This window comes from Sminthopsis crassicaudata, chromosome 1 (genome assembly GCF_048593235.1).
Source record: "Sminthopsis crassicaudata isolate SCR6 chromosome 1, ASM4859323v1, whole genome shotgun sequence".
NCBI classification, from domain to species: Eukaryota; Metazoa; Chordata; class Mammalia; order Dasyuromorphia; family Dasyuridae; genus Sminthopsis; species Sminthopsis crassicaudata.
This window is the reverse complement of record NC_133617.1, coordinates 35,327,635-35,398,768: the sequence shown is the minus strand read 5'-3', so window position 1 is coordinate 35,398,768 and position 71,134 is coordinate 35,327,635. Positions and strand designations below refer to the sequence as shown.

General features: G+C 46.3%; 2 long non-coding RNA genes across 2 annotated transcripts; one reads left to right on the top strand and one right to left on the bottom strand.

Annotated features, from left to right (window-relative positions):
• The first annotated feature begins 39,065 nt into the window (after positions 1–39,065).
• On the top strand, positions 39,066–42,272 carry LOC141560727 (uncharacterized). The gene is made up of 2 exons (XR_012487799.1): positions 39,066–39,182; positions 40,779–42,272. It is a non-coding gene; the product is annotated as an uncharacterized LOC141560727 (long non-coding RNA).
• A 1,967-nt stretch (positions 42,273–44,239) lies between these two features.
• On the bottom strand, positions 44,240–53,580 carry LOC141560723 (uncharacterized). The gene is made up of 3 exons (XR_012487798.1): positions 53,461–53,580; positions 45,279–45,327; positions 44,240–44,637 (listed from the first exon to the last, which is right to left on the bottom strand). It is a non-coding gene; the product is annotated as an uncharacterized LOC141560723 (long non-coding RNA).
• Positions 53,581–71,134: the final 17,554 nt, after the last annotated feature.

Sequence of the window (71,134 nt, the reverse complement as noted above, 5' to 3'; positions counted from 1 at the left end):
TATTCATAAAGTACTTAACTCTGTGTCTAGCACATAGCAGATACTATGTAAATACTAAGTAGTAGTAGCTGTAGTCTTAGTAGTAGTAATAATAGTAGTAGTGGTGATAGCGTTGATAGTAGTAGCACTAGTAGTAGTAGTGGTAGTAGTATAAGTAGTACTGCTAATAGTAGTAGTAGTAGTAGTAGTGATAGTAGTAGCACTAGTAGTGGTAGTGGTAGTAGTAGGAGTAGTAATGGTAGTAGTAGTACTAATACTAATAGTAGTGGTGGTAGTAGTGTGGTGGTGGTAGTAGTAGTAGCACTAGTAGTAGTAGTGGTAGTACTGGTATTGGTGGTAGTAATAGTGATGGTAATAGTACTAGTAATAGTATATAGTAGCACTAGTGGTAGTACTAGTAGTGGTGATAGTAGCAGTAGTGGTGGTAGTGATGATAGTGATAGTGATAGTAGTAGTAGTGGTAGTGGTAGTAGTTGTTGTAGTAGTAGTAGTGATGATGGTGATGGTAGTAGTAGTAGTTAGGAGGAGGAGGAAGAATGATAGTAGTATTTAATAATAGTAGTGCTTCTAGTAATAGTAGCATATAGTAGCACTAGTGGTAGTACTAGTAGTGGTGGTAGTAGTAGTGGTGGTGGTGAAGTAGTGATAGTGGTAGTAGTAGTAGTGGTGGTGGTGATGGTAGTAGTAGTAGTTAGGAGGAGGAGGAAGAATGATAGTAGTATTTAATAATAGTAGTGCTTCTAGTAATAGTAGCATATAGTAGCACTAGTGGTAGTACTAGTAGTGGTGGTGGTAGTAGTAGGAGTAGTAATGGTAGTAGTAGTACTAGTACTAATAGTGGTGGTGGTAGTAGTGTGGTGGTGGTAGTAGTAGTGATGGTAATAGTACTAGTAATAATAGCATATAGTAGCACTAGTGGTAGTACTAGTAGTGGTGGTGGTAGTAGTAGTGGTGGTGGTGATGGTAGTAGTAGTAGTTAGGAGGAGGAGGAAGAATGATAGTAGTATTTAATAATAGTAGTGCTTCTAGTAATAGTAGCATATAGTAGCACTAGTGGTAGTACTAGTAGTGGTGGTGGTAGTAGTAGGAGTAGTAATGGTAGTAGTAGTACTAGTACTAATAGTGGTGGTGGTAGTAGTGTGGTGGTGGTAGTAGTAGTGATGGTAATAGTACTAGTAATAGTAGCATATAGTAGCACTAGTGGTAGTACTAGTAGTGGTGGTGGTAGTAGTAGTGGTGGTGGTGATGGTAGTAGTAGTAGTTAGGAGGAGGAGGAAGAATGATAGTAGTATTTAGTAATAGTAGTGCTACTAGTAATAGTAGCATATAGTAGCACTAGTGGTAGTACTAGTAGTGGTGGTGGTAGTAGTAGTGGTGGTGGTGATGGTAGTAGTAGTAGTTAGGAGGAGGAGGAAGAATGATAGTAGTATTTAATAATAGTAGTGCTTCTAGTAATAGTAGCATATAGTAGCACTAGTGGTAGTACTAGTAGTGGTGGTGGTAGTAGTAGGAGTAGTAATGGTAGTAGTAGTACTAGTACTAATAGTGGTGGTGGTAGTAGTGTGGTGGTGGTAGTAGTAGTGATGGTAATAGTACTAGTAATAGTAGCATATAGTAGCACTAGTGGTAGTACTAGTAGTGGTGGTGGTAGTAGTAGTGGTGGTGGTGATGGTAGTAGTAGTAGTTAGGAGGAGGAGGAAGAATGATAGTAGTATTTAGTAATAGTAGTGCTACTAGTAATAGTAGCATATAGTAGCACTAGTGGTAGTACTAGTAGTGGTGGTGGTAGTAGTAGTGGTGGTGGTGATGGTAGTAGTAGTAGTTAGGAGGAGGAGGAAGAATGATAGTAGTATTTAGTAATAGTAGTACTACTAGTAATAGTAGCATATAGTAGCACTAGTGGTAGTACTAGTAGTGGTAGTAGTAGTAGTGGTGGTGGTGATAGTAGTGATAGTGGTAGTAGTAGTAGTGGTGGTGGTAGTAGTAGTGGTGGTGGTGATGGTAGTAGTAGTAGTTAGGAGGAGGAGGAGGAAGAATGATAGTAGTATTTAATGATAATAGTAATAGCAACAGCAGCAGCAGTAGTAGTGGGGGGGGGTGGTAGTAATAGTAGAGTATTTAGAACAGTGCCTGGCACATAGTAGGCACTATATAAATGCTAGCTGTTGTTATCACGAATAGGTAAGTCCTTAGCACAGTACCTGGCACATAGCTATATAAATGGTAACCATTATTATTTTTAAGGGTTAATATTTAGCACAGTGCCTGGCACATAGTAGGTGCTATATCAATGATAGCCATTATTATCAGTATTGGTAAAGTATTCATGATAGTGTCTGGCATATAGTAAGTTCTATATAAAAGCTAGCTTTGATTCACATTATTAATTAATTATGGTGCCTGGCACATAGTAGGTACTTAATAAATTCTTGTTTCTTTCCAAGAGGCAGATTTAGTCTAAAAGCCAGGAGCACCTCCCTAACAAGGAGAGCCATTCCAAAATGAAATAAGCAGCTGGGAAGTTAGGGGACTTCCCCCTGCACACACCGGTGGTCTCCCAGTAGAGACGGGATGGCCACTTCCGGGGGTCGTGGTAAGGGGATTCTTGTTCATGTCCGGGATGGCCACAAGGCCTTTTCAGCTCTGCCATGTGAGGCTCCTCCAGGTTGCCTGAGGACTCGCAATCCTTCTTCATAAGACAATGTCTGCGCTCTGGTTTCTGGCCATAGTTAATCACCGACTTCTGAGATTTAATGGAAACCAGACATGGTCTCATTGATGTCTCATTACAATCTGGGCCATCCATTGTGAGGAAGCTCTTTACAGTGACAGCTTAGAGCTGGGGCCAGGGCAGCAGGACAGGCTCCATGGTTCTCTGGGAACCACCATTCCCCAGCACCCAACCCTTCTGGGGACCAGAGCTCTAGCCAGATAGATCGCTGTGGTTGTTCTTAGCCCGGGAATCCTGTACTCAAGACATAGGAGAATGGACTTGGAATCAGTAAGACCTGAGTTCTACTCTCATCTCAGATATTTACTGTTACCTTTGAACAAGTCCTTTAACTTCTGAACCTCAGTTTCCTCATCTGTGGAATGGGCATAATAAAAGCCACTATCTCACAGGGTTATCATGAGGAACAATTAAAAAAATATGCAAAGTGCTTTGCGAGTAATAAAATAGTATCAAAATGTCAACTATTTTTAGGATTACAGAATGATAAATCTTGAACTAGAAGGGGCCTTAGAGGTTGTCTAATCTCACTCCCTCATTTAATATATGAGGAAAGGGAGACCTAAAGAAGCGAAGAGACTTTCCCCAAAGTCACAGTAGTAAGGGGCTAAAGTGAAATTTGAACTCAGGTCCTTTGACCCCAAATCCATCAGCTTTTCCCATTGAGCCTCAGTCTGTCTCATTCTAAATCCAGATTTCTACACGCTCCACTATGGTTCTTCTCAGTGTGAGAAAGCTACGCCTGTCTACATCTTGTTTTTATGTCATTGTTGGAGTGCGTCTCCCATACTAGTTGGTGAGCTACCTCAGAACTCGAACTCTTGGACCTTTCTCTGGATCACACCGGGATTTAACATGGTCTCTGGTATACAGTTGGTGCCTAATATGCCTGATGACTGGATTTAATGTGACTGTCCCGGACATGGAACAAGTCTGGCAAACCCTACCAAGCTAGAAAACCTTCAAGAATGGACCCAGCAGCCAGCAGTGGCTGAACTAAGCACAGTGGACTCAATCTCCAGATGGCTTGACATTCACAAAAACATGGCAGGAGGGCTGGTCTGCCCATCCATGAAACCCTGGGTCTTTCTGAGTACTTAAAAGAGCTTGGATTCTTCAGGGATGAGAAGGGAGATGGGAAACTGAGGCAAAATCCATGAACTTTCTTTGCTAGTAAAGATGTCACTTCATCCTTTAGTTTGGGGAAGAAGGACATGGGGGGGGGGAGTGGGATGTGGATGAAGCTGCAATTCGCCCCTGTAGAAGACCAGAGAAGAGCAGCCTGCAGCTCCAGGTCAAGCCCAAGGAACCTTCCACAGATCCCTGCTCCCAAAAGGTAGGATCTGAGCCGAGAAGCAAAGCCAGACGGGAGGGCAGAGCCGAGCAATCTCAGAGGTGACTAGAAAGGAGCATTTCCTGCCTGTGGCCCCCAGATGCCCCAGCAGGGTTGTGGCAGCTGCTCCGGCCTCCAAGGGCCTCCCACAGACCCCTGGGAGGCTTCTGGAGAGGCTGCAGCTGCCTCTGATTTCATGCCCTTCCAGAGGGATCCAAAGGCTCTTGTGTTTTGGCCTTGGCTCGGAGCTGGACTAACAATGCAGGGGACAGTCGGCTCCGTGGCAGCCGTCCCACACTGCAGCTTGCTGCGTCTTAGACAGCTCAGAGGATGAGATGGCACTTTTCCCTCTGGCCTGGACCGCAGATGTCCACGGAGGACTCCCCTCCTCTTCCTCCCTCCACCAGAGACCTTCGCCTGGCTCAGCAGGCACTAGTCCTTCTCATGGGCATCCCAGGGGCAGATGTGGGCAGCCCATGGCCCCTGCTGACCTCTTGGTGAGGGAACCCAGTTGGCTGTTCCTTCTAGGTAGCTACTGGCTGTGGCCTTGGTCAGGAGGGGACAGAAATTGATGCTATTTCTCCATCTCACGGGAAGGCAATCAACCAACCAACAAGCACAAATTAAACTCCTACTATGTACTATGCTAAGCACTGGGGATATAAAAAAAAAAAAAAAAAAAAAAAAAAAAAGATTAAAGACAAATCAGGTTAACATTTATTAAGCACCTACTCTATGCCAGACACTACATTAAGCCCTGAGGATATAAAGAAAGATTAAAAACAAGTCAAATCAACCAACATTTGTTAAGCACCTACTAAGTGCCAGGCACTGCATTAAGCACTGGGGATATAAAGAAATGTTAAAGACAAGTCAAGTCAATCAATCAACATGTATTAAGCACCTATTTTGTGCCAGGCACTATGCTAAGCATTAGGAATATAAAGAAAGATTAAAGACAAATCAGATCAACATTTATTAAGTACCAACTATATGCCAGGCACTACACTAAGCATTGGGGATATAAAGAAAGATTAAAAACAAGTCGTCAATCAACATTTATTAGGCACTACATTTAGTACTAAGAACATAAAGAAAGACTAAAAACAAATCAGGCTAATGAATCAACATTTATTAAGCGCCAACTTTGTGCCAGACATTGTGCTAAACTCTAGGAATACAAAATGGACAAAAGGCAGGCCCTGTCCTCAGGGAGTTTACAATCTAATGGATAAGGCAGCATGTAAACAAATACATACAATCAAACAACATACAGGTTAAGTAGGAAATACTTCACAGATAGAAAGCACTGAGATTAAGAAGAATTAGGGAAGATTTCCAATGAAAGTTTTTATTCAGAGCCTACAATGTGCTAGGCCCTGTACAAAAGACCAAACCTGCCCTTAATGAGTTTATAATCTAATTACTATCTGGAATAGTCCCACACATTCAATAGTTTTCTGTGTTCTTGTCAGTATTACCTACTCGATAGTTCTTCAAAAGAACTGGATGCCCATCTTTTAGGGATGTTGTAGAGGAGATTCTCATTCAAGAAGGGGTTGGGCCTGGTGCTCTCTCTGGTCCTGGGTCCATGATTTGGTCCCAGGGATTGGCAGAAAACAAAAGTCTAAATTGGCTTGCCTGAACTTTGACACCCTGGCTAATGCTGTTTGAAGATCCATTTACATACTACTACTAGCAATATTAATAATATCCACAATTTACATAGCCCTCTAAGGTTTGCAAAGCTTTTAATAAATATTCTCTCCTGTGATTCTTATACCAACCCTGGGAGGTAAAGACAATTATTATTCTCATTTAACAGAGGAAGAAACTGAGGCAGGCAGAAGTAAAGTGACTTGCCTAGGATCACACAACTAGTAATTATCTTAAAGGAGCTTTTGTAAAGGCCTCAGGCCAAAAGAAAGGTTATAGTAAACTGGCTTTGGTAGGAAGTTGGCTTTTGACCAGTTTCTCCCCACCAGCCAAGAAAGTTAAGTTGAGAGTAAGATGTCTAGAATGGTGGAAGATTGCAGGAAGGTCATATACCCATGTGATTGTTGGGTGAAATTTGAACACAGGTCTTCCTCTTCTGCTCTCTGTCTACTAGACCAGTATGGTCAAGCTCAAATAGAAATGGCTCCCTGCAGGCCACATATTGACTTAGAAAACCACAAATTAATTTTGGTCAGAAAACCAAAATGTTATACTCCATTTTAATTTATTTCATTAAACATTTCCCAGTTATGTCTTAATCAGGTTGGGCTTTACTCTGGAATTTTCCCTGCAAGTTTGATACATCTGTGCCAGGCCATGCTCCCTCTCTAAAGGGCGGATTAACAAAATGTTAAACTAACTATAAAGATAAGCTTTGGAGATCCCTTTTATAAGAAGTGAATACATCTTTCCCTTGTTGGATTATAAGAAAGTCTTGGCCAACGGCTGGGCAAAAGTATGGCCACACCAATGTTGTGATGGGCAAAACCCCTTTTCTTCCCCCCACCCAAATATGGAATAAGTAGTTTTATTCCCACTTAGAAAAGGACTAATAGACAAAGAACACAGAGTGAGTCACACAGAATTCAGTCATTTATCTGTACCAGAACAATCAGTTGAAAGGCTGTGTGGGGACCTTAGCAATTTCCTGGCAAGCTGCTAATTAGCCATCTCCATTCTACCTGCATGAGCTTAGGAAGATCGACTCCAAAGGGCTTTGTATTTCCAGAGAACTCTTTCTCTGAGGGAAATTTGGGGTTTGTCTGATGTTGCTGTTGAGGTCGCTCCAACTGGCCCTAGAGCCACTCTCCTAGTCCTTGGAGGGAATAATGACGGCCGCCTTTGGAAGTCTCAAGGGATGGTGTATCAAAGGAGAGAAGACATACATGGGGGTGATAGGTACAGACTTGCTGGTTTGTATCCCAGCTCAGAGAATCACCTCCACACTTGGGAGCCAGCAGAAAAGGAGGTCAAGAGTCAGGGATTCCCCCTTTGATTTATCCAGTTAAAAGACTCACCCTGTAGAATAAACCCCTGAGTCATCCCAACTGACTGGATCACTCAGAGATGATTTGTAGTGGAAGGAAGTGGGGAGTGGGATAGCTGATGGAGAGAGACCCTCCTCCTCCATCAGGCATGCCAGAAATCATGCCCACCCCAGGTTGCTAGAAACTTTCCTGGAATACCAGCTGAGCCCGTCCCAAGGAGGGGCGGTCAAGAGGGCTATACTCCTCTCTCCACCCAGCTGAAACATTTGCTAAGCTCAGCAAATAGCTGGGGTCCATTTGGCATCCCTTTGTCCTCCTCCATTCAGAACATTTCCCTGGGGGTCAGGGAGGTTCAGCATTGGGACTATTATTTTCTGTCAGTAGTATGATTCAGTGATGTGGACCTCAAATACAAAGTGGGATGGGTGGGGGCTCTTCAGGAAGCTGGCTCAGAAAGCCACCTTCAAACGTTATCTGTGCTTCCTTTGTTAAATCTTTCCCTGTTCTGTTTTAATCTTGTTTTGGTCACTCTCAGGAGTATCAAGGTCTATGTTCAACACCCTGCCCGGTGGAATAGGAAGCTTTGGAACTGGACAACCTGGGTTCAAAACACTGTATGTCTACTGGCCTCAGTTTAATCTTTTGCAGGAGGACTGGGTTGCCGGAGTCCCTCCTAACCCTAAACCTATTAAGCTTCCAATTTGACTAGGAGCTCTCAGCCTCTGGCATTTCTCAGACTGTTTTAAAATCTGGCCAGCGCCGTGTCAAGGAGCTTGGCTTTATCTCCTCGTCTGTGCCGCTGCAGATATGCCCTTTATAGACCCTTTGTCATCATTCTCGCCGCAGGACATCCACTCTGGCTGGTACTGAGAGCCCTGCAAGGCTTCAGCCACTGGCATAGAATCATTGCGGCTTGTAGTCATTTCTCAAAAGCTCTCGTGATTCCCAGTGACTTTCCCCACTCTGGTCAGAGTGGGGAGCAAGCATTATTATTATTATTATTATTATTATTATTATTATTCTCATTTACATTGTGAGGAAACTGAGCTCAAAGGAAGCCCATGGTCACAAAATTCACAAGTGTCAGGTTCTTATCCTCATGTCCTATGTGATTTCCATTGCATTTGGGTCCCACCTGGTGCAGACAAGTCAGCCAGTGGTGAGAGTTTCCCTGAACTAGGTCATTTGGACTGGATTATCCTAATAACTATTTGTTATAAGGGAACTTTCCCTAACAACTATTACTTGTTCAGCTTGGTCCAAAAGATGGAACAAGGCACTATGGGTGAAAGATACATACATGTGGACAAAGTTAGACTTAATATCAGAAGTAACTTTCTAACCAGAGTGAAATGGACTACCTTGGGGGAGGGGCTTAGCTGTCCCTCTCCTTAGCAATGACCATTTGTGGATAGTGTTGCAAAAGAGAATTTCTGATCAGGTTTTGATAAGATGCCCTCAAAGGTCCCTTCCAAACCTGCAAGACTGTGATTTTGTAATTAGTAACAAAGATCTTCCGAAGACCTAAAATGTATCCATCATAGTGCATCCCTCAAAGAACTCATAGATTGGTTGTTGAAAGATGAAACAAATTAAAGATCCTAATGATGATGATAGCATTTTCAAATACCATCTCATTTTTACTCTCTTAATAGTCCTGGGGGGGAAATGCTTGGGGATTATATTCTATGATTATCCCCATTTTAAAGATGAGGAACTGAGGTTAAATGATTTGGCCAGAATAAGCAAATTAGGAGAGCAAGAAATAATTTATCTGTCAAATCTATGGAGAAAAGAAGAATTTTACAACATAAGAGGAGATAGAGAACATTGTGAAATGCAAGATGGGTGATTTGAATTACATTAATACAAAGGTTTTGCACAAACAAAACCAATGTTACTAAGATTAGAAAGCTGGGAAACAATTTTTATAGCCAGTGTTTGTCATTAAGGTCTCATTTCTAAAATATAGAGAGAACTGAGTCAAATCTATAAGAATATAAGTCATTCTCCAATTGATAAATCATATAAACAGATAGTTTTCAGGTGAAAAATCAAAGCTATCTATCTATTCATATTGAAAAAAAATGCTCTAAATTACTATTGAATAGAAGAATGAAAATTAAGACAAGTCTGAGGTATCATCTCACACCCCTGAGATTGGCTAAGTTGATAGAAAAAGAAAATGATAAATGTTGGAAAGGACATGGGAAAACTGGAATACTAATGCATTGTTGGTGGAGTTGTGAAGTGATTTAACCATTCTGAGACCATTTGAGGGCTATAAAATTGCATACTCTTTGATCTAACCATACCATTACTAGATCTGTATCCCACTAAAAAATGGAAAATGACCCAATAAAAATGTTTATAGCAGCTCTTTTTGTGGTGGCTTAGAATTGGAAATCAAGGGGATGCCCAACCAAATTGTGGTATGTGAACAAATGGAAAATTATTGTTCTGTGAGAAATGAACAGGCAGATTTCAGAAAAGCTTGGAGAGACTTACAGGAATTGATGCTGAGTGAAGTGAGCAGAGCCAGAACATTGTACACGGTAACAGCAACATTATGTGTGGATCAACTATGAAAGACTTTCTCATCTTTTTTTTTTTTTTTTGGTTGTTGTTTATCTGATTCTTCTTTTACAAAATGACTCGTGGAAATATATTTAATATGATTGTATATATCTAACCTATATCAGATTGATTGCCATCTTAGGGAGGATAAAAAGAAGGGAGGGAGAAAAATGGAAATTAAAATATTATAAAAGTAAATGTTGAAAACTAACAAAGTTTAAAACAAATGACTTGGTGAGGGTGTCACACAGCTAGAAAGTATCTAAGTCTGCATTTGAACTCAAGCTTCTTGACTGAAAGACCAGTACTCTATTCACTCTGCCACTCAGCTGCCTCTAAGGAAATAACTAAATTATCAGACTATTGTAACCTTGACTCATATCAGTGGGCTTTGAGATCGGGGTTATGCTATAATAGTGAAAGGGAAGTAATTCCTAACCCATTACTTTCTACTCCAAATCTTTCTCCGACATTTCTCTCTTCAGTTTCTTTCTAATTTGGCACTTTTTGAATCTGAAACATTGCCTTGTGACACTGTGAAATGATGCTGGTTTTGGAGTCCAAAGACCTGGATTCAAATAAATCCTGTGTGACCTTGAGGAAGTCATCTAACTTTCTCCAAATCTCAGTTTCCCCATCAGTAAAAAAATAAAGAGGTTGGACTAAATGACTTCAATGGTCTCTTCTGTTTCTTTATCTGGGTTCCTATAGTCTTTTTTTTTTTTTTTTTTTCCAAAAAGAAAGTATACATGGTATAATTGGAATGGCTAAGCATGGATGGATTTTAAAATGAAATGAGGAAAAATCAACTCTCCTTTCTTTGCAGAAGTGGGGGACTGGGAGAACATGATATAGAGCAGGGGTTCTCAAACTGCACCCTGCTGGGTTATGGCAAATGGGCTGAGGGGCGGAGGCAGAGTGTGAGTTTTTGTTTTTACTGTAGTCTGGCCCTCCAACAGTCTGAGGGACAGTGAACTGGCCCTCTATTTAAAAAGTTTGAGGACCACTGATATAGACTGTCTGACTGAGGGATTATTTAGTTTTGCTAAATTGGCTTTGTTTTGTTTTGTTTTAGTCTTTGTTCCAAGGAACATTCATTGGTTAGGGGAAGAGGGAAAGAACATGTTCAGAAAATCAGATAATATTGAAGATTAAAATATAAATTAAAAGTATTGAGTTGCCTTTTTTTTAGTTGTGTCCAACTTTTTGTGACCCCATTTGGGGTCTTTTCTTTTTTTCTCAATAGTATTTTTATTTTTTTTTCCTCAATAGTATTCTACCCCTCCAGTCACATGCAAAAATAGTCCTCAACAATCACCTCTGCAAGACTTTGAATTTCAAACTTCCTCCCCTGCCTCATAGCTCCTTGAGGTTTTTCTTTTTGTGTGTGTGATCAGTTTCATTTATTATTAAATTATTATTACAAATTAAGACTTACAAAGAACTTTACAATTATTATTTCATTTGATTCTCTCAATATCTTGTGTGGTAGATACTATTATTATCCCCATTTTACAGATGAGGAGACCAAGGCAAAAAGGACATTAAATGGCTGACCCAGAATCAAAGACTAATAATTATCAGAGGTAGGATTCAAAATCAGATCTATCCTGACCCAAGGTTCTACATTTTATCAATTGTGTCACTTGGCTGTGGCTGCTTTTGACTGCATTTATTCTTCCGGAACACACAGAATACAACCCAAGGTAGACACAGATGGATGTTTTTATGTAATGTAGAGGATTAGCTATTTTTGGCTTGACTACAGAGTAAATTTCCTCATTGGAGACTAAATGAATAACTAGCTGATTAAAAACTCACTCACCAAATCTGTGACATCTACAAGACCTGACTCCAGACCATGTTTTACTACTATCAACCCCAGACATCTTGCCATGTTCCCTGTACTCACAGGTATAGTCCTCCCCCACCATTTTCTGAATCCTTTTCGCCCCTCTCCCACATAGCGGCTACTTATCATCTCCTTGGGGTTTTACTTGACAGAAACACTAGAGTAGTCTGCTATTTCTTCCTCCAGCTTATTTGACAGATGAGGAAACTGAGGCAAACAGTTACATGACTTGCCCAGGGTCATACAGCTAGGAAATATCTGAGGCTGGATTTGAACTCAGGATGATGAATGTCCCTGATTCCAGGCCTGGAATTTTATGCACTGTGACATCTAGCTTGCTCGTATAAAGTAAAAAGTTTAAACCAAATGATCATTCAGTTTCTATTCCATATTGAATAGGAAGGGAAACCATTGCCTTCCAAGGCACACCATTCTACTTTAAAAAATAATAATAATTTAATTTTCTTTGCAAATCTGTATTCTGTCCCTCTCACACCCACCTGCAGCCCCCCACCTCAAGAAAGCAAGAAAAACAAAACTCCATAGCATATTGTAATAGTCAAATAAACACGACCCTTTCTAATTTTGGACAGCTCTCATTTGTTGGGCAGTTTTGGGGGGGATTTCCTGCCTCAAGATACCTCTCCGTATCTTTCAATTATTATTTCTAGTTCTTCCCTCTAGGATGAAAAGTCAAAATTCCCTATGAGGAGCCGCAGCTTGGGGCCCCCCTTCCACTCAGTCCTTAATCCCCAGGCTTATCCATCCTTAAGAATTTCAGCTTCACGAAGCCTCGGGAGGGCTATCTTTTCACTTGTTACCTACGGTCACAATTCCAGTTACAAATGGTTAGCTAGCTCTGGTCTATTGGTTCTCCTTAATTCACCTCCCGGCAATAAAAGGAAAGGTTATTAGCGCTCTGTGGCCTGTAATAAGCTAATTATAACACTGGCAGCTCAGAGGTTTCAAGAAAAGGGAGTTAGAGTTGCCGCTATCACTGTAATTGGCTATGAGAGCGATTATGAATTATTATTGATTTAATAAAGCTATTTACGCCACATGGTCGAGTTATTTATTTGACCAATCAGCCCAAGCACAAATATTTCACCCAAGCTGCTTTGAAATGCCTTGCCGTCTCGTTTCCTCCTATTTTCCACCCGGGTTCTGACTGACAGACCTTTCACAGGCTGTTATCTAAACTCCAAATATGCTGTCACATAGGAGCAGGATATTTAGTCTTTTTTCTATTTTTCCCTTCATTTCGGTAACCTCAACTGCCTGGTCTCATGGTTGAATTCTTTCCCCTCCAGCCTCTGGTGGAAATGTCTTTCTCAAAGTCTCATTGCTCCTGACAGGATGCCAATTGGCTATAGTAGGTCAAATCTTAAATCTGAGTTAGGAAGACCTACTTTTGAATCCCACCCCTGAGATTGGCTCTCTGGGTGGCTATGGACCAGGCATGGGAGCACAGGATTTAAAGTCCAAAGGCAGTTTAGAGACCCTAGTCAAGGGATTCTTTTTTAATAAAGATTAAGTAACTTATCCAGGTCATACAGCTAGTACATGTCAGAGGTTATATTCCTCTTGGCTCTAGTCCCAGTGCTCTGTCCCCTGTACCACCCAGCTTCCCTTAGTCCAAGGGATTCTTAACTATGAGTTTTTCTTCACCATAGAATGAATGTGGAACTTTCAGGAAAACTTGAGTTTGAATTCTGCCTCAGACGCTTGTTAGCTGTGTGACTCTGAGCAAGTCACTTAACCTTCACTCTTTGCCTCAGTTTCCTCATCTGTCAATTGATCTGGACAAGGAAATGGCAAACCACTCCAGCATCTTTGCCAAGAAGAATCTGGATGGTCACAAAGGGGCCACAAAGAATTGCACATGACTTAAAAAATGACACAATAAATTCATATCTACTAAAAAATGGACTATTTGTGCCCAATCTGTGCTAGAGGTACAGTATGTCCAACTATGACTGATCAGACCCATGTGAGCTCAGAAAGCACAGATCAGGCACAAATAATCCATATGAACTTTGGAATGGAGATGACTCTAAATTTGCACATCTCACGTTTCTTTTGAACTATTGCAATTCAGCAAGATAACTGTATAAATGTTTACATATATTGGATTTTACATACACTTTAGCATATTTAACATGTATTGTATTACCTGCCATCTAGGGGAGGGAATGGAGGGAAGGAAAGGGAAATTTGAAACACAATTTTGTAAGGGTCAGTGTTGAAAAATTACCTATGCATATGTTTTGTAAATAAAAATCTTTAAAAAAAAAAAAAAAAGGAAAAGCAAACTGTACACACAAGAAAAAAAGGAACTACTGCAATTCCTCTTTGCTCTTCCTTGATTTTTTTGTGTCATGAACCCCTTTGGGATTACAGCGAAGCTTATGGAGAGACCTCTTCTCTGAATCAGTCTTTAAATCATTAAAGAAAATGCTAAATTTCAGTTAGAAGTTAGCGGGGGAAGGAGGGAGATGTAGTTTTACTCACCCAAGTTTGTTGAATTCTGAAATTTCATTTACCTTTGAGGCAAAGATACAGGGAAGTCCCCCAGAGTATTTTGTGGGATCCCACAGGAAAAGGGATTCTTGGGAAGAGATGTCATGGATCTGTATCAAGGAAGAAGTAATTCGATTGATGACCTCCCAGATTCATGGAATGGAAAGGAAGAAAAAGCCTCCTAACAAACATTGGGAAGGAAAATCCTGGGAAGGCAGAGGTTATCCCTCATGGGAAGGCTTCTAGCAAAGGCTAGATGGATGATCTGCCATCAGAGGAGCCTATTGCTCCTATTCAGGATAGGTTAAACAAGGATCAACCATTTTAGAACTGGAGGGGAAGTTCTAAGCTGAAGAGATCAACTACTCCAACTCCCCAATTTTATAGATAAGGAAACTGAGGCCCAAAGAGGTTGGGAGTTTCTAAACAATACTTTCCCATGGTCATTCCAAAAGTAACAGAGTAAATCTACCATCTTTTCCACCGAACCACCTCTGAGGTCCATTCCAACTGTGAGATTCCATAATTCCATGATAGTCACTATTTCTTCCCCTTCATTCTGTTTATGGATTGGCTAATTCTTAGCCCATTTATTTTCACCTCTTACAAAATGGGGGAGGGGTTGATTTAGATGGGCTCCAAGACATCTGTCAGTTCTATCGTTTCATGATACTGTTAGAGATCATGCTGAAAATTAAGAGAATGAAAATTCTGGTTATCATGGATGGGTAGAATGTAAAGCAATGGATTCAATCCCAACTTGGACTCACTGGTTACACCCTGTTCCAGAGAGCCCATTAATTCAGCAGAGCCAGCTAATAAATGCACCTGCCAGGATGGAGGAAGGCAACCTAGCCCAATCACTGCAATTGAAACCCAGACTTATAGGCCAGGAATCTGATAGATTTTTATTTTCCCTTGCTGGCAGTTTTAGCTTTCAGAAGTGGGGATGGCAGGCCTATAATTCAAGTTAATTCTGATCAAAAAGGGAAATAGACATGAAAATAATGGGACTGAGAAAAAGTGGATCTATCAACATGGAATCTATAATCTCAAGCAATATCTTTTCCCAATCCATCCAGCTCTCTCTACTCCCTTTCCTCAGCATTGTTGTTCAGTCACGTCTGGTCTTCATGATCCATTTGGGGTTTTCTTGGCAAAGATACTTGGCCATTTCCTTCTCCAAAGTGTTTTACAGATGAGGAAACTGAGGCAGCTGCTTAGTTACTTACATCTCTCTCTCTCTTTATATAGTGTAAGCTCTTTAAGGACAGGAATTGCTAACTAGCTGTACTTCTTTGATTGGATGGCTCTCTGTTTCTGGGGTATCTCCGCTTTCCCTTCACATGTTGAAGGGCAAGCCCAATTCAAATGTCTTCTCCTCCAGGAAGCCTTCTTTGACTTCCCTTTTATACCACAGGTGCAGCATTGTGTCTTATAGCATAAGAACAGCAACAGGACAGGAACTGTTTCTTTTGTGTCTCTATACCTCCAGACCAGCCCAAGGCCTAGTACACTGTGGGAATTTAGTAGATGCTTTCTGATTGCTTAATGGACCCCATGAAGGCACAGACCATGTTTTGGCCAAACACTGCATATGCCGGAGTGGTCAGCCCGAGGTTCTACATAGAGTAAGTGCTGAATGGATGCTGAAAACATTTCCAAAAGTGAGCTCCGGATTCCTCCCTTCCGTTCTGTGCAGTCAGGGGAGGTTTGTTTTGTCTGAGAACAGTACCCGGCCCCTGATGTGTTCCTTGGTTGGATGAATAAATGAATGAGGAACATCCTTAGCTAACAGGTATATAGCATTGCAAGGACTGCAAAGCACCTGATAAATTTTATCCCATCTGATCCTCACAAGGATGAAAAAAAGACTGGTTGGTGAAGGTCAAATGACTGGACTAGTGACTCAAAGTATCAGGGGTGGGATTTGAACTCAGGGCTTCGTGACTGAAAGCTCCACATACCGCCCCACCCCCAGGCTACCATGGTGTATGGAGCGTGAAGAAAAACACCAGGGAGCAGCCCAGAGGCTTCCCAGGAAGCAGAGAAAGGCAGCTTTGTCCTCCGGGCGAGGGCCAGGCCTCCCAGGTGTGGGTTGGCGGCCAAGGGAGAGGCTGAGCCTGCAGGTGCAGCCACTTCTGACTGAGGGAGGCCCAGAGGCTCTCTTTGAGGAGGCCCTTACACAAAGCGGGCCTTCAGGAGCCTTGCCAACTGGTAGGGACAGATGGAAAAGGGCGGGCCCCTGGTAAATGAGAGTCTCTGAGCAAAAAGAACTTACCAGCATCTGTCAGCCAGGCCCCCTAAGACTCCAGCATTCCTAGAGACGGGTGGGCCTGGCTTTATGGCTGGGGGGCCAGCAAAGGTCACTAACTCCCCAAACACGGAATATAAAGGAGAGGGAAAGGAGAAAACACGGGTTTAACTTCATTTGCTGGTCAGGTCTGTCAGTACAGGTAAACAGCTTGTGGGATGAAATGAAAAGTGGAATGAGATTCTTTCTCCCACTCCTACATCTCTCTTTATCTCTCTGTATCTGTCTCTCCATCTCTGTCTCTGTCTCTTCTTCCTCCTTTGACTCTCTTCTTCTTTTTCATCTTCTTTTCTTCTTCTTCTTCTTCCTCCTCCTGCTTCTTCTTTTTCTGCTTCTTCTCCTTTCTCTTTTTCTTTCCCTCCTCCTTCTCTTCCTTTTGTCCTCCTCTTCCTGCTTCTCCTTTTTCTTTTCTTCTTCTTCCTCTTCCTCCTCCTCCTCCTCCTTCTTCTTCCCAGAAGTGTCTAGAATTGGATTGTTCTCTCTTAAAACAGGAAGCAAGAAAATCTTTTTTCTCCAACATCTTGCTTCAAACATCTATCATTTTCTCTCCACCAATCATGAATCATGCTTATGCAACAAAACCCTGAGCCACTCTGAAAATTTACATTCATAATAAAAAAGTGGATTATTTTGTTGTTATTCTATAAGAAGTTAGAGTTTTGCAATTTCTAGAAAGTTATCCAGGATGTCCTCTTCCTATTCAATGCTGTTCTAACTTGTGGTCCATCTGTACTATCTGTCCCAACTATATGTACCAATAGACTTTTTAATAGGTTGTCCATCTAATTGCACTTCAAAATCTGGGAAATAGGTATTGTTCATCCACTTGATTTTTCCTGTGTGGGTGGTCAGGCCAAACTCTTCTACATGATTATGGATCTCTTCTAAGAAAGTTCTACAATGTCTCGAGTCTTAATGGGAACAGTACACTGTCTAGAAATAGCAGCATCTGGCAACTTGACAGTCTATTTTGGATGTGGAACTCCACATTGGATATCCTCCATCATAGTAGCTGCCACCTTTATGGAAGGTGATCCCTCCTGATCCAGGGGTCACTGAACAAGGTTATCTCATTGCTGAATCTTTTAAGGAATCTTGAATGACTGATGTATAGATGAAGGGCATCTCATTAGGAAAGAACTGTCAAATCAGTGTTTTGTTAAGCTAAACCCTATGCTTTTAAAATGCTTTTTAAGCACAGAAAGATCTTGTTCTATTTTAATTTTCAGTCATTTGTGTAATTGGGGCACAGTGGCAAAGCACTGGGCTGGAATCAAAAAGACCTCAGTTCAAATTCTGCCTTAGACACAAGAAGCTGTGTGTTCCTGCCCAAGTTACTTAACATCTGTTTGCCTAAATTTCCTCATCAGTAAAATGGGGATAATAATAGCACCTAACCTAAATGGGTTCTTGTGAAGATCAAATGAAATAATATTATAAAACTCTTAGCTTAGTACCTGTCACAGTAAATGCCATATAAAAATTATGATTGTTGTTGTAAAGATGTGTTCCCCTATGGAATATCCTTTTGAAAATTCCTTTTTCCTCTACTAATACTTTCATCAAGGATGCCCTAAAACCTTGTGTAAGTGATTCTCATAAAGATTTCATGTAAATGGGAAAATAGATATCGAGGTTAGTAGTTATTGAAATTTTTAAAATATTAATAAGGACCAATATATTTTCCCCAGACCTTTGGCATCTCCCCTTCTTTCAGATGCTCAGAGATCATTCCTCCAATGCCCTCTCAGTTCTATTTCAAATGTTCCTTTCTTTTCTTATTCTCTATAGTGTTCTTTTTTCCTCCTAGAGAAACACAGCCAAAAGTTGTGGTTCCATTGTCTTTGAGGGTGAAAACAATTTTTTCAGGACTTTATTTTATTAAAGCTTTTTATTTTCAAAACATATGTATGGATAATTTTTCAACATTGACCCTTGCAAAACCTTGTGCTCCAAATTTCCTCCCATTCCCCTTACTCTTTCCCCTAGATAGCAAGTAAACCAATATAGGTTAAACATGCAATTCTTCTAAACATGTTTCCATAAATATCATGCTGCACAAGAAAAAGCAGATCAAAAAGGAAAAAAAAAAGGAAAACAAAATGCAAGCAAACAAAAACAAAAAGAGTGAAAAAACTATGTTGTGATCCACACTCAGTTCCCACAGTCCTCTCTCTGGGTGTACATGACTCTCTTCATCACAAGACTATTGGAACTGGCCTGAATCATCTCATTGTTGAAAAGAGTCACATCCATCAGAATTGATCATCATATAATCTTGTTGCCACAAAAACAATTTTTAAATAAAAATCTTTTTACAACTTTCCTCCCCTCTTTGCAGAAGAGAAGGATGATGAGCTTACAAAACTATACAAATTCCAGACATGAAGCATTGGTTGGTTTAGTGAAGACGTTGTTTTCCTTTCTTCTTAAATCTTTGTTATAATGGAAGGGTTGGTAAATAGGGAAGAGGGAGATATTTGAAGATAAATATGTCAGAAAACAAAAGGCATCAATAAAAGACTTGAAAATTATTTACAGATCTTTTGCATTTTTCTTCTGTTTGTTGTTTCCTTCTATTTTCAGATTTGAATGCCCTTGGGGATAACTTTGCTCAGTTCATTCCCTCACAAAGCTCTTTTTACACTGATTTTAATCCCTACTGTTTCTCTTTGCTTTTATAAGGTTATATTGTTCATAATCTTCAAATGACTTTCTCTGGAGGATTTCACAAAGAAGTTTGTATCTTAATTTGGTTTTGCTTTTGGCTTCTATCTGTCCATTTGGCCAATGAGTCAAACATTTGCTCAGCGAGGTGCTTTTTGTGTTCTTTTGGTCTATCCTCTATGAAAAATTACAATAGCTGTATAATATTAGAGAATTGCATTTATAGTATGGAAACCATAGCATTTCGAAGTTCAAAGTATCCTGTAAACTCAATGTGGAGAGAATATTAAGAAATGAGGGGGTGAAGATAAGGAAAAGTCTCATATTTCATGGCACCAATCAATGTAGAGAGCATCTGAGAATTAAAGCATCCCCTTCCACCTGTCCTTTTCTGGCATTAAAGAAATGATAGACTATGAGAACAGGATGAGACATCCATAATCATACATGATTATTTTATTTTGTTTAACTATGTTCTTTGTTATTAGGGAAAGTTCTATCAGGGATGGAATCAAGTCAACAAGTATCTATTAATCTCCTAAGGTAATCAGAGGAAGGAAGACCCGAATTCAATCTGACCCTAAATACTTAACTACTTGAGTAATTCTGGACAAGTCACTTTACCCTGTCTGCCTCAGTTTTCTCATCTGTCAAATGGGCTAGAGAAAGAAATGCCAAAATAACAACAACAACAACAATAAAGACACTCAAATGGGGTCACAGAGAGTTGGACACAACTAAAAACGACTTAACAAAAATTTATGTCCTCCACTGTGTTAACTGTGCTTAAAAATCGGGGTTGCAAAGAAAGGCAAAAGATAGTCCCTAAAGTTGTCTGAGGAAGGAAACAACATGTAAACAACTATGCACAAACTAATTATAGACAGGATAAACAAGATGATCTCAAAGATTAAACAAATTTCCTGTAGAAAATGAGACTTGAGGGTTGCCTTGGAAGCCAGGAGGCAGATATGAGGGGAGAGCGTTCCAAGCATGAAGGTGAGTCAACACAAACACCCAAAGGTGTTACCTGGAGATCTTGTTTTAGAAGTAACAGCAATGATGGGTAGGAGTCTTTTGGGAGGTGATCATGCTTAATCCCTGGCTCTCCAATGAGTCCTAGATACCAACAGGTGCCAAATAGCTGTTTCAGAGAGGAAAGGTTGCTGCCATATTGAATGGATCTATGGTCTCATGCATGTTGATACCTCCTCGGCCCATCTACTCCCCCCAAAAAGGCAGAAGGCAATGCAAGAACTCTGGATCTAGGCTTCGCATCTGGTCTCCCATCTGTCTGATCTTGAATGAGTTGCCCCAACTCCCTGGACTCCAAGTTCTTCTTCTATTTTTTTTTTTTTTTTAAGGACCAGGTTAAGTAAAATAGCTTTAATTTCATAAATAATTTAATTCAACAAGCATTTCTTAAACACCTAATAATAACAGCCAGTAAATATGTATGAGATAACACAGAGAAAGCACTTTGCAAAACTTAAAGCATTATGTAAATGCTGTTATCTTTAGGAGTACTATAATAATTTATTTATAACATCCTGAAATCAGGATCTCTTATTGTCTCCATTTTACAGAATAGGAAACTGAGGTAAAAAGTGGCTAAATGATTTATTCAGGTTCACATAACTAATATATTCCAAGTACTTCATTAGATGTTAGAAATACAGAGACAAAAGTGAAACAGTTTCTGTCCTCAGAGAGCTTCTATTCTACTGTGATGTGATAAATATACATGGAAAAGTTCTAAATCTAGTCTTTTTGGCCCGTGATTTTCATCTTGTGATACTCTTAATTCCCTTCCCATAATTCTCTAACAGGGCAAACCCAGTGAGCTGGGGGCTCTCCTCAAGGTGTTTTTGACCACCCAGCGGAGCTGTTCTATCGGTTTTTTCTCTGTCTTGCTACAGGACTGGCTCACTTCCCAATCTTCTGTCTCTTTGATAATATAATTTTTTAATCATTGTTTTATTGTTGACTTGTGTTTTCATTCCATCACTTCTCTGTTCCTCCCCCTTTGGACTCTTCCTTGTAGCAACAACAAAGCAATTTTAAGCCAAGCCCACCACCATCACAACCCATCTTACATAGTGACACTGAGGTGGCAAACATACCATCGATACTCCCCCAGTGCAGCTGGGACCAGATTAAAATGTAACTGGGAAATATTTAACAGAATAAATAAAACTATAATAAGACATAGATAATATCACGCGTTAAAACTAAGTCAATATGTGGCCTGCAGGGATCCTTATGTTCAAATCAGGGAGCCTGCTTTTCTACATGAATTTGATACCACATCTTGCACTTGGCTCTCTGTACTGCTGGGAAGAAGGTATGTTTCCTTATCATATCTCCAGGGCAAAGATACTTCTTTACTGGTGAGTGCTGATAAAATCTTGGATGTCCCCTCAGGTGTGATTGGATTATTAGGTAACATTCTGCTCACACCCACCAGATTAAATCTCTTGGACAACCCACAACTTTAATTCTTTGGAGATGGTGATTTGCCAAGACTAGAAGCCATACACCATTACCAGAAGGCAAAAAGATGGTCCTTGTTTCAGGAAGAAGCTTGGGATGCTTCCCAATGGCAATCCAACCCCACTGTTGGGACCCTCTCCCTCATTCTCTTTTGTATGGGACCCAGCTCACTGTACGTCTGAAATGCTTGTCCAAGTAACATGCGCTGATGGGAGTTCTTCCACCATCCAAAGGAATATCAGAGTCTGGACAATAGTTGATTAATCAACCAACAAGCATTTATTAAATACCTACTGTGTGCTATGCACTAAGGTCACTAGAATGAAACTAGCTGCTTTCAAGGATCTTACACTCTGTTGGGGAACCCAATATCTACATAAATAAATATCGAGAAATGGCAAACTACTCGTTTTTCTGCCAAAAAGCCCAAATGGGGTCACAAAGAGTTGGACACAATTAAAAATGTAGTTTAGGGAGACAGAAGATACTATCATTTTCTCCATCAGTAAGTATTTAGGTACAGTTATGTGCCGGGCACTGGGGATGAGCAATAACAATTCACAAGTATTTGTTAAATACATACTATATGCTAGAATAAAAAGGCAAAAATGAAATAACCCTTGCCCTCAAGAAGTTTACATTCTTTGAAGGTAGATAATTTCTATAATAATATGGAGATAAACAACTTATATAATAATAATAATAATAATAATAGTTAACATTTATATAGTATTTACTATGTTCCAGGCACTTTACAATTATCTCATTTGGTATTTATAAAAACCCTGGGAGGGAAGTAGCTCCATTCTACAGATGAGGAAACTGAGGTAAACAAGAGATGGAAAGACTTGCCCAGGGTCACACAGCCAGGGAGTTTCTGAAGCTGGATTTTGAACTCAGATCTTACTGACTCCAGTGGGTCACCCAGTAAGAATATTTCTTGAAAGTAGGGACATTTTTTTTTCTTACTTTAAAACCTAGCCCAAGACCTAACATGTAATAGATACCTAATGTTTACCGATTGATTGATGATAATGATGTTACTATTTTATGCTCCCATTCTGCTTTGTAGCTGATTTCTAAGATACTAACTATCCTCCAATCCCAACAGAGAATGGAACTAACTGACAACATACCAACAATATATTAACATTCGAATTAGATTATTCCAGCCGATTGCCCTCCGCTGCAGTTTATCTGACAATGTCTTTCCCCATTCTCACTTTGTACCAGTTTCACTTAATCCTGAGCTCTTTTGTTTGTTCTTGCTTTGCCCCAGTCTTCCAGAGTCACAGAAACCTTTTTAAGAAACAAATACTTCTCTGCCTTCCTCTTCCCTATCTCTCTTTCCCGGTTTCATGAAAGCCTTAGTTAAGCTGGTATTATGCATCATTCTGAGAGAACTGTTTGTACAGCTTTTAGACATCTTCATCAGAATCACTCCCATTTCTGTAGCACTTTCAGGTTTATACAATGTTTTCCTCACAACAACTTTGTAAAAGTAAGAAGGCCCAAACATCAGCTCTATTTTTTAGATGCGGAAACCAAGGTACAGTATGATTGGCTACAGAGATAAAGAAGTTGGATAGCTAAATAAGACATTTATTAAGCATTTACTATGTCTCAGGCACTGTGCTCAAATACCAACAAAAAGGGGGGATAGTGGAAATGGGGGGACAACATATCTTTGTAAAGGGCATTATCCTAGAATGGCTCACAATATTTCCACGTCAACTGGCCAGAAAAGAGTACAGCTCCCATGTTACCTTCCTCACTTGTACAAAGATTTCATTAGCTTTTTTGGCCACCAGGTCATATTGCTGACAATATTGGTCATGCAATCCACTCACCATCCCCAGCTCTTTTCACAAGAAAACTTAGCTCACTTGTGAAGCTGATTTGTTGGCCCCCAAGTCTAATTGTATTTTTCATACATCGTTAAGAAATTCTCTGAGATGAATGTCTGAGTAGATTTGGTCCAACATTAAAACATTTTTGGGCATCTAATTTCTTCGTCAACATCTGGGCCAACCCTTTCAGCTATTTGATGAATCTCTTACTATGCCTTCATGCAAGTCACTTGTAAAAGTGTTAACGAGGACCAATCCCTGGAGTGTGTGATTAGAGCTCTCCCTCCAAGGCCACATGGAACTATTAATAATGACTCTTTGGATCTGACCTTTCAACTTGTTCTGAATTCACCTACAATAAGTTATCATTATCATCCAGCCCAAAATTTTCCAATCTGCCCACAAGAAAAGCACAAGAGAATTTGTCAACTGCTTTGCTGAAATCTAGGAAAATTACATCTCTGGCATTTACCTGACCTTCCAACCCACTAATTCCATCAAAAAAATAAATAAAAATGAGTTGGGTCTGGCCTGAGTTATTGTGGAAGAAGACAGCCTAGCTTGTTGAGTCATTTTTTAGTCATGTCCAATTCTTTGTGACCACCTTTGGGGTGTTCCTGACAAAGACACTGGATTGGTTTGTCATTTCTTTCTCCATTTCATTTTATAGATGAGGAAACTGAGGCAGAGATTAAATGACTTGCCCAGAATCACCCAGCTATGAAGTGCCACAGGCCAGATTTGAACTTACAAAGATGAGTCTTTTTGACTCCAGGTTTGGTGGTCTGTGCATTATAGCCCCCTTTAGCGGCTGAGGTTTTCTTGCTATCTCACTTGTTTGTCTTTAATTATGGAAGATGAGCAGGACTTCAGGGAGGTGATACTTTGACTTGCAAGTGAATGGGATTTAAGTAAGGGAGGGCTGTGCAAAGGCAAGATATAGATCCAGATGACATTCATTTTTAATCCTTCTGAGACTGAAAAATTATCCAACTAATTGAATGGATACCTGTTAGTTGGGCAATGGCTGAATAAGTTGTGGTATATGAATATAATGGAATATTATTGTTCTATAAGAAATAATCAGGAAGGTAGTTTCAGAAAGGCCTGGAGAGACTTGCAGGAACTGATGCTGAGTGAAATGAGCAGAACCAGGAGATCATCAACAAGATTATGTGATGATCAACTGTGATGGATTTGGCTCTTTTCAGCAATGAGATGATTCAATGCAATTCCAACAGACTTGGGATGGAGAGAGCCATCTGCACCCAGAGAGGGAACTATGGAAGCTTAATGTGAGTCAAGGCATAGTATTTTCACCTTTTTCTTGTTTTGATTATTATTTGTTTCTTTATTATTTTTTTCTTATGTTTTTCCCCCTTTGATCTGATTTTTCTTGTATAGGATGACAAATATGGAAATATATTTAGAAGAACTGCACGTGTTTTATCTATATTGGACTGCTTGTTGTCTGTGGGAAGGGTTTGGGAGAAAAAGGGAGAAAAATTTGGAATTCAAAGTTTTGTAAAGGAGAATGCTGAAAACTAATTTTTGTAGCCTTGAATTCAGGAGGACCCGAATTCAAAGCTGTTCTCAGACACTTAACACTTCCTAGCTGTGTGACCCTGAGCAAGTCACTTAACCCCAGCCTCAGAAAAAAAAAGAAAACTAATTTTTTCCTGTATTTGGAAAAATAAAAAGTTATGAATAAAAAAATTATCCAATTCAGAAAAAAAAAAGTTGAGTAGTTTTTATCTTCTCTCCCTCATCTAGGATCGCCATCCCCTCCACTCAAGTATCAGTCCCATCCTTTCTTTTAATGTCTTCTTGCTTGTGACATAACATATATTCAATCATTCCCATACTTAGTTCACTTGGAGTATTTTCTTCCTTGAAACAATTGTTCTAGAACCAGGCCACCTATTTTTATTGTTGTTGTTATTATTATTATTATTATTATTATTATTATAGCTTTTTATTTACAAAACAAATGCATGGGTAATTTTTCAACATTGACCCTTGCAAAACCTTCTGTTCCAACTTTTTCCCTCCTTCCCCCCCATCCTCTCCCCTAGATGCAAGCCACCTATTAAAAAAAAACACAAAACAAAACTCTTCTTCTATTCCCTTCCCTTCTTGCCATCTTTAATATGAAGATTTAAAAATCTAAGTTGGTTGATGAATTCCCTGTAGATCCATGTAGGCCCCTTTTCTTCCTCAGCAGAACAATTCCTGTTTGTGCCCTCAGAATTTCCTTTTTGAGAGCCTCTTACCCCTTTGGAGCTAATTGCCTTGACCAGATTTTTTAGGGCACCTCTCTTTCCTCTTTAGTCTTTGAAATCCACACTCCCAAAATCTCCGGGCTTCTCCATCTATCCCTGGCCACTCATGCCCCTTTCTCCAATGAATTCTAAGACAGGCTGATCATTTCCTCCCAAGGTTTCCAACATTTCTACTCTAACCCCTCCAAGTTCCTCTTTGCTGGTCAGAATTAGGACCAGAAAAGCAGTTCCTCTTGTCACTTCCTCCATCCTCTGAAGAATACAGTTGTCACCAAGGCAAGAATTACCAGCTGTTCTCCTTTTTGCAGAAAGACCAGCACTCTGGCAGATGCTTAGATAATTGAAGGGTCCCCAACAAAGATGCTTCAGTCCCAGATTTGTTATCTGTTTCCTGAACTTCTTGTCTGATTCCCCCCCCCCCTTCTATCCTGGTGTACTGTAGTCTTCTTCCATAATTGTATCTTTTTTTCCCCCTCTTAATCTTTGCTTTATTGCTCTCTGCTATGCTAACCCCCCTGGTTTCTGGATTTCCTCATCAAAAGTATACAACTTCTCAACACAATAATACTATTCCATTTCCCCTTTTCTCTATTTCCTTTTTCACTGGAAATTTTCAGCCTGTTAACCAGAACTTATTAAATACCTACTATTTGCTAGATATTCTACTAAGTGCTGGGAATGCAAAGAAAAACATAAAATAGACCCTGCCCTCAAGGAGCTTGCAATCTAATCAGAAAAGCAAAAGTGAATAAATATGTACAAATATATTTGCACGGGCTATACGGTGATTAATTCTGTATTACTTTTCTGGTATTTGGAATGTATCTACTCCAGTATTGTGTTAAGTTTGGGCTGTCTTATTTTAGAAAATACATTATAATTAGCAAAATGGGGAATGTTAAAAGGAAGATATCCTAGGTCAGTGAGGAACTGGAATCAGAGGCCAGGATTCATCACACACTTCTGATACCCTATTGCTGGTGGGACCTTAAAGACACAATTTCCTCAGGCCTCAGTTTCCCTATCTAAAGGACTGAATGGTCCTTCGAGGTCCTTCCCAACTCTAGGCTGCAGGGATTGTGAAAAACCTTAATTTTATTCCACATCAGGATCAGGTAAAGGATGATTAGCCAAGTAGGGGGTCAAGACGAGTGGGGGATGGTAATTGGCTATCCTGCCACTGCTGAATTTCCGAACTTCAGATTCTGTCATGTGATAGAGGCTCACCATCAGGAGCCAAGGGGAGCTCTGAGACTCTCAGGGAGGAGATGCTGGGGGAGACACACTCCCAAGGTTAGTGCATAGGAAAAAGCAGCCTCTCTCCCCAAACCCCCTCAGACTTCCTTGAGTTTAAGCTGTGTGGCATAGTACTTAAAGACTTAGATTCAGAAAGACCTGAATTCAAATCCTGCTTCAGATATCTATTAGTCTTATGACACTTATTAACCAATCTGTGCCTCAGTTTCCTCATCTATAAAATGAGCTGGAGAAGAAAATAGCAAACCATTCTAGTATCTTTGTCTTCTCCCAAAAAAATAACAAACAAACCCAAATAGGGTTAAAAAAAAAATCATATGTGACTGAAACGACTAAACAAGTGTGCCTGCACTGGGTACAAAAAGGAAGCAGTCCCTGCCCTCAAGGAGTTTGCATTCTATAAAAATGAGAATGGAAATTAGACCATGTAAACAGTTAAATATAGATTTGATGGCTAACTCAGCAAGCATTAATTAAATACTTACTGTATACCCAGCTAGAGTAGACACAGGAGATAGAAGAATCAACAGTTCCTGCCCATGGAAAACTTACATTGCACTGGAAAGGGAAGCCTCCTTTTCTCCAAGCTGGTCATCCCCTGCTCCTTCAAATGATGCTCTCATGGCAAGGCCTCCAGCCTTTTTATTCTCACTCCACTACTCTTATTCTTGCGAATATATATATGTACATATATATATATATATATATATATATATATATTATACTATATATAGTCTTTCTTAACTTGTCACAACTAGACAAAATAGCCCATATGATGAGATCAGGGCAGGGGGGACAATGAAGGGTAACAGCTGGCCAAGAGTCAGCTGGCTATCTATGGACCCCCAAGGGTCAGTCTGGACCTGGCTGTGGCTGGGAGAGGGAGAGCCCTTTTTGTCATCTGGGATCGAGAAGAAGCCAGTCCCTCCCACCTGTAGCACCTGGGGTGAGAGTAAGGGGAGAAGAGCACCCCCAATCATACATCCAGGACACATTCTATTGTCTCTTGTAGACTTTGGGACAGATTTGGATTAACCTGAGGTCTGTGAAGAGATTTCAGTGAATCTCTGACCCTGAATGGGGGAAAAATACACCTCTATTTTCTCTGATCTCTAAAATTTAGCATTTTCTAATTTTGTACTTAAAAACATTCATTCATTCAGTAAACATTTATTAAGTGCCTACTATGTGCCAGACACTGTGCCAAATACTGGGGATACAAAAAAAAGGGGCAAGAGAGGGGCAGCTAGCGGGTGCAGTGCATAGAGTACCAACCCTAAAGTCAGGAGGACCTAAGTTCAAATCTGACCTCAGACACTTAACACTTCCTGCCTGTGTGATCTTGGGCAAGTCACTTAACCTCAATTGCCTCAGGGGGGAAAAAGGCAAGAGAATGCTTGCCTTCAAGGAGTTTACAATTTAATGGGATAGACAAGTGCAAATATTATATATTCAAACAAATTATCGTACAGGAATAACTGGAAAAAAATTGGAAGCACATAAAAATTGTCAAAGGGATCTGTGACATTTAAAAAGATCAAAAATACTAGCCTAGAACTAAAATGCTTTGCCAGACAGTTCTTCGATGATCCACTTTCTTCACTCTACTGGGGAAATAAGAGTCCTCCCCCCAAAAATCATAGATCTATGATCCTGTCATTTTTTTTGGGGGGGGGGGGAGCTCCTATTTCCCCAGTAGAGTGACTAAGTGACTAAGACTGGAAAGGCTTCCAAGACCATTTACTCCACTCCTGCATTTTACACATGAGGATGCTAAGGTCCAAGAAATGTCTTCTTATTCAAAACCATGCTAGTAGCAAATGAGAGAGACTCCTGAGCCTATGACCACTTTTGGGGTGTGTGTGGAGGGGCATCTATTATTTCATTGGTATATTAATTTTCAAATCCCTTTATGTCCTTAAAAGTTATTCTGCAACACCGTCCCTTTGAGAACTTTGATTTATGTGGGTTATATTTATGAATATTTACTGCATTAGAAATTAAAACATCTTATTGTTACAAAAATATTTTTGACCTTGAATACCCCTGAAAGTCTACTTTGAGAACTGCTGGTTTAGGGAATTCCCATTGAGGAAATTGGGCTCCCAATGCAAATAAGCATCTACTTGCCAGTTTATAATCTTTTTTGGCTACCTAGAGTCTGGAGAATTAAAATTAGAATATGTGTCATGTGTGGAATTGAACTTTGGAGATCAGGCCCCTTGCTGAACCAGGCTGAAAAAGAATCTGCTCCTCGGGGTGACATGTAGAGCAGCCTTCTGAAACTTTTCCCACTTACAATCCCTTTGCACCACCTTGGGGGTATATAGGGATATAAAGAAGGTATCCAAATTAAGCATTTACTGGGAATAAATTAAAATTTCATGACCTCCCACAGTCAGTTATGCAACCCCATATGGAATATGAAATGTATAGTTAAGCCGCTTTGGAATAACGGGCAGATTTGGCACCCAGAACACCCGGGTTTGTCTTCTGCCTCAGACACTAACTGTTTGACCCTGGGCAAGCCCCTTAATGTCTCTGACAATCATACTCTGTCTCTGTGAAATGAGAATAATAATAGCATCATCTCACGACTCACAGCTTTGTTGTGAGGATCAAATGAGATAATGTCTGTAAAGTCCTACATAAATGCCAGCTATTAAAAGTTCCTAGAATGTGAGAGCTAAGGTAGGGATTTGGAGGTGAGTGGATTCAACCCCCTCAGTTTTCAGAGGAGGAAAATGGCTGTGAGAGGAGGAGGAAGGGAGGGAGGGAGGGAGGGAAGAAGGAAGGAAGGAAGGGAAGAAGGAATGAAGGAAGGGAAGAAGGAAGGAAGGAAGGAAGGAAGGAAGGAAGGAAGGAAGGAAGGAAGGAAGGAAGGAAGGAAGGAAGGAAGGAAGGAAGGAAGGAAGGAAGAGAGGGAGGGAGGGAGGGAAGGAAGGAAGGAAGGAAGGAAGGAAGGAAGGAAGGAAGGAAGGAAGGAAGGAAGGAAGGAAGGAAGGAAGGAAGGGAAGAAGGAAGGAAGGAAGGAAGGAAGGAGGAAGGAAGGGAAGAAGGAAGGAAGGAAGGGAAGAAGGAAGGAAGGAAGGAAGGAAGGGAAGAAGGAAGGAAGGAAGGAAGGAAGGAAGGAGAAAGGAAGGAGGAAGGAAGGAAGGAAGGAAGGAAGGAAGGAAGGAGGAAGGAAGGGAAGAAGGAAGGAAGGAAGGGAAGAAGGAAGGAAGGAAGGAAGGAAGGAAGGAAGGAAGGAAGGAAGGAAGGAAGGAAGGAAGGAAGGAAGGAGAAAGGAAGGAGGAAGGAAGGAAGGAAGGAGAAAGGAAGGAGGAAGGAAGGAAGGAAGGAAGGAAGGAAGGAAGGAAGGAAGGAAGGAAGGAAGGAAGGAAGGAAGGAAGGAAGGGAAGAAGGAAGGAAGGAAGGAAGGAGAAAGGAAGGAGGAAGGAAGGAAGGAAGGAAGGAAGGAAGGAAGGGAAGAAGGAAGGAAGGAAGGGAGGAAGGAAGGAAGGAAGGAAGGAAGGAAGGAAGGAAGGAAGGAAGGAAGGAAGGAAGGAAGGAGAGAGAAAAAAAGAGAAGGAAGAAGAGCGGGAATCCATTTGGAGTTCTTAAGGATTCCTGGCAGCCCGAGGTAGGGAGCTGCCATGCATTCACCCCCCGCTGGAGAAGGCTGCTGCCCTCATGGGCCTAATGATGGCCTAATGGGTTCCCTCTGAAGCCTGACTTGCAGTCCCCAGATGGAAAGGCCTCAGTTGGGTCCCGTGTCAGGAGGCTGTGGGCCCCACACCTGCTGACTTTGGGGGGAGCTTGTTGCTGAGCTGCCGCCCACATGAGCTAAAATGCCCCCAACACCGGCCTCCTCTCCAAGGGCAGTGGGTCACCCCAAAACAGGAAACAGGCCTAAAATGAAAGTAAGGGGCGATTTTCACTCAGGGAAGGGAGGTCCCTGGGACTGCTGGGGAAAGTGCAGAATCCTCTTGGGTCACATCGAATGGGGCTGTGGGTGCCCCTCATCCTTAAAGGTTGGCGCAGGTCCCCCACCTCTGCTGAGCCTTCTCTCTCCCCCTCCCGTTGCTCATAGCATTTAACTGTGGTTCACACTCTTCAGTACTTAATTTTATTCCATTTGACACTTCTTTGCCTCCTGTTATCTGATGGCTTCCTAGGGATTTCTGGGCTCCTTTTTTATCAGAGCTGAGTGAGGGCAGCCAGGACCTCTGGAACGAGCCCTGGGTGAGGTAGAGAGTGAGAGGACCTGGATTCAAGTCCCAATCCTGCCACTTTTTACCTGTATGGTCTAGAACAAGCACTCTATCTTTCAGCTTCCTCTCCTGTAAAAGGGGGAGGGGGAATTCATCTTAATGTAGAGTTCTTTCTATTCTAAATCTATGATCTTGAGACCCGTGTATCTTGGAAAAATCACTTGATGTCTCTGGGACCCAGGAGTCTTCCAGCTCCAATGGAGGCTTCTCATAGGAATAATGATCAGGGGAGGGGCTGTCATTGAGGTTGACCTAGCATGTCAGTGGTCCGGAGTACTCCAGTGTGGAGACTTCTTTTCCCAAGGCAGAAACGCAATCTTCAGTTTCAGAGAGTGACCAGCTGCAGCCCCAGTCTTAGGAGGGACCTGAACCCACATCCTCCTCTCCGCAGTCCGACATTCTCTGCCGCCCTCCAGTCCGGAGCTCTCTTAGGTTTACAGGGTGAGTCGAGGACATCGATCTCCTTTGATGCTCATCATACCCTGGAAATGGGGCTGGACATCCATAGAGTTTAAGGACTCGTCTGAGATCTCAGAGTTCTGTGATGCAGAAGCCGAGCTGGAGGTGCAAGGAAGGGTCTGGGAGTGTGTGTGTGTGTGTGTGTGTGTGTGTGTGTGTGTGTGTGTGTGTGTGTGCATGAGTTCTAAGGCTGAAAAGAGAAAGGGAGCGTGCTATATTCAAAGGATGCCCTCCTCCCCTCTTCTTTCTCACTCCTCCCCTCTCCCCTTCTCCTTCCTTCCTTCCTCCCTTCCATCCTCTTCCCTTCTCTTTCCTCCTCCCCTCTCCCTTTTCCTTCTTCCCTCTCTCCTTATCCCTTCCCCTTCTCTCCTTTTCCCTCCTCCCCTCCTCCTCTTTTTCTGCTTTCCCCTCCTCTACTCCTCCCCTCCTCCCCTCCTCTCTCTCCCCTGTCCCTTCCTTCTTTCCCCTTCCTCCAATACCTCTCCTTTGTTCCTCTTCCTCTTCCATAGCCCTGAGCCCAGGAGCTCCATGAACCTGCCAGATCTGCCTGGCTTAGCAGGTGGCTTTGCAAATGATGTTCTTGAAATGCTCCAGAAGTCCCCAGTGTTTTCTTTGTGAGCCAGAGTTCCCATGAAACGGCATGGGATCAGGAATGTCGCCCAACCTGAAGCCTGCAATGGCAGGAAGGGAGAGACTTGGGTGAGAAGAGAAAGGTGGAGAATGCAAGTGTTTGTGGGACCTAGTGAGAGTGGCAGTGTGGCATACTGGGTAGTGTGGAAACAGGGAGGTAAGTTCAAATCCCACTTCAGACACTGGATATGGTTTAGCCCAATCCTCTCTTTCTTTCTTTCTTTCTTTCTTTCTTTCTTTCTTTCTTTCTTTCTTTCTTTCTTTCTTTCTTTCTTTCTTTCTTTCTTTCTTTCTTTCTTTCTTTCTTTCTTTCTTTCTTTCTTTCTTTCTTTCTTTCTTTCTTTCTTTCTTTCTTTCTTTCCTTTCTCTCTTTCTCTCTTTCTTTCTCTCTTTCTTTCCCAGAAAGTGGGATTTGGGCTGAATCTTGAAGGAAGCCTGGGAGAGTAGAATCCATGGCAAAGCATCCCAGACTCAGAGCAGCATCCAGGGCATGCAGAGACGGAGCAGGTTGTGTGCAGGACACAGGAGGGAGGTCTGGGATATGGGAGGTATGGGAAGATAAGAATGGGCTGAGTTATCAGGGCTTTAAGTGCCAAGTGGAAGTTTCTCATTAATCCTGGGGTGCACAGGAAGGTCCTGGAGTTTATTGATTTGAGAAGATTGGGGGAGGGGACACATGGTGCGACTTGGGGTTTGAAAGAATTGCTTTAGTCACAAGGGGCAGAGAAACCAACCTGAAAGCTGAGAAGAGCTCTGGAGAGAACTCAAAATGGAATAATCAGCGTGCTATATAGAGAGAGTGAGAGTATAGAGAGGGGCAGACCTCAGAGTCAGTAAGGCCCAAGTTCGAGTCATCTCTTACGCAGTCAGTGCCCCCAGACAGCTCCTTCAGTAAACAGCTGATGCTTTCCAGTGATTAGCTGATCTGCAGCAGTGAAGGGAGTTTTCCACACTGGGAATTATTAATTATTAATATAATTACTATAAATAAACATTATATTTATATATAATAATACACATAACAATAATATAAATAATATAATACACACATATAATTATTAAATTAAATAAATGTTTTTATATTTGACATGATGTTTTGTCCACAAAGCATCTTCAGATCAGCAAATAATTGCCACATCCAAATCATTTCCCTACGTGCCTGAGATTCAGAGATCCATAGATTTGAAACGCACACACCCTGCATTGATCCTGGAGTCAGAAGAAGATCTGAGTTCAATCTCCTGCCTCTGTAGGAGACCCATCGTCACAATTTCCTGGGCCTTCATTTTCTGTAAAATGGAGGAGCTGGGACCCAATGGGATTTGAGCTCTAGGCCTATGATCCCATGATCTAACAATTCTACATGGCCTGGTCTTCTGGGAACTTCCCAGTCAGGTGGAATGTTTACCTTGCTAGGTGTGTATGTATACATCCACATGCATGTATTTGTGGAGGCTTGCCTTGTCCTCCCTCCATTATCTCAAGGCCTTGACTCTATCATTATTCAGTGGCGCTTGACTACATTTGGGTTTTCTTGGCAGGATTGCTGAAGTGGTCTGCCATTTCCTTCTCCAGCTCATTTAACAGATAAGGAAACTGAGGCACACAAGGTGAAATGATTTGCCCAAGATCACACAGCTAGGTCTGAGGCCACATTTGAACTCCTGATAGTCTATTTTCACTGGACTGCATAGCTGCCCCAGCCTAGAGAATGGGCAGAGGCTTTTCTGCTTCTCCTGGGAGGCTGGGAAACTGGTGACTCCAAGGCTAATTCCTGGCATCTCCCCTGGAGGTGAATGGTTTGCAGTTCCTTGCCAATAAAAACTGCAACAATAATGACAATAGCTGATCTGTATATTGTACTTTAAGGTCTGCCCAGTGGCTGAGATAGAGTCACCCAGGGATAAGGGGGACATCCTCATTTGAAAAATAGATCGTATTTATCCTCAGCTCCTGGAACACAGTAAGCACTTAAATGATGCTTGTGGAATGGATATTGAATAAATTCAAAATATCAATAAGAATTTGTTGTATTTTATCATATATTATATTGATTTATTATTAAATTTAAATGTATTATTAATATTTATTGATAAATTAATGCTATTTATTATTAAAACATATAATATAATTATTTATATTTTTATGTTTCTGGTTGGTGTCTGGGATAGGATTTAAGCCTGTCTTCCTGACTCCAAATCTAGTACTTCAGACTTAGTAAGAACTGTTGGCACAAAATAGGCCCTTGAAGTCCAAAGTATGACTTTGCACAAATAGATACAGGGCCATAGGAAGAGAGGGCTCAAATTGAGAACATGATGGTAGGGAGGCAGCCCTAGAGGTAAACACACAACTCCTAGCTACTAAAAGTCATTTTCCCCAGGCAAGGGAGATCATAACATCAAAAAAAGCATTTATCAAGTGCCTACTGTGTGCCAGGCACTAGGCTAAGTCCTGGGGGTACAAAGAAGGTCAGAGGACAGTCCCGGCCCTCAAAGAGCTTATAGTCTAATGGGAAAAAGATACGTAGGAATAAATTGGAGATGCTCCCAGAGGAAAGCGTTAAGCCTAGGAGGACTGGGAAAGGCCTTTTGCAGAGGTGAGATTGGAAAGACCCCAGAGAAGCCAGGGACCCACAGTGGGGAAGGGAGGGCACCTTGGGAGTGGGGGTACAGCCAGTGAAAATGCTTGGGGTGTCTTGTCTGAGGACAGCCAAGGGACCGAGGTATCACCAGTTGGCAGAGGATGTCCAGAGGAACAGCATGTAAAAGGGGCCAGTTTGTGAGAAGAAAAAGCCAATTGATTATGTCCCTGTTCAAGGAACAACAAAGGGGACCTTAGGGAGCATTTGGCCCCTTTATCTTAGCAGCAGGGCCCAGGGGTCCAGAGAGTTTGCCAGAAGTTGAATCCCGGGCCTCCAGATCCAGGGTGTTTTTGCCCAGGCAGGGGGCTCCAGGGGAGAGCTGGACTGGGCAGGGCCAGGGCTAGCCTCCCACGCGTGCATCAGGAGCAGCTGCCCCAGCTGCCCCCAAGTCAGCAGGCTGGCCCACAGAGAAATCAGTCCAGCTGCCCGCCGGCACCCCAGACCTCAGTCCTGGAAGAACTGGAGCTCCTTATCTACAGAGAGAACCTTTCTGAGGAGGGTTTCATGCCCCTTTCTCCGGCGGCGTTCCTCTGGAGATGGGAAGGTTTTAGAAGCAGACTGGGGCCGGCCAGGGAAGCCGCTTTTCCCGCAGGCTGCCTGACAAGGGGCCAGGCTGGGGAGGCTGGCCCTGATGCACTCCCAGGCAGAGGGAGGAGAATCTGGCCTTTGCTTTGCTGGCAAGCTCAGTCCCTGCCGTTGCCTGTTGAAATGTGGTTCCTGTCTGCGGCGATTTCTCTCCCCTCCTGTACCTTTTATATCCTGTACTTCAGAGTTTAAACATTCCCATGCAAGTTATTTCACTTTGTAGTATTTCCTCGTGGGTACCCCTCTGGGCCGGCACTGTACTGGCAGTTTGGGTCCCCCTCCTACACCCTAGAGTGGTTAGTAGTAGTGTGCTTCTGGCATCCCTCACAAGCCCCCACCTGTGTGCTCCCCCAAACACTAATCAGTCAGGCTTCAGCTTTTAGAAAAGAGTATGTGCTAAATGTGCAGAAAAGTATCCCAAGAACATTTGGTACAAGACATCCCTCTCCAAAAGTCCGGAACATGTTCTCCTTACAAAAGGTCCACGAGCTCCTTCTTTGGTTCTGATGGTACCGGGACACATACAAAGCTAAAAAGCAACAATTCAATGTTATTGGAAGACCTTTCTTGGACCCACACTGCCATCCATTTTCTGGAGAAGAGTCACACTCCTTGAAGCTGGCTACTTCTGGAACTGTCCTTCTGCATCTGTCTCTGAGGGTATTTGTCTTGTCTGTTTGTCCCTAGTATATCTTTGCTCCTGGATGGACGCATCAACTATTGGCCTGTTGGGGTTAATGGGAAAGGAGAGGAGAGAAATGTTTCCTTCGCCACCTCCCCAGTAGTAATTCCCTTTCAAGGCTGCGGCTCTTACTTTTGAGCTGAAACTCTATACCTGGAGCTCTTCCCCCTCTAGAGTAGAATACAAATGAATGGACTTTTATATTTATACAGCGGTCCAGAGGTATGTCTGATTTCTTTCAGCCAATCACAGCGCACTTCCAGTGAGATAACATCTGTCTTCTTGCACTATAATTCTCTCAAATGGATTAAAGATGGAGTCACACCTAGTTTTATTATTGTTGTTATAGGGTTGTATTATTGCTAGTTTATACTTATGTACATGCTTTTAATTGATTGATTCAGTAATAGATGTCTGGGCCTTTCACTCGGTGGGGGGAGGGAAGGAGGGAAACCCAGCCTTACACCTTGTTCTCTGTCTGTTTTCTCAAGAATTTTGCTCTCCTTTACAGCATGATTGTAAAAATCCTTGAAGGCAGGGTTAATCCTGGCCCCCTCTGGCAGGGTAGCAGCCTTCAGTCAGGACTCCTCACGAGCTTGCAGCTGGACAAAGAGCTCCTTGTACAGTACTGCAGTTAAAGTTCAAGGGCCTGAGTTCAAATTATATTTCCATTATTTAATATTTATAGGCTCTTGGACAAATCAGTTCCCTTCCCTGCTCAGTTCTGTAAATCTGGGGGGTTGATGGAGGAGAGGGAGTGGCCCATTAAAATAGTATTGGTGATTTGGGGCCACCAATCTGAAAGTCAACTTAAAATCGTGCCTCAAAAAAAAAAAAAAAAAAAAAAAAAAAAAAAAAAAAAAAAAAAAGGCAACGAAATGGCCAAACCTTTTTCCCACAGGGCCTCATGCCTAGAATTCTCTCGTTCCTCCTCTCCCCTTCCTGGATTCCCTGGTTTCCTTAAAGATCAGCTCAGATTCTACGTGGCCGGGAGACCTTTCCCACCCACTCCCAGCCCTGCTGACTAGGGCCTCCCATTTGCACAGGATATACTCTATAAGAACAATATTTTTACGCTGTCTCCCTGTTACAAGAAGTCTCCTTGAGACAGGATAGGAACTTTGGTTTTTCTTTTTTTTCTTTTTTCTTTTTCTTTCTTGTTGTTCGTGACTAAAAGAACGAGTGAACAACAACTACAGATAACAATATTAACTGCTGACCCGTCTGTATTCCTTCTGACACATAGTCCTTGTCACTCTGGCCAGATCACTTAATCTCTTTGTTTGTGATTTGACCTCAGACACACAAATGTCAGGGGAGGATCCCTCAGCAGTAAAGTGAAATGGTAGCATAAATGTCCTTTGAACTCCTATGAGAATTTTTTTTTTGGGGGGGGGGCAAGTTTAAGACTTTTTATAAATAGGTTGGGATTATTATTCCAGCTCTACAACTAGGGTTTGAAAGAGGTCTGTTTCAAACTCCAGCCTCCACATGTGTCTCTCTGACCTTGAGCCTCTGTATCCGCACCTGTAAAAAAGGGGCCCGTGTAGCCCCTCCAGCTTCAGAAATGAAATCCTCCCAGGAGGTCAGAGGTTCTAAGGGCCCTCCTGACCCTGGCCCTCCTTTTAGCCTTTCATTTGGGGCTGAATTGGAGGCCCATGCTGTATTCTTCCAACCAAATTGTGTGCATTTTTTTTTTTTTTTTTAAGGAAGAAAAGGGAGACAAAGACTTGGGTTTCATTTCTCCTTGGCATTCTGCCTTAAGGCATTACCACAGCTACCACCCATGGCACAGTTCCCAGGTCACTGGCCTTCTACCCACCAGAGGAGGGGAAAAGATAGAAAGGCTTTAGTGAAGGAATTATTTTTAAAGAAAAAATAACTGAATTTGGAAGTTCCACACTTCCCTGAGGCTCAATTTTCCCAAATTTCCTTGCCCTTTTTTTTTTTCTTAGCTCCCTGATTCATTTTGATTTTGCACCCCACTGGCCACCACATAGTAGGTGCTTAATAAAGGCCGTCTGAATTTCAGCCTTAAGAGTTAGGGAACTCCCTCCCAAACCTTTCCCATCTGGCCCTCCAGTCTAGATGCACTATTCTCTGGAGTGGGTGGTCTGAGTCCTGAGCTGCATTTCCAGGCTTTAGGGGACATGATTTTAATCATTTAAATATTAAAATTTAATAATCTGATTATTAATTATATTATCTCAAAATCATTTAATTAATAATTACTTAATATTCTTATTCCATTTTTAAGACTTATGCTTTAAAATTCTTATTTTAATAATTTAATTACTAGTTACATTATATCTCATATAGCTCCTCCTCTGGGCCTTGGGAACCCCCTGAAAGAATCACAGTGGAGAGTGGGAGGTGTCCAATTTTTTTTTTTTGGGGGGGGGAATTGCTTGGGAAGCTAGAGGCCCAAACAGCTTGTTACACTGTATCCTCCCTTGTGCTCCCTGGGAAAGCTCCCAGAGTGAGCTCAAGGTGGGCTTTCCTTGGCAGGCCTGGGGGATGGGCGGGGGCTAGAAAGATTAGAAATCAGAGCCTTTGCCAAGTATTTCCCACACAGGGAACTCTTCTGCCCTTGAATCTATGCACAAAAGCACAAAAGTTCATCAGGTCACAGCCTGATCCTTGATTATGATGATTATTTTTTTTTTTTTTCATGAGAAAAGCAAGGGAAAGTGTGGAATTATAGAAATGGACTTTAGAGACCAATTAATCTAACTCCTCATTTTACAGGCGAGCAAACTGAGGCTGAGAAAGGGTTAGCAGCTCCCCCAGGATCCCACAGGTGGCTGAGACAAGATGTGAATGTGGCCATTATCTATGCTTGTTGGGCCGGGTTATGGAACTCTCCCAGGAAAAAGGGAGCCTCAGATTGGGCCAGATCGGAAAGGAGGAACAGATTTCCTAATCATAGAGTGTAACTGATTTTCTGACCCAAGGGGTTAGCACTGAGCTTGGCACGGAGCAGGGTGTGAATAAATGCTTGTTTTTAATTGTTTTCACATTGATGATTGCTACTTATTGCAGTGTATTTAAATTACACATATATTTGAGGTAGGTATTCCTTGTGTGTGTGTGTGAGTGTGTGTGTGTGTGTGTGTGTGTGTGTGTGTGTGTGTGTGCAGAGAAGGAACTTAGAATCAGGAAAACCTATGGTTGAATCCCAGCTTTGAAACTAAATATATGACTGTGAGCCTAGGTGAAACTAAGGAATCATGTTTTTATTCTTATTTTAAGAATCATGTTTTTAAATTCTCAGTTTAATAATTAACTATATCTCATAATTATATAATTAATAATCATTTGATATACTTTTGTTTTTAAGAATCATGTTTTAAAATACCTATTTTAATAATTTAATTATTAATTGTTTTATGTCACACATTGTAATTATGTAATTAATAATTATTTTATATTCTAATTTTATTTTTAAGTGTCATGCTTTTAACTTTTATTTTAATAATTGAACTAGATATTATATTATTATACATCATATAATTATTTAATATCCTTACTTTGTTTTTTAGAATCATGTTTTAAGATTCTGATTTTAATTGTTTAATTATTAACCATATAGTATATCTCATAATTATTTAATATTCTTATTTTAAGAATGTTTTTAAATTTTTATTTTAATAACTGAATTATATATTATGTCATTACTCATCATATGATTAATTAATATTCTTATTTTATTTTTAGAATCATGTTTCAAATTCTTATTTTAATAATTTAATTATTAGCCATATGATATTATATCTCATGATTAAATTATTTAATATTCTTATTTTAATAATTTGATTATTCTCCATATGGTATTATACTTCATAATTAATAATTATTTAATATTCACATTTTATTTTAGAATCAGGTTTTTAAATTCTTATTTTAATTTAATGATTAGCCCTATGATATCATATTTCATAATTAATAATTATTTAATATTCTTATTTTAGAATCAGGTTTTTAAATTCTTATCTTAATAATTTAATGATTAGCCATATGATATTATATTTCATAATTAATAATTATTTAATATTCTTATTTTATTTTTAAGAATCATGTTTTCAAATGTTTTTAATAGTTGAATTATATATTATTTGCCATATAACTATTTACTTTCTTATTTAGAACATGTCTTAAAATTCTTGTTTTAATAATTTAATTAATTACATATTATGTTGTAATATGTCACGTTATAATTATATAACTAATAAGTATTCAACATTCTTACTTTATTTTTAAGAATCATGTTTTTAAATGCATGCAATAAAACATACAAATAAAAATCATCATCAAAAAATTAAAAACTATTATCAAAATCTCTTTAAAAACAAGACGACACCTCAGGATAAGAAATCCTGCTATAAGTGAAGTTTGTCTAAATTGAAGATTATCTTGTCTGTTTCCTTCATGGTACAGAGAAGAAAATACAGAGAGGCCCAGAGAGGTCATTTGATGTTGTGAAGATCACCTAGGTTGAAAGGGGATCTCTAATCTAGATTCCTCTGACTGGTGTAAACATTTTATACCTCAATATTTAATATTTGTACTTACCTCCAGATTGCTGTGGGGACAGTGTTAGGTTAACCGTCTATCAGGCAACTCAACAAACATTGATCAAGAACCTTTTTTTTTTTTTTTTTTTAGGCCTGTGCTCCTTGGATTGCTGGCCCACTTTCTAAAGCCCAAATCCTCAGGGGTGTCTTCCTCTCCTGAGTCAGTTTCTGCTCCGGCTGCGCTCTCCTTGGGGTCCTGGGCTTGGCTGGTCCAGGGCAGGCTGGGGAAATAGTCTACACTGGCGTAGAGGGAATTAATGGACTGGGCTGGAGAGGATTAATTCAGTCCGAGCTAGAACTCAACTAACCTTAAAGACCCAGGGAAGCTCAGTGGATTTGGGATTAGGGAAGCCCTAGGTGCAAATCTCACCTCAGGCGCTAGCTCCAAGTGACTCTGGTCCAGTAATTTAACCTCTAAAACTCAGTTTCTTCAGTCATTAAAAAAAAAAAAAAAAAAGAATGAGGGAACTAGTGAAACCAAATGAGTTAATGTATGTAAATTGATTTACAAATCTTAAAGCTCTCGGCATAAATGAGTTTTTATTATTTTCTCCCTCCTCCCCCCCCAGCAATTTCGTTCCCGAGGAATAACTTAACTCCTTGGGGGTTTAAAGGCTTAAGATCTTCCCAGGTCTCCCATTGAAATGCAGATCCTCTGGGAGGGCCAACACTTTACCCAATCCACAACTCCTGCCTCCGGGGGCGTTATGATACCTCTCGGGGTGGGGGAGGGGAGGAGCCCGAGCAGGGGCTCCGCTTAGACTAACGTGACAATTTTGTCACCTGCTCCCCCATCCCCCCTTTGTCTCGTTTTCTGGTAAGGAAGCTGGTCTGTGGGGGAGGGACAGGGGAAAGGAAACCCCCCCCCGCGCTGCTCTCAGGGGATGTCGGGAGCCAAGCTTTGGGGGGCCGGCTGCCCTCGGTCCCTTCCACTGACGGACGTGGAAACTGAGGCTCAGCCGGCGGGGCCTGTTTAGGGGGTGAGGAGCGGTTCCGGTGGCGTGAGGGAGATTGGAGAGCGGAGGCCCTCTTCATGTTTGTCCCTGCGTCCATCGCCTGGGACGCATAACGGGTACTGAAAGTGATTAAACCGAATATCCTCCTCGATGCTCCGAGACCCTCTCAGTGTCTGGTAGCCACACAGTAACAGTCCCGATAACTAGCATTTACCCGGCGCTTTAGGGTGTGCACAGGCCCGACCTCACCGGATTCTCCCCCAGAGCCTGGGGGAGGGGCTGTCCTCTACCCAGTTTTACTCAGGGGGGTCACACCGCTGTGACATTTGAACTCAGACCCGCCCACTCCAGAGCTGATGCTTCCTGGCCGCTCCGTGGGGTTTCCGAGACCCCCCGCCCTCCAGAGCGCGCTTTCTGGGCCCGGTCCTCCCTTTCCTTGTTGGGGGCCGGCCCGGGGATCTCACGGCCTTTGGCCCGGGAGGGACCAGCCCATCCTTCCACCGTCTGTTTGCTCACGGATTCCCGTGGGCTTCCCCAGCGGCTCCCAAAGCCTTTGTTTTCTAAGCTTGTTTGTTTGCTTGCGCTGGCCTAGAAGGGGGCGAGGGGACCAGGTCGGGCCTGGCCCGCCTTCCGCTCCCGAGGTGTCTGACACAGAATTTGAAACCGGGGCTTCCCGGCTCCAAGTTCAACCGTGTGCGTCAACGAGAGTTCCTGAGCAACTGCACGTTGCGCGGGGGCTAGACTTGGGGATAAAAACATCCCCCAAACAGCCAAGCGACCCAACCAGTTTCTGGCCTGGGAGCAGCGGTCAAAGCACCTGGTGGATACAAAGAAGCCAGATTCAGGATAACTTGGCGATATTCAGCGGAGGGCAGTCTGGGCCACTTCCTGAGGCTTTCCCGCGGTGCTCCATAAATGCTGAAAAATGGACTGCCCTTGGTCTCTGAGTCAAGAAGCCAGAGATTCAGAACTGGCAGGAACCTGAGAGACGGCTCATTTCAGGGGGGTGGGAGCTGCTATTGAGAATGGGGTGTCTCCCCCCCTCTCCCCACCTTAATTCTCTAGCCAAGCTTCCTGCTAGGGGGGACTTAGTTGATAAAAGTTAGATGGCAGCATCAAAACTTCCCGAGCCTTCCAATCTTGGTAACCCTGATGGAGTCTGGGAGAAGGCTTTTCCTCTACTATAATTGCCTTTGAGGTTCCCCCTCGCTCTGTCTGTGAGTTCACAAATCACTTTTAGGGCTACAGAATCAGATTTGGCGAAAACTTGACAAATTAGCTCAAAACTGTTGAATACTGGCTTTGAATCCATGTCTTCCTGACTCTGAGCAAATAGTAGGTGCCTAATAAATATTTGTTAATTGGATGATTACAACTACAGACTCCAAACTCCTCAGCTAAGCTGCCTCTCTGTTGTATGTTTTAGAATTATGCTCTCCTTCCTTCTGGGCTCTGTGATCTTGGACAAATCTAAGGAGCTCAGGGACTTCATCTGTCAATAACAACAACAAAAACAATAAGTATAATAATATTTTAAGGTTCATGTAAATAATATCAATAATAATAAATAATAACATTTTGAGATTCCTAAGTGTTTTGTATATTATCTTAAGGGATATTCTCACAGGAGATGTTATTTTCATTCCTATTTTACAGGTGAAGAAACTGAGGTCCAGAGAAGTGAAATTCATTTCTCCGGGGGTCACCCAGCTAAGTTACTGAGACAAGACTAGAATTCAGATGTTAAGCCTTCCCGATCCCCTCCCCCGGCTCTACCTACACATGTAAAAAACAGAAGGGTTGAGCCTAGGTGAGCTCTGGGGTCCCTTTTCAGCTCTCTACCTATAACCTTAAGGCCTGTGATTACCTACTCTGGCCTTGTGGCACAGAGGGGATCCTTGGGATGCCCAAATTGATACCATTTAGAGAAATGACTTTGCTTGGGCCTGCCAGTTTGGAAGGGGCTGAAGGACTGGCCTGCACTTGTAGATCAGCCTAGCTAACTGGAGAGACTGAGCCTTGGGGGCTGGGTATCAGGTGATGAATTTCTTTCCCTCACCCCCTGCTAGCATCAGCTTTGTAAATAGGGGCCAGAGTCCCATCTGTCTGGAGGAGAAGGCTCATCTCAAGCCATTTTGTGTGACCTTGGGCAAGCCCTGACCCCATTTCCTTCTCAGTGAAAGGCAGGGATTGAACTTGGGGGGTTTTATGCAGTTCTGAATCTTCCAGTCTGTTTGTCCCTCACTTTTTATGTTTCTAGAAAACAAGCAGCCCTTTTGGACATGGGGTATAAAGGATAGAACATGGGACTTTGGATCAGGGAAGATTTGGGGTCAAATAGCTTCTTGACATTGGACAAGTTACCTAACTTCTGGTCTCTTTCAAGATCCACCTCAAATTCAACTTTCTATCTTTAAAAAAAAAATCCAATTTTCTGCAGGGATTCTTTTCGATTCCCCCAAATGCTAGTGCCTTTTGTTCTGAGATTTTCTCTTCTCCACACTGGATCATATTTTTAAATATTATTTTATTTTTCCAAATATATGTAAAGATAATTTTTGAATATTCATTTTTGTAAAACTTTTTTCTTCCCCTTCCCATTTACAGATAGCAAGAATCTGATATAGGTTAAACGTGTACAATCCTTTTAAACATATTTCCATATTGTCATGTTATGAAACAAAAAGACCAAAAGGGGAAAAACCACAGGAATGGAAAAAACAAAAACAAACAAACAAAAAGGTGAAAATATTATGTTTAAATCTACACTCAGTCTCCATGGTTCTCTTTCTGGACGTGGATGACATTCTCCATCCCAAGTTTATTGGAATAGCCTTGAATCACCTCATTGTTGAGAAGGGCCGAGTCTGTCACTGTTGCTCATCCCACAATCTTGTTACTATGTACGATGTTGTCCTGCTTCTGCTCATTTCACTCAGCATCAGTTCCTGTCAGTCTCTCCAGGTCTTTCTGAAAGCATCCTGCTGATTGTTTCTTATAGAAGAATAATATTCCATTAGATTCATATACCATAACTAATTTAGCATCCATTCAATTATCTGGAACATATCTAATATGTACGTAGTCATTTTTCACTTTGCTTCTCTCTTTAGAATGTGAGCCTCTTGAGGAAAGGGAACATTTTTGCAAAATTTAGTTCTATAAATCTGCTGTTTTATAAACCAATTAATAAACACTGGTAATACTAATAAGCTTACTACATGCTAAGCCCTATGTTAATCAATGGGGATACAAAGGAAGGAAAAAGAAGTAGTTCCTGCACTTGAGAAATTGGTAATCTAATTGAAGGCTCTACCAGTGTTTTTTAGTTCCCCTCCCCCACTAACAATTCAATGATCAACCAACAGGTTTTATTTATTAAATGCCTAACCATGGCCCTGGCACTTATAATAGCATGGGTCCCCCCCAGGACCCAGTCATCTTTTCTCTCTCCTCAACCTTTCTTGAAATGCTAAGTTAAGGGAGCTTCCTTCCTTCCCCAAAGTAGAGCTGAAAAACAGGAATAAAAGGTATTATTATATGAACTTCTACTCTGGGCCAGCTAGGGAGATTCAGTGGTCAAGGCTGGACTCCACGTAACTAGTTAGCAACCCTCCTCTCTCTCTTTTCCTCACCCCTTTTGCTGGTGTTTTTCAGATTTTTGGCAGATGGCTTCAGCTGAGTCTGCAAGGAAATAATGCCAAAAAAAAAAAAAAAAAAAGACATAAAAAAAGTTGGAACTGGAAAAAAAAAAAAAAAGCCAATCCCACTTCTCTAACATCTTATAGAAAGAGAGCAAAACAGGCCAGAAAGCTTGATGCAAGGCCTTGCTTATTTATGGGAAAAAGTGAGGATTGAAGAAAGCAAATTGTTTTTTTGAGGAAATCAAAGGGGGAGGGATGAGGACATAGGTTTAACTGCCCCCCCCCTTGGCTTCTGGCATGTAATTAACACTCCTCCCAACTGGCCACCAAGAGCAGCTCAGTCCAGAGAAGCCAGTGTGTGGTGTGTATGTGTGTGTGTGGTATGTGTGTGTGGTGGGGGGGGTATGAGTGTGTGGTGTGTGTGGTGTGTGTGTGTGTGTGTGTGTGGTGTGTATGTGTGTGTAGTATGAGTGTGTGTGTATGTGTGTGGTGTGTGTGGTATGAGTGTGTGTATGTGCGGTATGAGTGTGTGGTGTGTATGGTGTGTATGTGTGTGTGGTGTATATGTGTGTGGTGTGTATGTGTGTGTGGTATGAGTGTGTGTATGTGTGTGGTGTGTGTGGTATGAGTGTGTGTATGTGCGGTATGAGTGTGGTGTGTATGTGTGTGTGGTATGAGTGTGTGTATGTGTGTGGTGTGTGTGTGTGGTGTGGGGGGTATGAGTGTGTGTATGTGCAGTATGAGTGTGTGGTGTGTATGTGTGTGTGGTATGAGTGTGTGTGTGTGTGTGTGGTGTGTATGTGTGTGGTGTGTGTGGTATGAGTGTGTGTATGTGCGGTATGAGTATGTGTGTGTGGTATGAGTGTATGTGTGTGGTGTGTGTGGTATGAGTGTGTGTATGTGTGTGGTGTGTGTGGTATGAGTGTGTGTATGTGTGTGGTGTGTATGTGTGTGTGGTATGAGTGTGTGTATGTGTGTGGTGTGTGTGTGTGGTGTGGGGGGTATGAGTGTGTGTATGTGCAGTATGAGTGTGTGGTGTGTATGTGTGTGTGGTATGAGTGTGTGTGTGTGTGGTATGTATGTGTGTGGTGTGTGTGGTATGAGTGTGTGTATGTGCGGTATGAGTGTGTGTGTGTGGTGTGTATGTGTGTGTGGTATGAGTGTATGTGTGTGGTGTGTGTGGTATGAGTGTGTGTATGTGCGGTATGAGTGTGTGGTGTGTATGTGTGTGTGGTATGAGTGTGTATGTGTGTGTGGTGTGTATGTGTGTGGTGTGTGTGGTATGAGTGTGTGTATGTGCGGTATGAGTGTGTGTGTGTGGTGTGTATGTGTGTGTGGTATGAGTGTATGTGTGTGGTGTGTGTGGTATGAGTGTGTGTATGTGCGGTATGAGTGTGTGTGTGTGTGTGGTGTGTATGTGTGTGGTGTGTGTGGTATGAGTGTGTGCATGTGCGGTATGAGTGTGTGTGTGTGTGGTGTGTATGTGTGTGTGGTATGAGTGTATGTGTGTGGTGTGTGTGGTATGAGTGTGTGTATGTGCGGTATGAGTGTGTGTGTGTGTGTGGTGTGTATGTGTGTGTGGTATGAGTGTGTGTATGTGTGTGGTGTGTATGTGTGTGTGGTATGAGTGTGTATGTGTGTGGTGTGTATGTGTGTGTGGTATGAGTGTGTGTATGTGTGTGGTGTGGGGGGTATGAGTGTGTGTGTGTGTGTGTGGTGTGTGTGTGTGTGTGTGGTGTGTATGTGTGTGGTATGAGTGTGTGTATGTGCGGTATGAGTGTGTGGTGTGTATGTGTGTGTGGTATGAGTGTGTGGTATGAGTGTGTGTATGTGTGTGGTGTGTGTGGTATGAGTGTGTGTATGTGTGTGGTGTGTATGTGTGTGTCTGGTATGAGTGTGTGTATGTGTGTGGTGTGTATGTGTGTGTGGTATGAGTGTGTATGTGTGTGGTGTGTATGTGTGTGTGGTATGAGTGTGTGTATGTGTGTGGTGTGGGGGGTATGAGTGTGTGTGTGTGTGTGTGGTGTGTGTGTGTGTGTGTGTGGTGTGTATGTGTGTGGTATGAGTGTGTGTATGTGCGGTATGAGTGTGTGGTGTGTATGTGTGTGTGGTATGAGTGTGTGGTATGAGTGTGTGTATGTGTGTGGTGTGTATGTGTGTGTCTGGTATGAGTGTGTGTATGTGTGTGGTGTGTATGTGTGTGTGTGGTATGAGTGTGTATGTGTGTGGTGTGTATGTGTGTGTGGCATGAGTGTGTGTATGTGTGTGGTGTGTGTGGTATGAGTGTATGTGTGTGTGGCATGTATGGTATGTGTGTGTATGTGGTGTGTATGTGTGTGTGTGAGTGTGATGTGTGTATGTGGTGTGTATGTGTGTGTGGTATGTGTGGTATGTGTGTGTGTGTGGTATGAGTGTGTTTATGTGTGTGGTGTGTGTGGTGTGTATGTGTGTGGTATGAGTGTGTGTATGTGCGGTATGAGTGTGTGTGTGTGGTGTGTATGTGTGTGTGGTATGAGTGTGTGTATGTGTGTGGTGTGTATGTGTGTGTGGTATGAGTGTGTATGTGTGTGGTGTGTATGTGTGTGTGGTATGAGTGTGTGTATGTGTGTATGTGTGTGTGGTATGAGTGTGTGTATGTGCGGTATGAGTGTGTTGTGTGGTGTGTATGTGTGTGTGGTATGAGTGTGTGTATGTGTGTGGTGTGTATGTGTGTGTGGTATGAGTGTGTATGTGTGGTGTGTATGTGTGTGTGGTATGAGTGTGTGTATGTGTGTGGTGTGGGGGGTATGAGTGTGTGTGTGTGTGTGGTGTGTGTGTGTGTGTGTGTGTGGTGTGTATGTGTGTGGTATGAGTGTGTGTATGTGCGGTATGAGTGTGTGGTGTGTATGTGTGTGTGGTATGAGTGTGTGTATGTGTGTTGTGTGTGCGGTATGAGTGTGTGTGTGTGTGGTGTGTATGTGTGTGTGTGGTATGAGTGTGTGTATGTGTGTGTGGTATGAGTGTGTATGTGTGTGGTGTGTATGAGTGTGTGGTATGAGTGTGTGTATGTGTGTGGTATGAGTGTGTGTATGTGTGTGGTGTGTATGTGTGTGTGTGGTATGAGTGTGTGTATGTGTGGTGTGTATGTGTGTGTGTGGTATGAGTGTGTATGTGTGTGGTGTGTATGTGTGTGTGGCATGAGTGTGTGTATGTGTGTGGTGTGTGTGGTATGAGTGTATGTGTGTGTGGCATGTATGGTATGTGTGTGTATGTGGTGTGTATGTGTGTGTGTGTGAGTGTGATGTGTGTGTGTGTGGTGTGTATGTGTGTGTGGTATGTGTGGTATGTGTGTGTGGTATGAGTGTGTGTATGTGTGTGGTGTGTGTGGCATGAGTGTATGTGTGTGTGTGGTGTGTATGTGTGTGTGAGTGTGATGTGTGTGTGTGTGGTGTGTATGTGTGTGTGGTATGTGTGGTATGTGTGTGTGGTATGAGTGTGTGTATGTGTGTGGTGTGTGTGGCATGAGTGTATGTGTGTGTGTGGTGTGTATGTGTGTGTGGTATGAGTGTGTATGTGTGTGGTGTGTATGTGTGTGTGGTATGAGTGTTTGTATGTGTGTATGTATGTGTGTGGTGTGTATGTGTGTGTGGTATGTATGGTATGTGTGTGTGTATGTGGTGTGTATGTGTGTGTGGTATGAGTGTGTATGTGTGTGGTGTGTATGTGTGTGTGGTATGAGTGTGTGTATGTGTGTATGTGTGTGTGGTATGAGTGTGTGTATGTGCGGTATGAGTGTGTGTGTGTGGTGTGTATGTGTGTGTGGTATGAGTGTGTGTATGTGTGTGGTGTGTATGTGTGTGTGGTATGAGTGTGTATGTGTGGTGTGTATGTGTGTGTGGTATGAGTGTGTGTATGTGTGTGGTGTGTGTGGTATGAGTGTATGTGTGTGTGTGGTGTGTATGTGTGTGTGGTATGAGTGTGTATGTGTGTGGTGTGTATGTGTGTGTGGTATGAGTGTGTGTATGTGTGTGGTGTGTATGTGTGTGTGGTATGAGTGTGTATGTGTGGTGTGTATGTGTGTGTGGTATGAGTGTGTATGTGTGTGGTGTGTATGTGTGTGTGGTATGAGTGTGTGTATGTGTGTGGTGTGTATGTGTGTGTGGTATGAGTGTGTATGTGTGGTGTGTATGTGTGTGTGGTATGAGTGTGTGTATGTGTGTGGTGTGTGTGACATGAGTGTATGTGTGTGTGTGGTGTGTATGTGTGTGTGGTATGAGTGTGTATGTGTGTGGTGTGTATGTGTGTGTGGTATGAGTGTTTGTATGTGTGTGGTGTGTATGTGTGTGTGGTATGAGTGTGTATGTGTGGTGTGTATGTGTGTGTGGTATGAGTGTGTGTATGTGTGTGGTGTGTGTGGTATGAGTGTATGTGTGTGTGTGGTGTGTATGTGTGTGTGGTATGAGTGTGTATGTGTGTGGTGTGTATGTGTGTGTGGTATGAGTGTTTGTATGTGTGTATGTATGTGTGTGGTGTGTATGTGTGTGTGGTATGTATGGTATGTGTGTGTGTATGTGGTGTGTATGTGTGTGTGGTATGAGTGTGTATGTGTGTGGTGTGTATGTGTGTGTGGTATGAGTGTGTGTATGTGTGTGGTGTGTATGTGTGTGTGGTATGAGTGTGTATGTGTGGTGTGTATGTGTGTGTGGTATGAGTGTGTATGTGTGTGGTGTGTATGTGTGTGTGGTATGAGTGTGTGTATGTGTGTGGTGTGTATGTGTGTGTGGTATGAGTGTGTAGTGTGGTGTGTATGTGTGTGTGGTATGAGTGTGTGTATGTGTGTGGTGTGTGTGACATGAGTGTATGTGTGTGTGTGGTGTGTATGTGTGTGTGGTATGAGTGTGTATGTGTGTGGTGTGTATGTGTGTGTGGTATGAGTGTTTGTATGTGTGTGGTGTGTATGTGTGTGTGGTATGTATGGTATGTGTGTGTGTATGTGGTGTGTATGTGTGTGTGGTATGAGTGTGTATGTGTGTGGTGTGTATGTGTGTGTGGTATGAGTGTGTGTATGTGTGTATGTGTGTGTGGTATGAGTGTGTGTATGTGCGGTATGAGTGTGTGTGTGTGGTATGAGTGTGTGTATGTGTGTGGTGTGTATGTGTGTGTGGTATGAGTGTGTATGTGTGGTGTGTATGTGTGTGTGGTATGAGTGTGTGTATGTGTGTGGTGTGGGGGGTATGAGTGTGTGTGTGTGTGGTGTGTGTGTGTGTGTGGTGTGTATGTGTGTGTGGTATGTGTGTGTGGTATGAGTGTGTGTATGTGTGTGGTGTGTATGTGTGTGTGTGGTATGTGTGTGGTGTGGGGGTATGAGTGTGTGTGTGTGTGGTGTGTGTGTGTGTGTGGTGTGTATGTGTGTGTGGTATGTGTGTGTGGTATGAGTGTGTGTATGTGTGTGGTGTGTATGTGTGTGTGTGGTATGAGTGTGTGTATGTGTGTGGTGTGTATGTGTGTGTGTATGAGTGTGTGTATGTGTGTGGTGTGTGTGGTATGAGTGTGTGTATGTGTGGTGTGTATGTGTGTGTGTGGTATGAGTGTGTATGTGTGTGGTGTGTATGTGTGTGTGGCATGAGTGTGTGTATGTGTGTGGTGTGTGTGGTATGAGTGTATGTGTGTGTGGCATGTATGGTATGTGTGTGTATGTGGTGTGTATGTGTGTGTGTGAGTGTGATGTGTGTGTGTGTGGTGTGTATGTGTGGTATGTGTGTGTGGTATGAGTGTGTGTATGTGTGTGGTGTGTGTGGCATGAGTGTATGTGTGTGTGTGGTGTGTATGTGTGTGTGGTATGTATGGTATGTGTGTGTGTGGTGTGTATGTGTGTGTGTGGTATGAGTGTGTGGCATGAGTGGGTGTATGTGTGTGGTGTGTATGTGTGTGTGGTATGAGTGTGTATGTGTGTGGTGTGTATGTGTGTGTGGCATGAGTGTGTGTATGTGTGTGGTGTGTGTGGTGTGTGTGGTATGTGTGTGTGTGGTATGAGTGTGTGTATGTGTGTGGTGTGTATGTGTGTGTGTGGTATGAGTGTGTATGTGTGGGTGGCATGAGTGTGTGTATGTGTATGGTGTGTGTGGTATGAGTGTATGTGTGTGTGGCATGTATGGTATGTGTGTGTATGTGGTGTGTATGTGTGTGAGTGTGATGTGTGTGTGTGGTGTGTATGTGTGTGTGGTATGTGTGTGTGTGTGGTATGAGTGTATGTGTGTGTGGCATGTATGGTATGTGTGTGTATGTGGTGTGTATGTGTGTGTGTGAGTGTGATGTGTGTGTGGTATGTGTGGTGTGTGTATGTGGTGTGTATATGTGTGTGGTATGTATGGTATGTGTGTGTGTATGTGGTGTGTATGTGTGTGTGGTATGAGTGTGTATGTGTGTGGTGTGTATGTGTGTGTGGTATGAGTGTGTATGTGTGTGGTGTGTATGTGTGTGTGGCATGAGTGTGTGTATGTGTGTGGTGTGTGTGGTATGAGTGTATGTGTGTGTGGCATGTATGGTATGTGTGTGTATGTGGTGTGTATGTGTGTGTGAGTGTGATGTGTGTGTGTGGTGTGTATGTGTGTGTGGTATGTGTGGTATGTGTGTGTGGTATGAGTGTGTGTATGTGTGGTGTGTGTATGTGGTGTGTATGTGTGTGTGGTATGTATGGTATGTGTGTGTGTATGTGGTGTGTATGTGTGTGTGTGGTATGAGTGTGTGGCATGAGTGTGTGTATGTGTGTGATGTGTGTGGTATGAGTGTATGTGTGTGTGGTGTGTATGTGTGTGGCATGTATGGTATGTGTGTGTATGTGTGTGTGTATGTGGTGTGGTGTGTATGTGGTATGTGTGTGTGTGTGTGTGTGGTGTGTGAGTGTGTGTATGTGTGTGAGAGTGTGTGTGACAGTGTGTGCCTGTGTGTGTGTTGGGGGTGCACAGTTTTGACAACATTGGATCTTCTAGATCATGGCCCCTCCATAGTTTATAATTTAATAGTTGCAGTGTGATTCCAGGAAAGTATCTCTGAAGGGGGTGGGGGAGAGAAGGGGAACAGGCAGAGTAGAAAAAGAGAGGAATGAGCGAGAAAGAAGAGAGAAAGAGGAAGGAAGGGGGAGACGGGAGACGAAAGAGACAGAGACAGAGAGATACAGGGCAGACACAGAGACTCAAAGACGGAGAGACTGAGAAAAGGAGCCAGGGAGGGGAACCCGGGGGAGGAGGGGGCGGCAGCCACAAAGAGAGGCAGGGGCACAGTCGGAGGGAGGGAGGGAGGAGGGCGGGAGGCCGTGAGCTCCGCCGCCAAAAGAAACTCTGCCGCCTGCGTGTGTGCGCGCGGGAGCGGGAGGCTCGCGGGGGAGGGGGAGGAGGCTCCGCGGGAGGAGGGAGGAGGGAGGAGGGAGGAGGGAGGAGGGAGGAGGAAGGGGCGGGGGGAGGGGAGCGGCGGCGGCGGCGGCGGAGCGCGGCCCCTTTAAGAAGCCCGAAGGGGGCCGGTCTGGGGAGAAGGAGCCCGGAGCTGGTCGCGCGCCGCTGGCAGAAGCGCTGTGGCCGCCGCGGGGCTGAGCGAGAGCGCAGAGCTGCCCGCCTGGAGCCGCGGCCCTGCCTCCCTGCCCGCCCCGCTGCCGCTGCCCCCCCCCCTGAAAATCCCCTCTGCGCCCGGCCCGGCCCCCTCCTCCGCTCACGTCTGCGCCCCCCATGGGCGCCCCGCGGCGGGCCCTCGGGGGCACAGGGGGCCCCGGGACGGCGTCTTAGGAGTCCCCGGGCCGGAGCGGGAGCAGCCCCTGGCGCCGCCGCTACAGAGACCCCCGCCAGACAGCCCGGCGGCCCGCCGAGAGAGAGGGGGCGTCCAACCCCAGAGGAGGCCCCGAGAGGTAAGCTCGCCCCCACTCCGGGGCCCCGCGGGGGGAGGTGGGGGCTCCCCCAACCCGGGGGCGGCGCCGCGGACCTTTGTGCGCTCGTTTCCGGGGCGGGCGGGAGGGTCCCGGGAGCGGCGAAGGCCACGGAGTTGGGGCGAGGAGCGAGGCCCCCCCCCCCCGCTTTCGGACGCCCCTCCCGGCCGCGCGGGCCGGAGGAGTTAATCTCTCTCACCCCACCCCCTTCCCCAGTTCCTCCTCACCCCCTACCCGGCCCGGGCAGTCTCGCGTCACCCCCCTCCCCAAACACGTAGCTACCGTCGGAAAACCGCGTCTAGACCGGGCCCCCGAGTGGGGGCGGGGGGAGCCGGCGAGCTGAAACTTAGGGGAACTCCGGCCCCTGGGGAGGGGGAGGAGAAGGAAGCTGGGGTCGCCCTGCGGCCGCTCTGATTTGTGCCGCCTCCAGGTTGGGGGCGGGGAGGTGGAGGGGACGTGGGGGGGGGAGCGCCCCAGCGGGCCCCGGTGGGGGGGGCCGGCCCTCGGGCGGAGCGAGGGAGCTGTGTGGGCTTGGGCCCCCGGGGCGCCCGCGTGGGGGTGTCCCTGCGTGGAACTTGTCCAGCCCGTGTCCTAGAGGCAGCTGCAGGCATGGCACGCCCCAGCGCTCCGGCCTCTCCTTCCTGCACCCTTGGGGCCTGCGGAGCCTGAGAAGTGTTGTTGCTGCTGGCTGGGGGGGCGGCGGGGGGGGGGTGCGAGTTGCACAGGAGGAGGGAACCGAGCCCGAGCGCTTGGAGGCGCTGCCCCCGGACTCCGGGCTCGGCCGCTGGGCGGGGGGGGGGGTGTTGTGTGAGCGAGTGTGTGTGTGCATGCATGCGTGCGTGTGTGTGCGCGTCCCGGAGCCAGGCAGAGTATCCTGTCTCGGGGCCGGTACGAGGGGGGCTCTTCCTCAGGAATCTCCAAGGGAAACTTGGAGAGGGCTTGCAGCGGGGAACAGGAAGACTCCCCTCCCTCCCATTTTCCCCACTCTTCCTCTCGCTCTCCCCTCCCCCTAGGCTCTAGGACTCCCCCCCCCCCGGAATCCCTGGCTTGTGGGAGACCCAGAGTAACCCGGCCCCGATCCTCCTGGGGCAGGTAATGGGGAGGCCTAGCTGGGGGGAGCGGGGGGGGGGGGGGAAGGTGGCGGTGGTTTGTGGTTGAGTTCCTGGCCTTCCCTCAGGGCCGTCTGGGGCCGCCTCATTGGGCCGCCGGCCTTGACTCCTCCTTCGCTCCCTCCCGGTGTCTCCTGGTGACAGAATTATGAAGTTGAGAGTCAGGGTTGTTGATCTTCCTTTGTGGATGCGGGGGGACGGCCGGGCCCCAGGGGGAGGCGGGGGCGGCCTCACTGCCTCTGCCCGCCGCGACCCCCGGGCTCGCTGTGGCTCCTCCGCGGTTCCGCCAAACAAAGCCAAAGTGCCCCGGAACTTCGCCCCTCCGGGATGTGGGGCCCGCACGGGTTTTAGACTGGGGGGGTATCGGTTAGGTGCGCTTTTTGTTACAGTCTATTTCTTTTTCCGGCCCTCCCCCGTCCTAGTTTTACGGTTCTGGGGAGTGGGGGAGTGAGCCGAGCATTCTGTTCTTTGCAAGACCACAGAGTTCTAGAGGATCCTCCTATGAGGGTGCAGGTGGGGAGGGGGGGAAGGGCGCCGGGAGGGGTTACTTGGGCTTGTCTAGAGTGAAAGTGACTTGTGTTTCCCCGGAGCGATGCGGACGCCGGTGGGGGGGGGGGGGAGGGGGACGGTATTCTTGCAGGCTTGTGGCTGATGGGGAAATGGATGGCTCTGTGTAGTGTAATGTACATGTAACACACACACACGGACATTTTTTCTTTTTGGGGCGAGCCCGTAACTTTGTAGCTGGGTAGAGCTCTGCCCTTGGAACCTCCCGGCCATGCAGCTCCCCACAAGTTCCCCAGAGTTCTCTGGGCTGGGGCCGAATCAGCCTGTTTTGGGTCACTGAAGCAGGTCTAAGGCTCGGCTCTCCCACTTCCAGGCCAGCGCCCCCTTAGCCTCTGACCGGCCGAGCAGCGCCCGAGCGGTTCCTGTGGAGCTTTTATAGCTGTGGAATTATTGACTGGTTGGTCCTTACTGCATCTTGGGCGGAGTAGATAGACAAGATCACAGTCAGTAACATTTATTAAGCACCTACTGTGTGCCAGACACTGCTGATCCAAAGAGAGGCAAAAGGGGAAATTACAATCCACAAAGCAAGCTGCACAGAGTATAAATAAATGATTAATGGAAGGAAGACGCTGGAATTAAGAAGGTTTGGGGGGGGGGGAGGGCAGCTAGGGGGTGCGGTGGATGGAGCACCAGGCCTGAAGTCAGGAGGATCAGAGTTCAAATCCGACCTCAGACAAACAGTTACTAGTAGTGTGACTGAGCAAGTTACTGAACCCCATTGCCTCAGCTGAAAGGTTTTGGGAAGGCTTCCTGTAGGAAGGATTTTAGTTAAAAATAAAATAACCAGGAAAGCTGGAAGGGACCCGTTCATTTTACAGATGAGGAAACTCAGGCATAAGAAGGGGAATGGATGTGCCCAAGGTCCCATCCATGGTAGAAACAGGAGGAATTTGGACCAGTGACTTCCTGTTTGCTTTGCTCTCTGTACCTTGCTTGGAGAGGAGCTGACTTGTCCCTGAAGGGTCCCCATGGGTGGCAGTCTGGCTCTTCAGCCTCTCTCAGCCCCTTTCCTCCATAAGTGTCTGAGGCTGGATTTGAACTCAAGTCTTCTTCTTGACTGTCTTTAGCCTCTTGAAACTAGAACTTGCAGCTGGAGTCCCTTGGCCCACCTCCTCCCCCCCCCCCCCCGCCCCCCACTTGAATGGCTTTGGAGCTCCAAACCTCCAGCCACTGGATGGATGGATGGCAGGCTCTTTTTCCGGCCCCCCCCCCCCCCCATTGTTCAGACTGAACAACTGAGTCTGGGCAGTGACTGGGAGAGAATTCGATAAGTTATCAATCTGCAGGCAGTCATTGAGAGCCGCCTCCCACGTTCTAGACACTGGCACAGACAGAAAGGAAATGCAGCGTGTGGGCAGTCTGCAAGGCCCAGCGGAGGAGGTGACTGCAAGAGCTTCCCAGAGGCTGAGGGCACTCACGGGAGGAGGGTCAGGACTCGGAGGGGGAGGACCTTTCCCAGAAGGTCTCTGGGCAGGGCAGCCTCATTTCTGTTCGGGAGCATCTCGAAGGCTGTGCCCTTGCCCCTAACAGCTCCCTCGGTTCTCAGTCTCTTAGATTTCCCCTGGAAATTAACTGCTCGGGCAAGTGTGTCAGTCACTGGGGGAGGGGCTCCCCGGGGGCCGAGGGGTGGGCCGGGCAGTCTGCAGGGGCCTTGTGGAGTGTTGGCCTCTTCCCATTTAGCTATTTACGTTGGGGGATCTATACTATTGATAAATCCATGTAAATGCTAATGTGGCTGTCAGGCCGGCTAACGGATAGAGGCTCCCATTTCCTGGTGGAGGTTTCCTACATGGGGAGGATTTATTTGGTGTAATCAGGCCTGTTAACTGGAGGGCTTCCAGGTGCAGGTTTGGGAGAGAGCTTCTCCCGGGAAAGCAGGACTTGGCCAGAAGCACCTGGTCCAGGATCCCCTTTTCCTGAAGGAAGTGAGCTCCCCCTTCCGCCTCTTGGCTCGAGACTCTGGGGCCGGCTCTGGCCTGTTGTAGTGTGGGAAGGTAAGCTTCCTTTTGGCCAATGGATGAGCTCTTTCTGGTCTCCTTCTGAGGCCTGTGGGCCAGAGCCCTTGGGCAGCACGGGAAGATGGGGCTGCGATAACCAGCATTTCTTATCAGCCCTTCTCTCCTTTACCTCCCAGGAAACTGAGGCAGAGGGAGGGGCTGAGCCATCTGCCCTGGGCCCAGAGCCAGATTGGAGCCAGAGTGGGGGTGTTACAGGGGGCATTTTCCAGCTGAAGGCCACTAGTTGGGGGGGAAGGGTGTTCTTTCCAGCCGGCTGATTCATATTAAGGCACTGATTAGCCTGAATGGCTTCTTTCGGACCACTCAAGTAGAGGATCTGGACTCAAATTCTCCCTTTGACACTTTCCACCTTTGTGATCTTGGATAAGTATCTGAAGTCCCTCCTGGGCCCCAGTTTCTGTTTATAACATGGGGGAGGGGTCGAACTAGAGGACCTGTAGGTCTGCTTTGTGGCCCAAAGCCTGGGACTCCTCGTGCTCATGCTTTTTCCTCATTTGCTTTCATGTCCCCAGTGCCTCCCCAGGTCCGCTTCAGAGCAGGCAGCTCCCTGCAAAGGGAACAGTTGGGCAGGCCTGGTAATTACCGCTGAGCCGAGGTAACTGGAGATGCCGGGGAGGACTGGGGCCAGGGCCGGCAGGCTGGTGACAGACACACAGCCAGTGGGAGGCTGCCTGGGACCACAGGACAGCCTGGGCCTGGAGCCTCCCCTTGGAGGCACGTGGCTTCAGGGGGCGTCTGAACTTGGATTCCCATGGGATGGGTCTCCTTTGTGAGCTGTACTCAGTGTAGCCGAGGGGCCCCAGGGCTGGCTTGGAGGCTCAGCCTTTGGGGGCCTCTTCCCTCCTTCCCCCAAGAAACTGAGGCCCTTGTGCCTGCCCAGGGGAAATCAGAGTGCCTCCCTGTCCTCTGAGAGCTCGTCTTGCAGTGGGACAGCCGGCTCCTGTGGGAAGTGACTTGGCCAGGGTCCAGCTGGGATTGGAACCCAGATCCCTTTCTCCAGATCCAGTGCCCGGTACACAGTCGGTGCTCAGTAAATGTGCATAGATTATTTCACAATTTATGATGACAACTGTATGATTGCTGTTTTCAAATACTTTTTTTCTTTTTCTTTTCATCACTATCTTCAACCCATCCTGGGAGCACTGGACTTGGATTCAGGGCAGCTGGGTTCTTCCTCAGACCCTTCTGCCTCCCCCCCCCCCCCACCGCGCAGAACCCTTTCCTCTCGCCCCGTGGCTTTGGCTCCTCCAGCACTGGGGCCTGCTTGGTCACCCCCTTACAGACAAGGAGAGATCGGACCTGGTCACTCGCGGCATCAGGCCCTGTATCGGTGGGCTGTGGCCTCTGGGGAGCAGCTGCTCCCTCTGCCTCAGGCTTCCCTGACGGCCCTTGGCTAGCCCACCTTCCTTTCTGCCTCCTATCCTTGCTCCTTCTGCTCTTCCTGAAAGCTGTGCTGAGGAGGGAGCCGCCCCTTCCCTCTCAGTGGGCTTGGGAACAGGGAGGGCCCCGGCCCAAGGCAGGAGGAGAAGGATTCCGAGGGCTGGGGGGCCAGCAGGAGCAGCAGGACCGGCAGCTGGGCTGGCTGAGAAGTTGGCATTGTGTTTTAGGGATGGCAGGGAGCTGTGGAACAGGGTTGGGTCTGAGCTGGGCGTCTGTGGGACCTCTTGTGCTGGGGCCCTGCCTCTACCCTAGGCCCGCTCCAGGGCTTAAGCCAGCTTCCCCGGGGTGGGGGTGGGGAGTCGCCATTCTGCACCAAAGAACAATGGCCCCAGTGCCCCTTTTCCACTCAAACCCTGGCCTGATGTGTCCCTGAGTTCTACAGGCGATGCCAGTGGGCCCAGGCCTGGGCGGGAGCAGTGCAGCGGGGAAGGCGCCTGACACATCCACAGAGGGGGCACTGAGGCCCAGGGAGACGGTCGGCGGGACCCCAGCTGCAGAGACCCTCACGGTTAACTTCAGGGCAATACTGTGATTGTAAGAACAAGTACAGTCAGCCTGACCCCAGGGTGGAGTTTTAGCTTTGCAGTTCCTGTTTGTTGTGCTCCAGGATCCTCCTTTTTGAACGAGCTCCTTGCTGGTCTCTGGAAGCCTTGTCAGGGGTGCGGGAGCCAGAGCTGGAAGGGGCCGGGCCAGCCTTTCCTTTGGCGATCCCAGGGGAGGGTGCAGGGGGCTGGGCCCGAGTAGCTCTGTGGCCGCCTCCAGGATTCCTGGGCCCTCCGCCGTCCCCTGTCTCCGGAGGCCTTTTGTCCTGTTGAATCATTTCCCTCTCTTGGAAAGCCGCGCTGACATTTTCTGGCTCGGGTTGCATTTTTCTGGATTCGTGTGTGTTTTCCTTTCTTGCGGCCCCCCTTCCTCTCCTTCCTGCCTGATCTCCCCCGCTCCAGGAATGGGAATCTGGTTAGCTCAGGATCTCCCTGAGGCTTCCACTAGTGGCTCTGCCCCCTCCCACCTGCTCCCCAGGCTCTGGGAACCCCTCAGAGGGGATTACTGGAGAACTTTGCCTGCAACTGGTGTGGGGCCGGAGCTTGGCTGGAGGGCTAACAGGGCCCTAGGGAAGCCCAGAAATGGGAGCTTCGCTCCTCTAGCCTGACCGTCTCCCTGAGCAGGGTCAGAGAGCCAGAAACTGTTCCTCGAGCTGGTGGGATGGGCTGGCCTGAGAGCCAGTGGATCAGAGATTTCCCCCCTCTGGGCCCCTCCGTCTGTCAAACCAGAACGGGGAGGGGACATGCCAGGAGCCTAATGCAGTTCATATGTTGGCCACCTGCTGGGTGACATCACTTGCTGTTTATTTGTCCTCAATTTGCCTCTTTCCAGGCAGCATGGGGGGTGTGTGTGTGCTGGGAATACGGGGTTTGGAATGGGAGGGCTCTGGTTCGAATGCCTTTCTGACCCTGGGTGACTAAGTACTGCCTCAGTTTCCTCATCTGTAAAATGAGGGAGTTGGACTTTCCTGGCCTTTGAAGTCCTTCCTGATCTGGATCGAGGATCCTGCTATTCCTGTTTTACATCTGAGAAAGCTGCGGCTTAGAGAGGTCATAAGCTAGGGTCACCCAGCTAACGAGTAAGCATCTGAGGTGGGATTTGAACTCGGTCCCCTGGACTGCCAAATGCAGTGAGCTTTGAGATCCATTCCTCAAGTCCTGGGACGGGCCCAGCTGGAAGCACTTTCCATCTCTTCCTGTGACAGATGAGGTGTCGTAGCTTCACGAGGCTCTTTTGGTCCGTAGAGTGCCTCGTTCTGTGTTATCTGAGTGTCGGGAAGCTGCTGTGGGCCAGTGTTCAGAGTGTGGGATCCAGAGGGTTCCGGGCAGTGCTGTGCCCGCCGCTCCGGGCTCGGTGGCTTCTCTGCACGCGATGCTCTCTGAGGATGAGGGCGGCCCCTTTTCCGCCCCATGGGGCTTCCCCGGGAGCCGGAGCGCGGGGCCAGAGAGGGCTGGTCCTGCATCCAGAATGTGGCGTTTGCCTGTCTCTGCGGGCTGATGTCGGGCAGACATCGCCGGGGTCCGGGATATCTCTCCAGGCCTTTCTATTGCATGCAAGTCTTGGTAAAGGTTCTCCTTGACCTCTCCTTCCTATAGTGTCCTCCCTTTTAATTCATCCAGCCTCCAGCAGCCCTTCAGATCAAAGCCTAAAAAAGTGGGTGCAGGAGGAGGGGAAGCAGTCCTGCAGGACTCAGGCTGCACATCAGCTAGGACAGGCAGGGTCCGCACCTGCAGCCCCTCACCTCTGGAGAGAGAGGTTTGGGATTTTTTTCCCATTTCTGCGTTTCCCCCCAGTCTGCTGAGCAGTGCTAGGTGTGGGGAGGGGGCAAACACAATTCCTGACAATGGCTTCTTCCTTGGGGAGTTTGAGGCAGAAGGAGGATTAGAAATTGTCTGTGTAAAACAAATAGAAAATATAGGGTGGGACAGGGTGGGGGGGGGCGAGGGAAAGGGCGGAACTCTGGGATGGGATTCGACTATAAGGTGCCCTCGGGCGGCTGGTAAAGGACCCTGGGAACCAGGAACTTGGATATGGGGTCCTGGCGTTTTTGGCGAGGTGAAGTCACTGCCAGGGTCACCAGCTAGGGAGCCCACGTTTTGGAGGCCAAATTTTGGCTCAGGTCCTCCCGTCTCCAGGACCAGTCCTCCTCCCCTGTCCCTGCCAGCCCTCTGGGTGTGTGCAGGCAGCAGGGCCTCCCTCACCAAGGCTCTGGGAGGAGGGGCTGTTGTTTCCAAGGTTATGGATGAGAAATCAGGCAACGGGAAAGGGATTACTCTGGTCACACCATTGGGAGTGGGGGGCCCGGAGAAGCGCCTAGGCCCAGTCTGGAAAACCGAGCCCAGCCCCATCCTGGGTGCTTCCCAGCTGCACCAACCATGTGTGTCTGCCTCAGTTTCTCTCAGCCATTGGTCACCCCTGCCTTCCAGACCCCAGGAGCTGAGCGCTGCGCAGGTGTGGGATGCTCCTCTCAGAGTTTAACTCTCATGGTGGTGTCCGAGGCTTCCAGAGAGCAGGGTAGCCAGAGGGCGAGTCTTGAGCTGGGCCCAGCCTGAATCAGTGATTCACTGTAGCTGCTGAGCAGAGAGTCTAGGCTGGGGTTCCGGACCCAGCTGTGGGCCCGGCTGTCCCCTGAGGCCTGCCCAGGTCTGGTCTGGGGTGCTTCCAAAGTAGCAGTCATGGGATTCCTCCCCCCGGGGGCAGGGAGGGGCGCTAGCCACAGGGCTGGCCCCCGCTGGGCAGGCTCAAGCTCCCTTTCCTGGCCGCTGTTGGGGCTGTGGGGTCTGGCACCCCCTTACCTGGTGGTCCTCTCCCCAGGTGAGTGACCTGGCTAATTCTCCTCACAGCAGCCTGGGTCCTAGAGATATGGAGTCAGGCTCAGGAACACCTGGGTTCGAGACAAGACTCACCACCTCCCAGGAAGCCTTGTTGTGAGGAGCAAAGGAGAGCCAGCCTTTGGCACTGCGCGAGGCACTTCATAAATACAAGCTCTGCTCGGGAGGTTGGCTGGCGAGACCTGTGGTCCAGTCCTGCCGCAGAGGCTTAAAGCCGTGTGACCCTGGGCAAGTCACTCCTGCTTGCCTCAGTGTGAAGTGTGGGAGCCCCCCCCCCTTCGAAGAAAGCCCACTTTGTGAAGTGCTCTGCGCATCTGAGTGCTTCAGAGGGACCGGCTGTTAAGGTATGGGAGCACTCCCCCTCCCCAAAGTAGAGGAGAGAAAGGAGCCGGGCTTTAAGCCCCAGGCTTGAGTAAGGTGTGGCTTAGCCCCCCTCCCTGTGCCCCACGGCTGTGATTCCCAGCCAGAGGAAAGAGAGACACAGAGACAGAGAGCAAAAAAAGACAAAGACAGAGACACTGAGATAAATAGAGACATGGACAGATAGAGGTAAACAGAGACATAGAGAGACAGTGATAGAGACAGAGAAAGGAAAGAAAGAGATAGACAGAGACAGACAGAGACACAGATAAACAGAGACATAGATAGAGGTAAACAGACAGAGACAAACAGAGAGAGGAAAGAGACAGAGAGAGGAAAGAAAGACAGGCACAGAGATAAACAGAGACAGACATAGAGAGGAAAGAAATAGAGATAGAGAAAGGAAAGAAAGGCAGACATAGAGAAAGACAGAGACACAGAGATAAACAGAGATAGAGACAGAGAGGAAAGAAAGACAGATGACAGAGACAGAAAGACAGAGGTAACAGAGAGAGAGGAAAGAGACACAGAAAGACACACAGAGATTGAGGCAGAGAGGAGAGACATAAGAGAGAGACACAGAGATAAGAGACAGGAGACACAAGAAATAGAGACAGAAATATAAAGACAGAGATAGAGATAGAAGAGAGATATTGAGACACAGGAAAGACAGAGATAAACAGAGAAGAGAGACCCAGAGATAGAGACAGAGACCTAGAGATGGACAGGGAGACACACACGAGTGACTGTCCCCTGAGTGGCTGGCATTTAGACAGGGCGCGGTCTGGTTCAGGGAGAGGGCTGGATGGAGATTCAGGTCTGGGATGTGAGCAGGGGCTTTTCCCTGACTCCCAGTGTGACCGTGGGCCTGTCTCTTGCCTGACCTTCCTTTGCTCCTTGGGACAATGTGGGTTGGACTAGGCCTCTATCGCGGGCTGGCAGGCCTGACCGGCCATTGGGTCCCTTGCTCTCGGTTACCAGAAGCTGAGACCCCGAGGTACGACGGGCCTTGCCCTGGCTCCTTCGGCTAGGAAGTGATGGGGAAAGACGTGACCCGGCTTTTTGTGACTCGTGTCCAGTGCCCGACGCCTCCTCCTGGCCTCTGAGGCCTTGGCCCCTCCAGCCCCGTGACTCCATGACCCACCTTGAGGCTTTTTATTGTGGGGCGTTTGCTGGGAGCTGTGGGGAGAGGGGAGGAAGCCTCCCAGCAGTGCCCTGGGAGAGCCTGTAGTGGGGAGGAGGCCGTGGCCTTCCTCCTCTGGCCGGGGGCATTCTGGCTACTCCCTGGCTGGCTGACCCTGTGGGAGTGGCCCTAATGACCTCAGCGTCCTTATCGGTAAACTGGGATAAAGGTAGGGTTGTTAACTGGGATAAAAGGGGGGGGGGGGTTTGCGAGGCCTAAACAGAATGTCTGCTAGCCTTTAAGTGCTTTGGAAAAGTGTGGACTTTTTTTTTTTTTTTTAACTGACATTTCTATAGGTTCTTGGAGTAATTTAAGTTACTCTGTAAATGTGAGCTTGTATGTGTTAGTGATGCTTACACAGATTTGGAAAGTGTTTGAAAAGCTCCAAACAGTCTGACTGACACAGAGGTCTGCTCTCTGTGCCTCAGTTTCCTCATCTGTCAAATGCAGGAAGTGGCCTTTTTGGGCTCCGTGGCCCTTCTGGTCCTGAAGCCAGGCCTCCTGAGCGTTAGAAGGGCCACGTGAGGGAAGCTGACACTAGCAGACTGTGGGGCTCCCATATTTATTTATCCCAGTTTTCACTTAGTATTTTTTTCACTTTACATTTAGACTTTGTTTTCTCCTCCCTTCTTTTCCTTCCCCTTCCCCCAAACAAGCAATCTGACGTAAGTTATATAAGCACAATCATTTAAACTTATTTCCACATTAGTCATAGCATAAAAGAGGAATCAGAAGAAAAGGGAACATCCATAGGAAAGAAAAATACAGAACAACCCCCCCCAAAAAAAGGCCGGGCATCCCGACCCGGTGGTCCTCTCTGGAGGGGGTGGCACTTTCCATCCGGGGTCCGTGGGACTTGGCGCAGGCCCCCCCCCCCAGTTGCTGAGAAGGGCCAAGTCCATCAGTTGATCATCCCAGGTCGTTGCTGTTGCAGTGGTGAGTGTTCTGGTCCTGCTCCCTTCACTTGGCCTCTGTTCATCGAAGCCTGTCCGGGGTTTTCTGACATCCTGCCGCTGATCTTGGGGCTCCCATTGCCCCCCACAAACCACAGCCCGCTCAGCCCTCTTTCCCGTTCCTTGCCCCCACAAAGCGAGCTGCCCTTGCGCCTTTGGGAGAGCCTGGGGTGGCGGGCCTTTCTCAGGCCCACACAGTGAGAAGGTAGCAGGACTGGGGCCGCCAAGTCCACATTGGCTGCCCCCCCCCCCACTGGCCCTGGATGGAAAGGGCAGAGCCGGAGGCCTCGGGGCCACTTCTTGCAGCAGAGGAGGGAGCTGGGGCCCGAGAGGTGGCATTTGAACCTGCTCTGTGCCATTCTCTGAGCCCCTTGCCTCGACCTCCAAGGAAGCTCAGGGGGAGGAGAAGGGCAGGGTCCTGGTCATAGCTTTACTGTTCTCCATGATTGAGGGCAGGAAAGGAGCCCCATTACCCCAGAGCCCGGTGGGGTGGGTACCTCTCTCCCTTTAGTCCTGCTCTGGATTTCCCCAGGCCCTCTCTGGGTGGGAGAGGCTCTGGAAGTTTCCACCCCCAACTGTGTGGGGCCCCAGGGGAGCCGGCCTCTCTGCTGGGCCCGGGACTGGAGGGGAGGCCCGCTGGGCCAGAGGGCCACTCTGTTAGCCTTCCCCTCCTTTGGGGGTCTGGGCTGGGGGTGGGGGCAGTGCCCTGTGTGGCACAGGCAGGACAGGAGTCCAGGCCCTCTCTGGGGGAGTTTCTGGGGGCTGCTGCCTGCTTCCCACTGGGCCCAAATTGGGGGTGGGGTGGGAGGACAGCTGAAGTACCTGGGGTCTGGGCCCAGGCAGCGGTGGGAGAGGTGCCCTGGCACTGGCTGGAGGAGAATCTGGAGGGGAGATCCCTGGGGTCTGCAGAGCCTTATAGAGGTGATGCCTTTGGGTCCCCTGGGTAGGGAGCGATGGGGCTGCTCCCACTGATGTTACCTTGGGGGCTTCAGAGCCCTCCCCCCAGGCCTGACTACTCTCTCCTGCCCTTGGATGGGGAAGGAGAGCCCAGCCCATCCTCCAGGCCCAGCTTCTCCACAGGCTGGGGGTGGGGCACTGCCTGCAGCTGCTCCCCTCCCCCACTGCTACCTCCTCCCCTTTTCCTCCCTCTGGGGAAACCTGATCCCCCTTTGTCCCCGCCTCCAGCTCTCCTGGGTAATCGGACCTCCTGGAACTCTCATTTCACCTTCTGGCTTAGGGATTCCAGGAAAGAGGCTTGGAGTGGCGGCTGCAGAAGCTCCCCAAAGGGTTTCCTGCTAAGGCTTCTGGTTAGAAGCCCCTGGTTGACCCACCTGTGCCGGGCCTTGGATTTCCTGGGTTAGGTCCTGACTCTGCCATTTGCTGGCTGTGAGGCTTGGGGACAGTGATAGCCTTGGTGCCTCAGTTTCCCCTTCTGTCACATGAGCCCTCAGAAGTGAGGGAGCTGCTTTGGGAAAGCCCTTTGTAAAAGGCGGAGTCCTCCATTTCTTCCTTTACATATTTTTATTTGCTTGCACTGGGGCAGAGATAGGCACCAGAGGGAACTTTCTCCTTTCCCAGGCGGGGAGAGACAGATAAGATTGTGTCTGCAGAAGAGCTCTGGAGACTGTGATTGCAGGCCCTGAGGTTTTGAATGCCCAGCTCTGATCTCCAAGATTGGAAGCAGGAGGAGAAGTGAGACGCTTGTTTTTGTCTCTGAGCTGGCTGCAGGCCGGGCCGGCTCCCTGCCCTTTTATGTGTGCTCCCCTGTGAAAGCGGAATCGGGATCCTTCCTTACACAGTCGGCCTAGCCTTACGCTGCCCACTGTTTTCTCTCCTTCCTCCGCCCCGGCCCTCGCAGGCTTGTTGGTACCGACTGTTGACTGTGTATGTTTGTGGTGATCACTGAGCCCCGAATTGTCACTGTCTAACACTTCTTCCTAATGGGTCCTGGACCGCCAAAATAGCTGGAGCAGGCAATGAACCTGGGGGGGGGGCTTACGTCACCCTAGAATTTTCTTTGAAAAGGGGAAACATATGAGAGAATCGTGAAGAAAGAACACTGGATTTGGAGTCAGAGAGGAGAGCTCAGACGTAGAGTTCTGGGGATCTCAGAGGGTGCCCGGCACTTCTTACAAACGATGAGCAGTAGGAGGAGGGGACTTAGCCAGCGGCCCACAGGAATAAAGGACAGAATTGGAGTCGGAAGCTCCAGATCCAGCACTCTCTTCCTTCTCCCACACTCTTCAGTTCTGTCCCTGACATGTCACTCACGGGACTCGGGACCAGCTGCCTCTTCTCCGGGTCTCAGTTTCTCCAAGTGTAGCATGAGCAGGATGGATTAGGGGCCTCCCACGTCTCTTCCAGCTCTGGCATCTTTCGTTTCTAGGATGTGAACGACGACGACGATGAGATGTCACTAGAGAGAGGAGACAATTTGCTGACTGGGGGGAGTTGCTTTTCTGAGAGGGAGCCGAGCCTTTGTTTCTCCTCCTTGGAAAGTGGGGCTGGGTGGGGAGGGGCGAGAATCGGAGGCTTCGTTTCTTAGGATGTATGCACAGGATGGTCATCAAATGCCTGGTTTGCTTTGGTTTGTATATCTGATGCTTCTGATGGGGGTAGCGATGTACTTTTTAATTTAATTTTATCTTATTTTATTTTACAAGACTTATAAAATGTCCAGTGACGCCTGGCAGGAGACTGCATCACACAAAACACACATTTGCAAGCACTTTCTCAATTGTGCATGTGTATATGTGCATGCATATAGGTACATATATGCATCTATTTGCACGTGTGTGCATGCATATGTACACGTGTACAGGCAGGAACTCCCAGGGCTGCTCAGCCTGGCAGTGGAGGCGCCCCTTGGCTCGGACCCAGCCCACTCCCCTTGCGAGCAGAGTTTTCTGTTGTCAATCCTCTGGTTGAACCTGTGGGAGCCACAGTGACACCAACGACCTCAAGGGCCCTGCTCCTGCACCTGTGGGGACCGCCTTGGGGGCATCTGGCCACCTCCATCATTAGGCTAATGAAGAGGCAGGTGGAGGGGCCCGGGAGCCTATGCCCAACTCGCCCTCTCTTCACTGGCCGCCCCAGGGGCCATGACCGGATGACTCCCTGACGGACCCCTCGCTCCCTCCTCTTGGCTGCTTGCCGGAATTGACTTTTGCCCGTGTGTGATGAGTCCAGTCCCCCAGGCCCCGAGGGCCCCATGTGTAGCACCTCCTCTGTGTCCTCTAGGAAGGATGGATCACCAAGAAGCAGACTCCTGGGAGAGTCGAGGGAAGATCCTGGTCATGAGTCTTAGGGGGGAGAGCCTGGGCTTGAGCCCGGGGAGCCCTTGGAGACCCCTGGAGAGGGAGCGGCCAGACAGGCCTTTGTGCGGTAAGCCCCTGAACAGATGATTCCGCTTCTCCCCCCTCCCCCAGGTGGGCTCTGCTTTGGGACAGAAGTGAAGTGCCCGGAATACACAGCCAGTAGTAAGTGTCTGAGGTTGGATTTGAACTCGGGTCCTCTCCACCCTGGCCCATCAATCTGTGCATTGAGAACAGTCTAGGGTTCGGCCTCCCAGACACTGGAGAAATATTTGGAAGCATGAGGCTGCCCAAACTTCTGCCTGTTTTTAGGGGAAAAGGGACATTTTGAAGAAGACAAATATATCAGACCCGTAGATAAGTGAATACATAATAGAACAGACGGAACTCCGGTGACTTTGGCAGCGGCTTGAGCCTGCGCTGCTCAGATGCTCGCCCGGCCTTTCCCTAGGGAGACCCTCTCTCAGTTGACAGGTCAGGGCGCGACCGCACCTCGTCCTCTGAACACGAGGCCGCGCCTGGGTTTCGCAGCTGGTATTTCTAATCTTCCCGCTGGCCTCTCCTTGGGATGTCGGAGCCCAAGTGTGGAGGATGATCGAGCTGTGGGCCCTGCCCAGGCTCCTGTCCGGCTTTGTCTCTTGGACTCCAGGGCTCCAGCCTGGCCTCCCCTGGAGGAGGGGCAGAGATGGTTCAGAGACCTCCACAGCAGGGCTCTGGTCCCTACGGGGAGGCCAGTGGCCCTCAGAGGGGGCAGCTTTGGCCAGAGTGCCCCCCCCCTTCCAGGTCAGCCCAGCGAGTGTTGACAGCAGCTAACAGTTCTGGAGGGATTGACATTTTCTCGTGGCTGCTCTGATGGGGCTTATCGGGGCTCGTCCAGCTCTTGTCTCTCCTCAGGAGGGACCAGTTAGGAAGGTCAGGGTAGGCCTTAAACACGGGCCTTTTAGACTCCGAGACCAGCTGGCTTTCTGCTGGGCCACATTGCCTTTTTTTTTTTTTTTTTTTTTAAAAAGAAACTCATTAATAATGTTGTTGTTGCAGATTATGTTAGAAAAGGGTTGACAACATTCAGCACCTCCCTGTAGGTTACAAAAGCAGAAAACCCGCGGCTCCCAAGCAGGAGGGGCTCAGGGGCCCAGAATGTCACACTTTGCTTCTCTCCATGGGCTACAAATACAACCCCCAAACTGGCCCGCCCATTCGCCACCTAGAACGTCTCAGAAGCCATCTACAGATAAAACGGGGCCCTTGGCTGCTCGCATGGAATGTGCAGAACTATTTGAGAGCATTTTCAGTGGATGTGGCCACAGCAAATAACTCTTGACCTCTGAACTCTGTGAAATGAAAGCCCTCCAACAGCAGAGCCCCGGCCCAGGAACTGAAGTCGTGTCTGTGGTGGACGGGAAAAGAAAGTCCAAGCCCTGCCTGTCACTTTCCCTGCTGCCCTACTAGCCTGGAAGAGGCTTACTCACTGTGAACTCCAGGGCCCCGGGGCTGTTCCTGTCTGAATTCCCTGAGAAGAGGACTGGTGAAGAGCTCTCTGGCCCTTTGGCAATTTGCCTCATTTTGTCCTGGAGGAGGAGGAGGAGGAGAAGGAGGAGGAGAAGGAGGAGGAGGAAGAGGAAGAGGAGGAGCCCCTTATTATCCTCCCTCTGTGGATGAGGAAACCGAGGCCCTGAGCAGTCCAGGGACTTGTCCGCTTGTACTTTTGGTAAACCACCTTTCCCAGACTCCTGGAGGGCTCGCCAGTGTTTCATGTTGACTGTGTATGTTTCTTTAATCACTGGGTCCTAAAGTGTATTTGTATCTTCAGCACAGCTTGGGAGACGGCGGCCCAAGTCAGGTGTCTTCTTTCTCCTCATCTGGCATGTTGGAGGGGCCTTTTGGGCAGGTGTTATGTCTCCCATAGACTCAGGATGTCAGAGCTGGAAGAGACCTCATTCAGACACTGCATTTTATGAAAAAAAGATATCCAGTTAATAAGAATTTTTTTTCATTCATCTTCTCTCCTTTTGGGAGAAAAAAAAAAAAAGAATATGCCCTTGTAACTCCTATGTAGACGATCAAAACAAACTTCCACTTTGTCGGACCCTCCCTTTACTAAGGAGGAAACTGAGACTCTGGGAGGAGGAAGTATTAGCCCAAGGTCACAGTGCCTGGTAGCAGAACAAAGACCTGTGGGCCCTTGGGCATGTCCCCAGTGTCCTCCTGCTGTGGGCCGCCCCTGCTTTGGTGGACTGGCAAATGTCTCTTGTGGAGGAGAACTTTAAATAGACCAGAAGGGATGAGGTTGAGTGGCAGAGGTTGCTGTGTGAGTGTGTGTGTGAGAAAAGGGAGAGAAAATGTGTATATATGAGAGAAAAAATGAGAATGCCAATAAAGTGAGTGTGAGAAAAGTGTGTGAGAAGTGTGAGAAAAGTGGGAGAAAATGAGATTAAAAATGAGTGTGTGAGAAAAGTGAAGGAAATGTGTATATATGAGAGAAAAAATGAGAATGCCAATTAAGTGAGTGTGAGAAAAGTGTGTGAGAAGTGTGAGAAAAGTGGGAGAAAATGAGATTAAAAATGAGTGTGTGAGAAAAGTGAAGGAAATGTGTATATATGAGAGGAAAATGAGAGTGTGTGTGAGGGGGGAGGGAGGGAGGGAGAGACAGGGTGGGGAGGAGGGAGAGGTGGAGGGAGTGTTAGTTTCAGCAGGAAACTGATTTTGCCTTTCTGTCCCTGTTGGAGCAGAGCTGGCCTAGGCTATAAATAGCCCCCGCCAAGTCTATAAGAGGAAAGAGCTCCGTTCCCGTGGCACCTGAGCTCTTCCTGCTGACGGGGCCTCCTGTCACCGCTGAGCTGCCAGCCCCGCTGGAGCTGTGCCCTGGGAGCACAGGGGGAGGGGAGTGATGGAGGAGAGCGGGCCGGGGGTGGGGGACCGGGTACGGGCACAGGGGGTCGGGGTTCGCGCTGCAGACTTGCTGGGGGACGGGGCTGAATCGGTGCGCTTCTCTGCCTCTGCTGCAGAGCACTTAGTGCCGAAATGGCTCCTGCCGCCCGAAGCTCCTCGTGGGCGCCCGGCTCTCCCGTGCACGGGGGTGGGAGGCTCCTCACTGATGCAGCGGAGCCGCCTCCGGCAGTCTGCGTGGGCCAGGGGGCTCTGCTGTTGCTCCTGAGGATAAGACGAGTGGCCCCGGGTGCTTGGCCCCAGCCGGCCTCCCTGGCCAGTTCCTCCGGTGTTCCTCAGGGCGGGGCAGGGAGAGCGGGGTTGACTCTCTCCTTTTGCAGATAAGAAAGCTGAGAGTCCCAGAATGGGCGCTTGGAGGTCAGGGAGCCTCTTTGTTTGACCCCTGTGGAGCCGAGACCTTGTCCAGTAGGCGGGGGCAGAGTTGGTGCTTGACCTTGGTCTGTGTGGACTCCAAGGTCGATGTTCTTTCCGTGGTACTTTTCCACCTAAAACAGAGTGAGATTCTGGGTTGTGAAATATGGGGAAAGGGGGGACGAGAACAGCCGTACTGGGGCTGCTGGAGCCGGGCACCTCGCTTGGGCCTGCCCGGATGGAGGGTGCCGGCCTTGGCTGGTCTCTGCTTTGGCCCTGACTCTCACAGGGCCCTGGGGCAGTGCAGTCCTCGGGGCCTAGGGCCTGTCTGTGCTGCA